The 56,361-nt window shown below is 31.9% G+C and overlaps 8 protein-coding genes across 8 annotated transcripts; 7 read left to right on the top strand and 1 right to left on the bottom strand.

Moving 5' to 3' along the window:
* Nucleotides 1-853: 853 nt before the first annotated feature.
* LOC147401992 (polyadenylate-binding protein 2-like) lies at nucleotides 854-2,287 on the top strand. Its single transcript, XM_086441596.1, has 2 exons — nucleotides 854-1,283; nucleotides 1,396-2,287. The coding sequence occupies exons 1-2, from the start codon at nucleotides 1,224-1,226 to the stop codon at nucleotides 1,843-1,845; spliced, it is 510 nt and encodes a 169-aa protein (XP_086297722.1). The 5' UTR covers nucleotides 854-1,223; the 3' UTR covers nucleotides 1,846-2,287.
* A 1,610-nt stretch (nucleotides 2,288-3,897) lies between these two features.
* GRXC5 (Glutaredoxin family protein) lies at nucleotides 3,898-12,207 on the bottom strand. Its single transcript, XM_086443500.1, has 5 exons — nucleotides 11,853-12,207; nucleotides 11,600-11,673; nucleotides 5,856-5,930; nucleotides 4,458-4,484; nucleotides 3,898-4,223 (listed from the first exon to the last, which is right to left on the bottom strand). The coding sequence occupies exons 1-5, from the start codon at nucleotides 12,143-12,145 to the stop codon at nucleotides 4,147-4,149; spliced, it is 546 nt and encodes a 181-aa protein (XP_086299626.1). The 5' UTR covers nucleotides 12,146-12,207; the 3' UTR covers nucleotides 3,898-4,146.
* Nucleotides 12,208-19,168: 6,961 nt separating this feature from the next.
* Nucleotides 19,169-19,567, top strand: LOC147401994 (S-protein homolog 24-like). The gene has a single exon (XM_086444461.1). It carries the CDS (start codon nucleotides 19,169-19,171, stop codon nucleotides 19,565-19,567), a length of 399 nt encoding a protein of 132 aa, XP_086300587.1.
* Nucleotides 19,568-24,446: 4,879 nt separating this feature from the next.
* LOC147401995 (S-protein homolog 6-like) lies at nucleotides 24,447-24,851 on the top strand. The gene has a single exon (XM_086444462.1). The coding sequence runs from the start codon at nucleotides 24,447-24,449 to the stop codon at nucleotides 24,849-24,851; it is 405 nt and encodes a 134-aa protein (XP_086300588.1).
* Nucleotides 24,852-30,998: 6,147 nt separating this feature from the next.
* Nucleotides 30,999-32,707, top strand: LOC147401996 (S-protein homolog 6-like). Its single transcript, XM_086444464.1, has 2 exons — nucleotides 30,999-31,417; nucleotides 32,578-32,707. Exons 1-2 carry the CDS (start codon nucleotides 31,017-31,019, stop codon nucleotides 32,705-32,707), a joined length of 531 nt encoding a protein of 176 aa, XP_086300590.1. The 5' UTR covers nucleotides 30,999-31,016.
* Nucleotides 32,708-38,019: 5,312 nt separating this feature from the next.
* LOC147401997 (S-protein homolog 20-like) lies at nucleotides 38,020-38,442 on the top strand. Its single transcript, XM_086444465.1, has one exon. The coding sequence runs from the start codon at nucleotides 38,020-38,022 to the stop codon at nucleotides 38,440-38,442; it is 423 nt and encodes a 140-aa protein (XP_086300591.1).
* Nucleotides 38,443-45,129: 6,687 nt separating this feature from the next.
* On the top strand, nucleotides 45,130-45,516 carry LOC147401998 (S-protein homolog 1-like). The gene has a single exon (XM_086444466.1). The coding sequence runs from the start codon at nucleotides 45,130-45,132 to the stop codon at nucleotides 45,514-45,516; it is 387 nt and encodes a 128-aa protein (XP_086300592.1).
* Nucleotides 45,517-52,540: 7,024 nt separating this feature from the next.
* LOC147401999 (S-protein homolog 1-like) lies at nucleotides 52,541-52,927 on the top strand. The gene has a single exon (XM_086444467.1). The coding sequence runs from the start codon at nucleotides 52,541-52,543 to the stop codon at nucleotides 52,925-52,927; it is 387 nt and encodes a 128-aa protein (XP_086300593.1).
* The last annotated feature ends 3,434 nt before the right edge of the window (nucleotides 52,928-56,361 follow it).

The raw sequence follows: 56,361 nt of genomic DNA on the forward strand, positions 1-56,361 counted from the left end.
TTCCAAAACTTTTAACGCATGTTTACAAGTTGAAAAATCGTGGACCGTCCATTTTTTATAAACTGTTTTTGATGGGGTTAGAAGTTTTGGATTGGGCTGATTTTTGGTGATGATGATATCCTCACCATAGAGATCATTCTCACCAAAAATCAGCCCATTCCAAAACCTCTAACCTATGTTTTGAAAAATGTTTTGCCAAAAAGTTTGCTAAAAAGTTGGCCATTGAACGCCCCCCATATATATATATATATGGAAATGTTCAGCACCCTTAGTTTTACCACACATTTTAACAAACGTTTTTTGTCCTACATGGGTTAAAAGTTTTGGAATGGGCTGATTTTTGGTGAGGATGATCTCTATGATTAGAAGATCATCCTCCCCAAAAATCAGCCCATTCCAAAATGTTTAGCCCCATGTTTATACGTTGAAAAATCGTGGACCGTCCATTTTTTGTAAACCATTTTTGATGGGGTTAGAAGTTTTGGAATGAGCTGATTTTTGATGAGGATGATCTCCTCACCATAGAGATCATCCTCACCAAAAATCAGCCCATTCCGAAACTTCTAACCCATGTAGGACAAAACGCGTTTGTTAAAGTGTGTGGTAAAACTTAGGGTGCCGAACGGGACCCATATATATATATATATATATGGGGATGGTTCGAGGGACTTCCGAAAAACCGTCTTCAAAACAGACGTTTTGTGAACATTGGATTTTGTTGGTTTAACGGTTTAGATTACAGGAGACCAAAAGTGCACTCCAGCAATAAAGAAACGAGTTTCTTGTAAAAACGAGAGGTATTTATTTTTACCTCCCTCTCTTTTTTTTCCTTAAAGGGGATAAATCTCTGACACTCAGCCCTCTCTCTCTCTCGATCGGTCAACTTGAATGATTCGAGCTCTCTCCATCTCTTTGGTCATTCATGGACCTAAGCACAACTTGCAGGTAAACTAATATTACTTATTCAGTAAACTAATATTACCTATTCAGTGAATGGTTCACTATTACCATTTAATGTAATCGGAATTTAGCTCTTATGTTGCCTCTCTGCCTTAGATGGTGGTGGTTGCAAGCTTCAAAATTTGGGATTATGTTACCAGGTTTATATTTACTATATATATGCAAACCCAAAAAAAGTTTTATTAATGCTGACACTGTAGTCTTGTATTAATGCATTGGATGCTTTGAACTTCACTCCTCTTAATGGCAAGCCCATTAAGATTATGTATTCTTATCGTGATCCTAGCATCCGTAGGAGCGGGACTGCTAATATATTTATTAAGGTATTTCTTTTGGTTTGTTTACTTGGTAACTTGTTCTGATTCAAATACATTATAGCTTTTGTTGAGTTTTTTGTTTCTTGACTAGCCATTCAACGTTATTTATGCTTGGCAGAATCTTGACAAGGCGATTGATAACAAAGCACTACATGAAACATTTTCTTCATTTGGAAATATTCTCTCTAGCAAGATAGCTACAGATCCTTCTGGCCAGTCGAAGGGCTATGGATTTGTTCAGTTTGAGGATGAAGAATCAGCACAAAATGCAATAGATAAGCTTAATGGAATGTTGTTAAACGATAAGCCAGTTTTCGTTGGACCCTTTCTTCGTAGGCAGGAAAGGGAGATTGCTATAAATAAGGAAAAATTCAATAATGTTTTTGTAAAAAATCTTTCTGAATCAACAACAGAAGAAGATCTAAAGAACACTTTTGGGAAATATGGACCAATTACTAGTGTAGTAGTGAAGAACTTAGATGACAGCATTGATGACAATAAACTGAAGGAATTGTTCTTAGAGTTTGGCACAATTGCTTCATGCAAGGTTTGTAGCAATGTTCTTTAGGATTTAATTATTTGTGCCCTCAGCAGGCCTCCAATGACCTCTAGCACAAACCTTTGATTGCCCACTATCTATTTCTTTCCCATTCAAAGAATTCTCATTTGGGTTCTCTTCATGTAAGTTGCTGTTGGTATTGTCTTCTATGGCAATATTGTTTTCTCCTAACTCGTCACTTGAATCAGAGCCCTTTTCATCACCTCCTTCACTGCTGTTGTGTGGATCCTCTAAGTTGTTAGTAGACTTCCCTATAAAAGGAAAAGTTCAATAACTTCTATAACTCTCTTGTGAAGAAGACTAGTTGGGATTATTGCATAGTTTGGATTTATAGATAGAGATCGAAAGAGCTCGAATTGTTCGAGTCGACTGATCGAGAGAGAGAAAGAGACATGATGCAGTCGATGAGAGAGAGAGAGTGGGCTGAGTTCGGTTGACTGTAATTTCTTATTTTGAGAGAGAGACGAGACTGTCAGAGATTTATTCCCTTTAAGAAAAAAAGAGAGTGAGGTAAAAATAAATACCTCTCGTTTTTACAAGAAACTCGTTTCTTTACAGCTGGAGTGCACTTTTGATCTCTTGTAATCTAAACTGTTAAACCCACAAAATCCAATGTTCACAAAACGTCTGTTTTGAAGACGGTTTTTTGGAAGTCCCTCGAACCGTCCCCTATATATATGTAAATAGCAAAAGAAAATGGAACCAAGAACATGAGATCTAGTAGAATCATGATTGTATTTTCAATACATAATTTAATAAATAAAATGTCTAATTTTTTAAAGATTGTCGATGTATACCTCAATTGATATATAACACTTCCTAGGGTATTAGGGCTGTCAAACGACAGTTCATACCAATAAATAATTCTTTTAGAAAATCAAACTAAGAAAACCTTAAAAAAAATTGATATGGAGTATTTGTTTGTAGTTGAAATTGAGAAAGAATTGGTGAATAAGGATGAATGTTTATGTAAATAAAATGGTAAAAATAAAGACTCCACATTCTCTTTATATTTTAATTTTAGTTTTTTTTTTTTTTTCTTTTCTATGAAAGGGTATCTGAACTTATGTTTGAGTAGTGGGACTAGAAGAGCCAAAGCCAAATGTTGGGCCAAGGCATGTGGGTCTCTTCCTTGGGCACGTGCAACGCCCGCACATCACATGTACCGAGCAAGTGAGGGTGCACTCTCGTGGGTGGCCACGAGGAATTATTGCTTATACTGGGTATCAAACTCACAATCTATACGTATTGGTTCAAATTGCCACTGACCCAACCCCTTGGGGTTCTAATTTTAGTTAAAGTACATTTACGTATAAGGTACCTCTTGATTAAGCGCTTAACTACTTCAAAGTAACTTCTTGAGTCTAAGCCTCTTTGCTTCTTCTAGAAATCCTTGAAAGGAATTAGTGAACTCAAAATTGTTATTGGTTTGGAACCCTAAATTAGTGGAAGGCCAATCTTCCATTGACATTCTTTCCTTCTAACACTTGAAGGACTTGTATTGTGGGATTGTGACTACCATAGAGCCTAATCTAATTGCCTACTAATTTTTCTACTATGTTATGGTTTAATGAGATTCAATTTAAGCTTTTAATTGCTCTTAGTAAATTATTATTGATCCCAGACCCATCTTTTAGCTTAGGCATCACTGTCCTGCATCACTCGTTGGTTGCCTGGTTGGGGATTACAGAAGAAACAAGAGGAGTAAAATAGGTTGAAGCTCATAGCTTCCCTCACTTGCATTAATGGATGGAAAATTTCGAACAAGTACCCATAATTAAAAAAAAAAAAAAAATCTTCCTTTTGCTACAACGTGTTGGCCTATAGATAAAATGACAGAGGGAGAAGTTTGTGGCACCATAATCACAGGTTCATGATCGCAAGCACACGGAAGAATTTCTTAGATTAAACTTCACATAAAATGAAAACAATGGCAATTCTGACAATCAAATTCACATAAATATAGACAGATTTTATTGCGATTTTTTTTCCCTCTTAAAATGGTAGATCAGTTGGTTAAAGCAAAATCCCACCGATTGCATCATACAAGATTTCCACAGCTGGAGAGATCAGTGATGGGTCACAACGCGTCGCTATATTTGATCAGAATAGTTACACAAGCGTTTGGCATTACAAGTGACGATAGATCAAAGGGCAGATGCACATGTGATCGTACAGTTTGGATGGAATAGGGAGAGAAGTATCACCTTTGCAGCTCCAAATTGAATGGTTCTCTCGAGTAAAGTAATGTAAAATCACATCATAATTAGTTGAAACTAACGTTTCTGAACAACCAAATTCACAAGGTGGCTAGCTCTGGGTACTTCTGCTACTTGCTTCTGAGAGTAAGGTTTCAAGTTCTCCTTTTCGGTGTAGTTTCACAGTATCTATATAAAAAAATAATGTCAATTAATATCAGATACTAAATTGATCTTTCTTATGTTTCGTCACATAAACTCTTTAATCTCAACCTTCAATTATTTGATTTGCCAACTCAGCAAGCTGAATTGACCAGTGAAAAGTGCAAGAAAGGTCTATGGGTTTTAAAACTCTTCCCAAAGGATTTGAGTTGCATTGCTGTCATAAAACAAAAGAAAGGAAAATGGTGTAAAATAAGGTACCTGTACAACCACCGATGTGCTTTCCCCCTGTCACGAAGAACAGTAATGGATGGTTTCAGCAGATTATTCTGAAGGGTAAATTTCCAAGAAATACAATAACAGTTGGTTTAAAACAAGAACATAAATAGAAAGATCAAATGAGTTTGAGAGCAGGTATACAGATATAGTGGCGTAAAACCACCATTATACGAGTTTACTATCCAGAACTGCCACAATGTAGCCATTAAAGGATAATAACCTGAATCAACCCTATAGTTAAACTACACCAATAATGCCTCCCTTGAGTTGACTTCCTTAATAAAACAATCAAATAATAGTCGGGGACATTTTGGAGTCCTAGAGGGCTACTAAGGTCACAGATCAGTATGGTGCACTCTTGGAGTCCTAGTAATGTATACAGTTTTTCCTCATAAAATCCAACCTTCCCAAAGCCTAGAAAGAGTTGCATGCCATACTCTTAACTTGAGCACAAGTTATTTAAGAGTTTTACCTAAGACCAGCATTCGGAAGATAGAACAGAGTCAGTGGACTACAGAGTTTCACCTCAGACCATTGAAGCTTCACTAGGAGCATAGAGAGGTTGCCCCGAACTACCAATATCTGAGACGAGGGCCTGGATAGGTTTTTTCCCAAGACTCAATGTGCAGGAATGACCAAACAGGTCAGAGGAACAAAGGGTGATTCTACCTCAGGCTTATTTCACTCACAAGACTAGTAATTAGAGAATCACTCACCAGCCAGTCTATGATATTAATACTTGCAAACTTAACCTACTTAAAAGTTGGCACCTAAGTCTTCTTGGGGATTATTGCATGTAAAGTTAATGAGTTGGGAGCCACGAAGCCCTAAGCTCTTCAACTAGGATAACTGCCATGGTACCACTTTAAAGGAAATGATTTCAGAAAAAATGATAAGAGAGGAACACTAGTGAAAATAGGGAACGGAGTACCAAATAAATTCCACTTTCCTCTATTTTATTCAACAATAGAAAATTGCAATCATTACTTTATTGCCCTTTGAGTGAAGAAAACAACTTAATAAAGTTTTTTTTTTTTTTTAAGACAAACAAACTGACAACTATATCTTAACTATGACTGAGGAAGGTGTATCATAGAATAAAACTAAGCTTTATGGTCCATTAGTTTCACAGGGAGGTTGTCTATGGATAGTCTTCCAAAAACAGAAAGTTAGCCAAAGTTCCTTCAGCAGACATGCATGATCAGAAATTTTTCGACTTTTTGGAATTGGAAAATAAGACATCTTTGTGGTTGATGCATGTTTCTGTTTGTTTAGAAACGAAAATAAAAAGCTTAACTGGAATCGATATGATCCAGGTTCAAAAGTGAGGTTATCCATAATATGTGATGGCAAGGTCAAAAGTATGAAGAATTAGCTCACCAATAAAAACGTTTGGTACAGTATGTTGTCCAGTCAACCTTTCCAGCACCTTCTGTAGTTGTGGCCCTTGGGGACCTAAACAAGAACAAATATCTTTGATCATAAACATGAAACATTCATTTACAATCTATAATGAATGCATACCTCAAATATGAAGAAAATATCAATTTCAAGCGCATAACTCAGATAGAATAGTATTTACTTATACTCAAAATGAAAGAATTAGGGAGGGAAAACTCATTGTGATGTTTCTAAAGAACACTTAAAGGGCTAGACAACATTCTAGGGATTTCTCCAATACATGCTACTAGCCAAATCATGCCCTATGCAATTAAAAGATGTCCTCAAAATCTAGCAACAAATTTATTTTTGCAATTAAAGGAAATCATAGCATGAACTCTACTGCAACCATAATCCTAGGATAATTTTGTTAATGACGCAAGATTTTCATCCATTTTATGAGTTTTCGGTGTTTTTTTGGTCACTTTGGGCCCACTTTTAGGTGGTACAAGGACCTGACCTTTATGATAGTTTTTTAAATTGGTCTCAAATTTCATGCGTGCAGACATGATTTCCATGCATTTAGCTGAAACTTACATGTGGGGAACTTTAGTCCCACATGGAACGCATGTAATTGATAAGTGTCCCTTTGGATTCTACCTATAAACACACCATTGGGAGGAGAAAGGAGGACCACATGCACATGCGAAGCCGAGCCAAGTGGCACCACGCCGTGGCATACCTTGTTATAATGTATGTGTGGTAATGACTCTGTTCGTGTGCGTGAATTGCAAGCTTGCTACACAAGGTCATGTCTCTTCTGCCTATATTATCTTTAGAGCCCACTTTATTATAGATCTGAGGATGTTTGTTCATCTTTGGGGAACCATAATATACTGTCTGGTTCACTGCAACTTTGATACTTGGAGCATTGCCTTCTCAAAGTTAACATTGTTGAATACTAGGAGTTGATGCCTAGACACTGTTGGCACTAATACAAGGGAAATTTGTACCTTAGTATAGCATGTACAAAGCATGTCTCAGCCCATCTTCTAACTGATAAGTTACATGGTTTCCTACTTATGGATTATATTTTTGTTGTTGTTCTTGATTTTTTTTAGTGAAAGAATACTTCGTGCTTTCAATTGGCTATATCCATTTCATTTATTCACCGAAACCTAATTTTTCTCCAACAAATTTATCCTAGTCCTTGGAAGCACATCACCACTTCCTTCATTCAAATATTGATTGTTTGGCTTCTTTCTTACCAACATCAATACCCCAGTTCTGGAATTCCTCGATCATTTTCCACAACTATACCCTCATGATTGCCATAGAGCCAGTAGAATTACGACTTAAAGCATCGGCAACCACATTGTTTGTTCTTTGCTTCATGGTTTCCTCGACCATGTTATTAATAAAGATTCTTGATTTATCAACAAAAAAAATAAAATGTGGAGCCTGAGAACTCATTTTTTCTTGTTTTAATTCTCTTGAAGTCTGTGCTTTGCCTTGACAATGGGATTTCCCCCAAAATCCACCTCATAGTAGTCTCCCTTTTATGAAGGAAGAAACTGTCGGGAGAACAATACCTTGCTAATTCAAATCGTACAATGATGGGTCCTTCGGACAAATACTTGATTGTAACCAATGATGTGTTCTTTGGACCAATACTTGATTGTAACCAATGATGTGTTCTTTGGACCAATACTTGATTCTAACTACATTTTGTTTGCTTGGATACTCGTTGAATTTGTGACTCATAGCATGCTTGCTGAATTTTACTTCATGATAAATATCATGCTTATGGTATAATATGCATACTATGTTTTTATTCCATGAAAGTGCATTTGAAAATATTACTGATTGGTAGTAGAATGGTTTTAAAAAAGATGACCATTTTGCAAAAACAAAAAAAAGGGAAATTATTTCTAGAACTTTTTAAGAAAAAGACCATGGACCTGGTTAGTGTGATTTGACATACGAACTACAAAGAATAAAAAGTGAAAAGTAAAGATCGGTCTCAAAATCTACTTGAGAGGTGGACTCCTTAATGGTTATACCTTATGAAGGTAGGCCGGTCAATTGACACACACTCCATGAAGGAATATGCATTGCATCTTCGTGAGGTATAAGCGTTGCAATAGTCGGATGAGTCAGGAAAATATTACTGGCGACACAACGAAAAGGAATAAGCGTCTCCTTTGAGGGATAGACGTTCCAATAATCGATTGAGTCAGAGTTGTAAGGACGATAAGAGGTTTTGCCCGGGTATAAAAAATGTAAAATGTAAAGGTTAAAAATTGTGAACAAAGATTTAAAAAAAAAAATTTATAAGAACACTTCCGCAAAGAACACAAAACACCAGAGATTTTCTTATTACGAAAGCTATTATTTGATGCTTTCTATACTTAGACTAAGAATTGTTTTGTGATTATTTTTGCTTTGCTAAGCATACTGACAATATTTTGTCGGCAGATTATGAAGAAAAACAAGACCCCACTATGGATTAGGAGATTTGGCATTGCTTTGAACAGTGTGATTAAAACTTTAAGTTTACCTTGGATGATTGTAATGAAAGATTATTAAAGTTTTATTGTTTTGTTTAATAGGAGTACGAATTATCATGAGTCTGGGTCATGACAAGTCCTTCCATTTCTAGTTTGTCTTGGCACATTATCTTCCTTGGAGAACCTATATCAGTTGACATTGAGCCAGCATCTTCAGCTTAGAAAAAAAAATCTACATTCCTGATTCCAAATTCAATGGATCTTTCTATTATAGGTACAACATTTTTATAGCAATTGTTCCATTGTCGTCCAATTCTTCATCCTTTTGATTTAATAAAATCTGAAAACCAAATCTTCCCCCTAGCACTAAAGCATCCGTGTGAAGAAAAAAATATTTGGCTGATCAATACTTGCAAGTTTCCCCAAAAGGAAAGGAAGAACTAGGTCTTTTCCGCTTACATATATAATATGTAAGGATCAACCAACTGCCTTTTTATCCAATGTTTTTTTGATGGGCGATTTCATCTTAGATGGCTAAAGAGACGAGAAATCAGTTCCCCAAGTCAAAGTTGAGCTTCCTCTAGTGTTTCCTCCCTACATTCTAAGTTAAATCTTCCAATGGAATGTGGGACCTTTTGTAAAAGCACTCAGGTAAACAGCGTGAGTTATCACATGTTATTTTTAGGGTACTCGGGAAGATAGGAATAAGGGGATCTTTCAAAACAAACCAACCTATTGCTACCATTGGTGTAATCAGTGTTTAAAAAAGTGTCTCAAGGAACAAGAAGCATACACTTCGAGGCTAGGAACAACAATGAGATCTCGAGGCTTAAGCCCCAACAAGCCCAATTGAGACTTGTTGAGGTGTATACACTGAGGCTCATCTCAAATGCATACACTATTTTGGCCACCTGAAGATTTCAAATTTTGATTTCATGTACTTTTTAAATTTCATGGCCAAAACAACCCCCGCAAATTTTAGTATGAAGACAAAAACAGCCGTCAATTTCATTTCACTTGAAAGAAAATTACAATCGTTCAACCCTAGATCTTGTTTTCTCCCTTTCCTTCGATAACTTCACGCAAAAAAGAAAACATTTTGTTTTCCTTTTCCTTCGGATTTTGCCAGAAAGTGGTGAGAAGATTTGAAAACAAGGGAGTGGATGAAATATTAAAGACCCCAGACAAAAGTACAGGGTTGAAGTAGAAGGGCCCAATGCATGGTTCGAGAAGTCATATGTTCATACCACAACAATTTTTGTAGTCGGGTTCTTAAAGGGGACTAGGAAATTTTTATTATAGCTCCCAATCTTCCCCTTTCTTCATGTATATACACAAAAGAGGAGCAAATCTTCCTTCTTCTTCAAGTATATATGCACAAGCGAAGGAACTACTGAACCAAGAAACGAATTCTCGACCCACTCCTATGATCAATGAACCCGAATTCGAGCCAACGAACCAATTAACCTAGGACTGAAACCCCCATCCATGTGCACAATGCACATTTGGATCTTAAGGAAAAGGTCAAGACCTTTGAGAAACTTGCTGAAGAGTTGAAGAAGACTTTGATGAAGACAGGGCATTATCATGTTAGATGGTAGCAAAAACATTTGTGGCAGGAATTTGATTAATTTTCTTGTACCAATCAGACAAAATTGAAGATGTAAATCTGTGTTTACACGTCTTGGTAGTATGGTGGAGAATACAAGTTGGCTGGAGATAAATTGATGGAGAAAAAGGAAGTTCTGGTTTGGACGTGTTGTGTTGCATATTGCATCAATTTGATATATCTGAAAAAATCGGAATGTTGCTGGCACATGTCTATGAATTGAAGGAGAAGAAAGTAAGAAATTTCTTATATAATCATGGTTGGGTCTTATAGCTTTGATGACAAGCTTCACTAAGAGAGAAAGCATATTTGTCCAATTGTGCCTAGATTTGCCATGACTTACTTGACATTGCTGAGCATGTTCAAATGTTGCATTTGGACATGTTCACATTCCAACAATGGGTAAGTGAGTGGGCCAATAAGCCATAATGAAAAGTTGTAAAGACCTCTCAAAAAGAAAGTTGCGAGGGCAATGATGTTGAAAGATAGACCTTTAATTCCTAATGAGGCATTTGCACTTGAATTCCACAAAGCACTTGGTTGCTATATTGAAGAGAAGAGGATTGATCCAGGAAATGAGCCACTATCGGTTTCAACCAACTGGCAAACAAATACTACAAAAGAAAAATTGCAAAGAACCTAAGAAAGTAGGGGATGAAGAGAAGTATAGAGAGATAAGGAGCAACATAGTTGAAAACGGGATTTCCAAATCCATCCTCATTACGTACTCCAACATATTTTCTCAACCCTGAAGTTCAATATGAGCCCAACTTTCCATTCCATCTGAATTCTATTTGGGCATGTATATCTGCGTGAACAAACTCATGGCTATCCCAAAGAATCCTAATTTTTAGAGATATGCTTCCATCAACAACTAAATAATAAAATATAAAATATAAAATAAAATTTATTTTTCTTCATTTCATTTTTATTTCTGGTGACTTTATTTTTTTCAAACAGAATTTTAGTTTGAAAGAGAAGCACTAATAGAGTTGAAGATAGGAAGAGAATACCATTCCAAATGTTACCAATGAAATACACTCAAGCCACTAATTTAAATCACAATCAAACAACATATGTTTAATTTAACAAAAAATGATCATGTAAAGTGTTTCAAGGGGAAATTGAAGCCACCAAATTACAAAAAACGATACTGCTGGAATTATAACAATCTTCCTACGTTACAGAAAATAGCAAACACGAAATTTCATCATGGAGACGCTAGGCAAAAGATGTCTCCCAAAACTTATCACACAATATTATGTTTAGAATTTGCTCTCGTGACATTGCAGAATTTCCACTATTTGTGATGTATACATAGTAATTCTTGAATTGAAACAAGGGAAAATTTAGTTGATCAACTAGACATTAATTTAGCAGATATTAGACATCAAAATGCATGAAAATCCACTAACACCATTGTTAAATGAGTCCATGTTTTTTTTTTTTGTGTGAGTAAATCCATACGGATCTTACAGAAAAAAAAATTGATTGATTTCAGAACAATGCTGATGATAAGAAGCAGAATCCAAAGAAAACCAATTTTGTGCCCAAATTACTTCTTCTTTAGCCCCATTAATCAAATCAAAACTAAGAACAACGGATTTCATATAAAAATCACATACCCAATTTATCCAATTCGATAACAAGCGGTTCGACGCCAAGTCGCTTGAACAAAAACTTCACCTCCGAAGAATACCTTCATTCCAAAATCAAAAAACCTTTTTTTTTTCATAATTAACCAAAATCATCATAAAAATAACTCTTAAAAAGAACCACATCAAGCAATCCTCCTCGAAATTCAGTAAATTTCCTACTAAAAAAAACAAAAGAAATTAAATAGATCGAAAAGGGGACAAGATTGGGATTCGAACTCACGAACACCATGTCTTCGAGTAGATGACAACGGTGTTATTAGAAACCGTTTTCTTCACACTCTCTTCCAAACGAGACCCGAACGAAGCGTTCATTGATCGAATTACAGAAGTTTTGGCTCTTGTTCCGCCATTAATGATGCCGAGACCTCTGCTTTTTCTGCTCAAATTATGAAGGCGAAGAGAACAGAGAGAGGAGATGTTGTTGAGAGAGGAAGAAGATGAAGAAGAGACGTTTATGGGAGAGCCTCTGAGAGCATAAACATTGATTCCAATCAGATGAGATGCCTCAGCCATTGTTGCTCGCTTTTTCCGAACTTTTTCGCTTTTTTTTTTTTTTAAAGTGACGTTACAGACACCCTTTGCTGTAAATAAGGTGATTTGGACTTGCCCCTCAGCATTTTGATCAACAATATTATAGGGTTTTATTTTGATAAAAAATAATTTTTTAAGGGTATTTTTTGAATAAAATCTAATTTTGAAAGTGTATCTATTGCATTTTAAAGGCACAGTTTGGTTAACCAGGGCACACGTAAAAATGCATTTAAAACACTTCGAAAATTGATTTTCCTACCGAAGCTGCCCTGAAGAAATTTTTTTCTTATAAAACATACACTTAAATGCTTGTTTTAAATATGCCCCCTTACCTACGTTTTGTAGGTGAGACAAACCTAAAATGACTTAATGCCTTTTTCTCCAATTCCAAGCCAAAGTTTTTTTATTTTCTCCTACAAAATCAGACATGTACAATTATTAATTTCTATAGTAATATATATATATATATATATATACATATGGGTCAGGTTCAAACGACAACCATTTCAACACACATATAGACAACGTGTTTTGTCTTATATGGGTAAAAATGTTTGGAATTGGCTGATTTTTTGTGAGGATGATCTCTGTGGTGAGGAGATCCTCCTTGCCAAAAATCAGCTTATTATGAAACTTCTAGATCGTCCAATTTTTGTTGAAAAATTATAGATCGTCCAATTTTTGTTAATCAATTTTGATGGGGTTACAAGTTTTGGAATGAAATGATTTTTTGCCAGGATGATCCCCTCATCACAGAGACCATCCTCGCAAAAAATCAGCCCATTCCAAACATTTTTGCCCATATAAGAGAAACACGTTGTTTATATGTGTGTCGCAGGAACCCGACCATATATATATATATATATATATATATATATATATATATTATATATATATAGGGACGGTTCGAGGGACGTCTCACAAACCAGCTGAGAAACCCATGTGTGGGCGTCGTTGGATTTGCGACATTAGACGGCTTGGATTTTGTTTTAAAATAAAATGTGCGGCCAGCTGGAAAACGTGTTTTGTTATTAAAAGAATTAATGTATTTTTAAAAAACTCCCTCAAATCTTTTCTCACTCTTTGTTGAAAAGGAAGAGTGAAACCCATCCTTTTCAATCACGAAGGCTCTCTCAAAATTGATGGAAACCAAAGAAGAACAATGAGAGTGAAGCTATAATCGAGAGAGAGAGAGAGAGAGAACTCGAGAGAGTCTTGTACCTGGTTCAGATCACTTGCTGCCCAATTTTGAAGATGAGATTTGAGTAAAAACTGGGTTTAGGCAATGTTTTGAGGCTTAGAATAGTTTTCCCTAAAAACTAAGTTGTAGGAATATAAACCAATTGCAGTGGCATGATGATGATGTGCAGTGGCAAATAAAAAAAATGATTCGGTGTAGATGGGATACACCTTATCAAAAGCACACATTGTCCCATGAACGAACCTCCTTGATTGGGAATGAATTGATGCTTAGCATGATGTTGGATTTGGCATACAAAAGGCTTTGAGGAAAAAGATTACAATGACAGTTACAACAACAATGGTCACCATATGAGAAGTGGAAGAAAGGCAACAACAAAGATGCTTAGTAGGCGTTTGGATAGGACTCCTTGGCTACTTCTGACTCTTGCGGGGAGTTAGAAGTCGTTTGGATGCGTTTGTATGAACTACTTCCTCGAAGAGTTACTCCGCGCAAAAGCAAGAAATTACTCTTTATGAAGAAGTCAAGAAAACCTATTTCTCAAAACTCTTCTTGCGGGGAGTAAAAATCTAACGGTTCGTTTTACCAAAATACCCCTAACTTTATTAATTTTCTATGAAAATATTTCTAATTCATTTGCCCTTAAATCAAACAAAAGAAACATTTATTAATATTAAATTATTATTTTTTAATTTTGAGTATAATGGATTTAAACACATTATATTAATATTTAATATTTAAAATATTATATTATATTATATTAATATTTATTATATTATATTATATTAATATTTATAGTTAAAATGTCAAAAATAATATAGTTTGAAGGCATATTATGACACTAAAAGACAGTCTGTCAATTTTTTTTTTAAATTTTGAGTATAATGGATTTAAACACATTATATTAATATTAATATTTAAAATATTATATTATATTATAATAATATTTATTATATTATATTATATTAATATTTATAGTTAAAATGTAAAAAACAATATAGTTTGAAGGCATATTATGACACTAAAAGACAGTCTCTCAATTTTTTTTTTAAATATTATGTCATATTTTGTCAAAAACAGTCAGTCAAATTTTTTTTAAAATTTTAAGTATAATGGATTTAAACATATTATATTAATATTTAATATTTAAAATATTATATTATATTATATTAATATTTATAGTTAAAATGTCAAAAACAGTATAGTTTGAAGGCATATTATGACACTAAAAGATAAAAAACAGTAACTGGTATAATATAAGGGTATTCTGGTCTTTTTTCTAGAAGTCATGAGAAGTCAGTATGGTTCCCAAACAGACTTCCAGCACAAAAGTACTTCTGCCAGTACTTGATAGAGTTGATTGCCAAACGCCATTTCTGCACAGAATTACTTTTCCAACTCCTCCATAGAGTACTTTAGCTTCTGTTCTTTGGAAGAGTAGTTCTGCTCCTGGTATCCAAACAGGCCCTTAGTTTCTTTTGTCTTTCTTCCTCTTTATTTCTTTACTCTTTTTTTTTTTTAAGGTGTTGTGCAACATGTTCACGAAGATGGAAGGTTTTAAAAATGCATGGAAGGTGTTTGTTGAATGAACCCAATGATTGGATATGGGAGCAGTGATGAGATCTTCAATACAGTGAGAGATAATGAGATTTTATTTAAGTTAAAAAAAGAAAAAATTAAAGAAGGAAGGAGGTATTTGGAAATACTTAAATATTTTGTTTCGTCCCAGCTGTCTCACAATTGACTCGAATAGGTAATCCAGGCCATTGATTCCCCCAGATCCAACGACGCCCACACATGGGTTTCTCAACTGGTTTGTGAGACGTCCCTCGAACTGTCCCCATATATATATATATATTATACATGGAAAATATTCAGCACTCACCCATTTATCCAACAATTTACCCAACATGTTTTGTCCTACATGAATTAGAAGTTTTGGAATGGATTAATTTTTGGTGAGGATGATCTCTATGATTAGAAAATTTTTGAAACTGTTGGACTATCCAGCATGTTGGACTCTCCTCTATCTTCTAATTGCTTTTGTCTAAAATTATGTGCATTGAAAAAAAAAAAAAAATACTTTCCTTATAAATTTGTAAGATTCAAATCTTACTAAGAGTAATTGAACTCAAATGGATTATCAAATTGACATTCCAACACCATAGCCATACACATTTCATGAATAAACTCTAATCAAATAAAAAAAATTCAAAAAAAAAAAAAATTTTGATTTTAGAACTTGATCCAAGGTTTTAAAATGGATGGCTATTGAATTTTCACTGAACTATTAGATTTAAAATTAAAATGTAACACTAAATTCTTATTTTTAAAATTTTATTTTTTTGAAAGTCTATATAGTTTTATCCTCTACATCCCTAAGGCATCGGATCATGTTTTTGGATGCCACCAGGTGAATGTAAAGACCCTTAGTAAGATTTCAAATCTTATTAAGTTGGTTAGGCTAGGCTCACCCTTTCTATACTCAAATGTGAAAGAATCCTAGCACACTGAACAGTCCAGCAAATTAAAAACACGTTGAACAGTTTAGTGTGTTAAATCGTTTTTGATAATTTTTTGAAAATTAATACTTTTTTCATAATTAATTAAAAATTGATACCCTTTTTGTGTTTTTTTCTGATAATTGTCCCACTCGTTGGATCTCGCTTCAATCCATCATTTTCAATATATAATGTAGAAAATCCTTAATTTTTCTATAAAAAAATTTCCTATCTTAATATTTAGGTTTGAAAGTTTAAGTAAATAGAATATTTTAGATTGAGGTCGAAGAGGCATGCCTTCAATTGAAAGAATAAGGGCATCTCTAACATTGGCCAACAGGTGGAAAGTTATGTCCAAAATACCACTCCCACATTAATAATAGGGGAAATGTTCAGCAACAAACATTTTTCAAAACATGGGTTAGAGGAGATCATCCTCACAAAAAATCAGCCCATTCCAAAACTTCTAGCCCAAGTTTACAAGTTGAAAAATCGTGGACCGTCCATTTTTTGTAAATCATTTTTGATGGGGTTAGAAGTTTTGGAATGGGCTGATTTTTGGTGATGATGATCTCCTCACCGTAGAGATCATCCTCACCAAAAATCAGCCCATTCCAAAACCTCTAACCCATGTTTTGAAAAATGTTTTGCCAAAATGTTTGTCAAAATGTTTGTTGCTGAACGGAACCCTAATAATAGAGTGCTGATTCTCTAATTAGAAAGTCTTCACTCGGTCAATACTCGGCCGATATGGCCCAAACACGGAACCATAAATCTGTTTCCTTTGGATACACTACTAAAATCCCTATAATTAATATGCAGTTGTGTATCCCGATGAAAAAGATCTATGATTCTGTATCCATGACAAGCCAGCCAAGTATTGACTGAGTGAAGACTTTCTAGTTAGAAAATCATTATTCTTAATAGTAAGAGAGAGTCCCAATAACTAAGGAATGCAAGGAATAATAATAAACCAACTTAAAAAAAAAACCTCGAATATACTCAATTGACATGGAATGTGTACACACCATAGATTTTTTTCTTGTGTATATATCTAGAGGAAATCTATGATTCTTTGCGCATGCCATATCAGTTGATATGTTTTTGTTGTGTCAGTTTATCACGACTTAGGAATAATTGGACCTTAGAGAGAGGCCACCACCACTGGTCCCACCATATCAATCTCACGTATAATAATTGATGTAATGGGAGCCCTCCTGATAAGTATGTGTGCGTGCCACAATTGATTTCATTTGTAAAAGAAATGATGATTTCGTGGGTCCACATGTTCAACCACCTCACTATTCGCCACGTGTAAAACTATGCTCTACGATATCGAACCAATGATAGTATTCATGAATGGTTGAGGGAAACAATTAAATGATTTGATAGGAGAGTATTTGAAGATATTAATTCCGAAAATTAAATCACCTAATGAATCCTTAAAAAATATCCTTTTCTCAACTCTTTTAACTTACCTAAGTTTTTCAACAACCATTAGGATCCATTCCCACGATTTATGATGCTGAAACACAAATGAAGAATAATATACTCATAATTTCAAAGATTTAAATATAATTTTCAATCATTTCGATGATTTATGATGATGAACAGATAATGACATTATTCTCACAATTTTAAAGATGTAATCATAAAGTTTGCATAAAGTGTCCATTTCGCCATTATAATACATGCATTTGAATATCTTGGAAAAGGTCTACCCAATGATGAGCAAGAAAAAAAAAAATCGAAATTGTTGATGCTTGATGTTTTAAATTTTAGCTTCAACTTTTAAAAGGTTGAGAATTGTGCTGCCAGTAGTGCTTGTTTTGCCACTACAATGTATGCATTTGGGATATTTTAGAAAGATCTCGCCAGCTTCGGGATCTAAAAATCATCAAGGCTCAATATTTCAATGTCAAGGCTGGACGTTTTGACTTCTCAAAAAGGTTTCGATGATGTTTTAGTTTCGAGCCTCAACCTTTTAAAAGGTTGGAACATGGAGCCTAATCCTTCGAACTTTCAAAAGGTCGATCCTTGACACTTCTATCTTTTAAAAGGTCTCAAGGATGTTTAAACTATGTCAAGCCTTGACCTTTCAAAAGGTCTAGTCTCAATATTGAAACATCGAGTGTTTCAATTTTGAGCTTAATTGGATAGATCTTTCCAAAATACCCAAATTGTATAACTTATAATGAAAAAATAGATATCTAGATCAAACATGTCCATTACAACTAAAATTTCAAAAATAGAAGTATATCGTAATTCGTTTGTCTTTCATTCTCTCAAATTGTCAAAAATGATAAAAAATTATATCGAAATCTTTGAAATGATCAGTTTCCCATTCTTCATTTGTGATTCGCCATCACAAACGATAAGGAGAGGCCACCTAAAAAAAATGAGAGAGAATAGGGTAATTGATGAGTATTTTGTTTTGTTTGATCATATAGAAAGAAAGAAAGGGAAAAGTTGCAAGAAAATATTTAAAGTGAGATTTTCAAAACAATCATTGAATGTGGACATTTTGGTCCAAAAGAGAGGTTTACTGTTGCAAATGGCCCTTTGTATATATAATATAAAAGAAGGTAACTTAAGAAAACTTTCATTTTATATTTTAAATTCTTTAATAAATGAACATTTGGCCTAGGGGTTCATCAAATATACAAATATATTGCAAAACTTTCAGGGTGTATGTAAACATTATCCAAAAGAAGATCCTTCAACTTATATTACAACGTCAAGGAGAAAAGCTTTGTCTTTAGATTGTGTAAATACATTGATTTAAACGAACTCTTATACTTAAAAAAGACATAATTTTGGTGCACCCCTCCGAATTTTGGTGCATATTTGAGATACTCTTGATTTTTAAAGTTGATGCCAGACCATGATCTCCTAAGAGTGAATGAAAAATGACCAAAATACCCCAGTTACAATGTAAAGAAAATGACAGATAATCGTGAGGACTTTGCCGAGTATATCAAGGACAGAAGATGATGATTCTTGGCGAAAAAAACAAAGATTCTTAAATAAGCAAAGTTTTCACCCTAAGAGGTTGAAGATGAGAATATTTCTAAAATTTTCTATGGGTCTTTCCCAGAAGACCACATTCAAGGGGTATGTCATCAGCTTGAAAACCCAGTATTTCAAATACACATGAAGGGGTATTATATATATATATATTAAAAAAAAATATTAAAGTTATAAACCTTTCTTCCTTTTTTATATAAATATTGGGTAGCTTCTCCTTTCATTTTAAAAGGGGAAGATAACACCTTCTTCATAGTCTGCAAAAACACAATATATATGGCTTCTTTCAGCAGTTATATTCTCTTACTTGTCTTGGCCTTGACCTTGTATGAGTCTTCAGTTGTTCTAGGAGAATTCACTGTCTTCATTATCAATGACTTAGGTGACAACTTGATTCTTAAAATCCATTGCCAATCTAAAGATACCGATTTGGGCGAGCATTTGCTCTTGAATGATGCTGTTTTCGCTTGGAGCTTCGACATCAACCTTGGGAATACTACACTTTTCTACTGTGATATGAGTTGGGGAAGTATTAATAGACATTTTGATGTGTTTATTGCCTCGAGAGATGACCTTAGGTGCGTCGGTGGTAATTGCTATTGGAGAGTAAGGCAAGATGGATTATATCTGTATGATTATGGTTCAGATAATTATGAATTGGAATATCAGTGGTGAAGGAGATGATACTTAATCACCTGCAGTAGATTTGAAGACTATTTTATGTGGGAGGTGCTTTCTATTGGTTCTTTAGTTTGCAATGTATATGTAGGTTTCCTTGATCACATTTCACCCTTTGTTCCATATTTTGGATTAATAAAATTTATATTTACCAAAAGAAAGAAAAAATGTTGGTTTTGTTTTAGTTGTTGTGTGGTCGATACTTCGCACGATCAGTTTGGGGGTTATCTTTCTATTGGGAGCAGATCCTTTGTAGCCCGTTTCTGTCGTAATTGTCATTAGCTCTTGTTCTAGAGTCCATAATACATCACATGTTAAAAAACAAACTCCACACTCCTCATCTACTCATAGTTTAGATTAGATTTGAAAAAAAAAACATTGAAACAAATAAATAAATAAAGTTTTTGTAGCTCTATCAATGTTTCAAAATGAACGGTCACTGAACTCCCAAATTTAAACGATTTGATGTAACCGTCTAATGATGTGACACACTGTAGCGTTAAAATAGCTATAAGAGAAAGGTGCTACATAAGATCTACTCCCTCCTTTGTCACTACTCCCTCCTCAAAATATAAGATTAAAGGCAATAAAATTAAAATTCTTCTTTGAAATAATTTTTTTGCATGATATACAAATTGAGACAAAGGAGTAGGATACATTGTTGTGTTTTATTATATATATGAACATCAAAACCTAAAGGGACATACCAAATTTACCAAAAAAAAAAGGAAACAAAATAAATCTTTCTCCTCACATAATTAAGGAAGTAAATCCTCTATAGCGTGAAATTCTTGAAGCTCCCTGTAACGCCGTTTGGACGGTTGAAAGAGCTCTACATCAAATGATATATGGTTTTGTGACAACGACTTATGTCGGAGGGGGCATCAGAAAATCATTCATCTACAATATAATAAAGACTTGGGATCCAATACTGGAGTCTATAATAAATGGTAACTGTCTCAATGATGTGGCACACTCTAGCGTTAAAATAGCTGTAAGAGAAAGGTGCTAGATAGGATTTACTCCCTCCTTTGTCACTACTCCCTCCTCAAAAGGGAAGATTAAAGGCAATAAAATTAAAATTCTTCTTGGAAATACATTTTTTTACAAGGTATACAAATTGAGATAAAGGAGTGAGACATATTGTTATGTTTTATTATATAGATGAACACTAAAACCTGAAGGGACATACCAAATTTACCAAATAAAAGGAAACAAAATAAATCTCTCTCCTCACATAATTAAGGAAGCAAATCCTCTATGGCGCGAAATTCCTATAGCTCCCTGTAGCGTCGTTTGGACGATTGAAAGAGCTTCACATCAAATGATCTATGGTTTTGTGACAACGATGTATGTCAAAGGGGGCGTCAAAAAATCATTCATCTATAGTATAATAAAGACTCGGGATCCAACACAGGAGTCTATAATGAATGGTAACATCACTTCTAAAAAATAATAATCTAACACAAAAAACTTGTTTGCATGAGAGATGTAGGGATTAGATGGAAGACTGAGATCCACATTCATAAATGAATTAATATGGTTAATTAGTGTAATGGTGTCAATGGAATTTACCGGTTGAGTTTGACATATATCCAAATTGGAGGCTAATTAAATAAAACATAGGTTTTGATTCTTATCAATTTTTGTTCTGTGTATGAGATCCTTGGAATTAGAATCGATCCTACAAATACTCGATACGCGTCAAGTATCTGTCAACTACCCATTAAGACAAACAAATTTTTTTTTAATATGAAAAAAAGATGAGTATCAAATAAAATAGAAAGCCCGATGGACCAAACGAAGTCAGCCCACTACCACAAGGATCACCTTGTTACAAAAAAAATTATTTTTAAATGTAAAATATATGGACAACGTTCTTTAGACAACATTGTGTTCTATATGGTAAAACAGTTTCGAAATGAGTTGATTTTTTGTAAGAGATAGAGAGAGAAAGAGGTGGTGGAGAAGGAGAGAATGGGTAGAGAAGCTGGTTTTGATTTTCATTTGATAGATAGATGGAGAAGATGGTGTGTATATAGATAAGGATAAAAAGATAAAAAATTTTTTTTTTTTTTTTTTTTTTTCAAATTAAGAGGGCGAGAGAGAGTATATGGTGAGCGCCAGTAGCACGATTTAAATAAAGATTACTTTTGACATATTTATCCTTGTTTTTTATGACTACTGCCACAATTCACACATATTCATCTTAAAATGACCAAACTAAGCTTATACTTCAAACGATTTGACACATGAGACAAAAATTTGGATCTCATAAATACCCCTCAATTTACGATTGAACTTAATACAATATGGTCATTTTGGTCAAAAACCAATAAAATTGCAACCTTCAACTTCGTAATCCCTATAATATAGGTGGTTAGTAATAAAAACTGCAAAAAAATATCTATTTTATTATATAATTGTTAAAATTCCCTTTTTTAGTATTTTAAATTACAAATAAAGTCTAATTAATAAAACTTAAATAAAGAAAAAACGTAGAAGATGGTTCTTTTCAATTATTTTAAGTTTAATTTAAATAATAAAAAAATAATTTTGTTTTAGACTAAAAAAATATTATAAATAATATTTATTTAAGCATTTTTAAAAGGGAAAATTATCAACAAAAAAAAAAAACTTGAAATAAAAATATTTATAAAAAAAAAGTAACATTTTTTTGTTAATTGTCAAAAGGAACCTAAATCAATACTTAAAGGGTCTAATTTTATTTATTTAAATTCAGCATTTGAAATGTCGAAATTTCTAAATTCCAATCGTTTTGTAAACGTCATATATCTGCTGAAAAATTTTAAAATTTCTAACCGTTGTACTCTATATAAACTTTATCATTCACTCATATTTCTCACAATTTTGTTATTATTTTGACTCTTATAATTCTGTTACAAGATTTTATAATTCAATTGAATCGAATATATCTTCAAGAGATATTATTTGTTGATATGGAGGTTTCATTGAAGATATCACGTATATTGATGGAAATATGTGACTTTTATCATATATATTCGAAATTACAAGCTCTTATTTTTCAATTTGGAATATTTGACTATAATTTTCGATAAAGTTAATTATCAATTTAAATTATGAAAAAAATTTAATTGATATTTTTTATCAAGGAACATGGTAATATATATATATATATATATTAAATAGTAATCAAAATTCCTAAAGTATAATTATTTTTGTGATATAATATAAAAATATTAGAATGTATCAATTAAGTTATGGTCAAAATCAATATTTAAATATCGATATCGACTATAATATTGCATACGATTCAATTGAATTTAATGTTGTAAAACAAAATGATTCCAATAATAAATGTAGATGCATTTATTGAAAATAGTTTGAGTTCGTCATCCAATGAAAATGAATATTCTATTTGATATTTATATTGGTAAAATTCTTAATAATGTAATTGAATTAAGAAAAAAAATTACTCTTTAACTATTAGAAATAGTTTTTTTTATAAAATATGTTCTTAATAATAAATAAGAAGTTATAGTTAAATGCGATGTTTCAAACTATAAGTAACGTATATATGCTACAAAAATTACAAATGGTAATTTATTTATTATACATAATTTAACACAACTCACATAGGTATAGATAGAATGGATTCACGACCTTATCTTTCAAAATAGTACTAACTGAATAAATGATAATATTTTAACTCGCATAAGGAACAATCAATTTTATTATTTTCAATGCATAGTAACTGATATTAGAGATGAATATAATGTATTCATTATACATATAAAAACTTGAAAAATAAGATAAAAAGTCAATCATGAAATACATGATTTTGAAATTGAGACATATAAAAATATTAAATATTCTTACCAAACTATTTTAAAAAGAAATGCAGTAAGCTTTTGTTTTATTAAAATTACTCTAAATAGTCATTTTCAATATATTTTTATTTTCTTTAAAATTTGATAATTTTCCCCTTTTAAAATGTTATTTTATCATTTTTAAGTATAATTTATTTTTAACTTTTTTAAATAATTTTTTAATTTAGGTAGAAAAATATAAAGAAAAAAAATCATTTAAATAGATTTAATATATGAATGAATATATTATCATTTAAATCATAGATTAATTTGTTTTTATTAAAATGGGTAGAAGTTGTTATTTTCAATTATTTTTAGTTTAATTTAAAATTAATTTATTTTAAACATTTAAAAAAATATTTATTTTTAGCATTTCTTTAACATCATTTTTAAGTGTATTTTTTTTAGCATTTTGTAATTTAGGTAGTAATCCTAAATAATAATAAAAAGTCATTTAAATAGATTAAATATATAATTGCGTGTATTATCATTTAAAATCACAGATTAATTTTATTTTTAGCATTTTTAAATTTTAATTTATCATTTAATCATTTTTTAAATGTTTTTTTTAATGTAAAAAATAAGTATTTTATATATTAAATATTTAAATAAAAATAAATAAAATTACCAAGGAAAAAAAGTTATTAAATAATTGACTTTCCAATTATTTAGATCATGTAGATCCTTGTTTCCTACTGAGTAGATCTTTCTTCCTAAATGTCAACTTTATATACCATTTTCTGCCTAAATAAACCAAGTAAAAAAGTTACGAGAGAATCTAGATTTGGAATGTATTTAGATAGTTTATATTTTATATATATAGTTTTAAGTTATTATTTTTTGGTAAAAAGGAAAAAAATCTTTCTTCCTTATGTCCAGATTATCCGTATTTTTTTTCCTTGCATTTTTGGTTGTGTGAATCCATATCCATAGCTTTCTTGCCTTATTTAGCTTCATTTTTTTGGCTATTAAAGGAGAAGAAGAATTAGTGATACACCATCTTCACATTCATCAAGAACACAACAATGGGTTCTTTAAACTACAGTTGTGTTCTCTTACTTGTCTTGGTATTGCCTTTGTGCGCGACTTCAGCGGTTTTAGAACGAAAACATGTGCATATCTACAATCAGTTGGGAGAAAACGAGATTCTGAACTTTAATTGCAAATCGAAGGACGACGATCTAGGCTTTCATTCTCTCTTGAATGGTGCTAGTTTCGATTTTACTTTCAAGGTCAATTTTTGGGGCAGCACACTTTTCTTTTGTAACATGTCATGGGGAGCACTTCATGTCCATCCTGTTGTGTTTGATGGTAGAAGAGATGGGCGGAGGTGCAAAGACTGTACATGGATTGCAAAGCAAGATGGGTTGTATTACTTCAACTACTCCGATAATTACTTAGAGCTTGTGTATCCATGGGGGCCAAACTGAAAGATGTTAGGCACCTAAATAAAAATATTACTATTTTCGTTTACTATTTGTATAATAATTATTATGTAGGTTATTAGGTTATGCAGTAGTAGACCTGGTTAGGTTTTTAGTTCTCAAGAGAGTTGTTTAATGTGAAATAATAGTTGATATTTGGAATAAATAAATATTTCTTTGGATGAGAGGATCCAAAGGTAGTTCAGTCATTTTACATTTATCTATCAGATAAGACTGTGACAATTAAATGATCATCTTTCTACTTTTCTAGTATGCTTACACATACTTAGAGAATATCTATATGATAAAAATTAAAATATCACTGTGGATCTCATTCTCTTTGACTTGAGATTTATACACTATAGATAACTTACCTTGATAATAAGTTTTACTTGTTTTTACTTTTTCTTTTCTTCCCCTTGTTCAAAAATACCTCTATGACATGTGGTGCAATAACATTAGCAATAGATAGAGCTTCTTAGATTCTATGTTTTCATTATTCTTTTTTAATCTTATAACCTTTTTATAACAAACCCCTTATATTTTCAAATTAATAACATACCCTTCACTCGCTTTCCATGAGACTGACATAAGATGACTGAAATGCTCTCATCTTCAACTAGCCTTTGCCCAAATCCTTGATTTTTCTCAAGAAAACCACTACTTTCAATTTTTAAGATAAAATGTACTTTTATCTTGAGTCTTGATAGAGTCTACTCCCGTGGAACACTCAAAATACTCTCATGATGTGGCAAGTACTTAAATCATAGATTTTTATCTTGGGATACACACTACGCATCCCCATAAGTATTTGTAATTGTGTATCTCGAGCTAAAAAGATCTATGGCTCTAGCACATGTCACGTCAAGAGAGTATTTTGAGTATGCCATATGGGAGAGTGAGAAAATCATTACTTTTTTTTAGAATCGTGATAATCTGACTCCTCTACATGACATACTCAAATACTTTCCTAACATGACATGTGCTTAAATCATAGATTTTATGCCTCGGGATACACATATCATAAATATGTGTTGTTGTGTGTATTGGGGAAAAAGAGTTATGGTTCTAGCACATGTCACATCAAGAGAGTATGCCTTGTGGGGGAGTCAAAAAATCATTACTTCAATTTCATTGAGGATAAAAGGGTAAATTACACTTTAATACCCTAAGATTTGGTGTAATTCTTTGTTGACCCCCTAACGTCCTAATAAATATAGTATTACCTCCACTATGGATAATCTATCGGACTCAACTAGACCCCTTCCAACTTAACGTCAATTAAACAGTTAAAAAAAGCATATGTACTTTTTGGGAGTTTCTACTGCAGCACCAACTTTTGCTAACGCCACCCCATGTTGTGTGCTAATTCGAAAGTTGGTGTTTCTATAGAATCTCTTGCAACACCAACTTTAGTTAACTTTTGTTAACCAGTGTGTGTGGTGTGCTGGGGTTGCACGTGCCCCGGGACTAATCCTTGGACAAGACCTTGGTTTATGGATTGGGCAAACTCGAGATTCGGGATACTAATTATATGAAAAAAAATGTAGGTTTGGACTGAAAATGCATAGATGGATTTTTTTTTTCTTTCAAAAATTTATTTACTTTTTTACAATAAATAAAATCCAAATGTTAGCACCCTCTCTGATAAAGGAGTTAAAGTAGAATTTTTCGAATATGACAGATCAACATATAATTACCCAAAACAAAGGGGGGATCAAAGTGTAACTTTCAAGTGTAATTGTAAGTTTATTACAAAATCTCCCTTATTTTCTCGAGTTTGTTGCTCAAACGAACCTTACTTTATGACTCACACCACTCTGACTAACTTAGTAAGATTTAAATATTAGAAAGGGTAATTGGGCCACATGGAATATCAAATTAGCAATCCAACGACGTAGCCTAATAGATTTCATGGAAAAACTCAAATTCAAAAGTAAAAATATAAAAAAGAATAATATGTTTGAACTTATTCACAAGTGTTGAAAATGGATGACTTCCGAACACTCAAATTTAAAACTAAAATTCAATAGTGAAAATTAATTTTTTTTCTAATATTTTTTAAAATTCTTACAATTTTATCCTTTATAAGCCAATGGTATCAAATAGTGTTTTTGGATGCCACGCATTGTTGTGGTTAGAATCCACTCAAAGGTATGTTAAGTAAGAAATTTACCCCATAATTTGAATTTTATGATGTGGATTCTCATCCCAGAGTTTGCTCGGTAACAAACTTGATAAATTGACGTATGATGGGCAATAAACTTCATAAAGTAAGGTTCCATTGGACTTGTCAGAACTCCAAGGGAGTTTTGGTAATAAAAATGCAACAGTATGGTCTATTGGGTAAATCTCTCATTTTCTAAAGGAAAATGTTGAAGTAACATTGTTTCAAATATTGCCGACACGGATGTGTTTATAGAACTATAGATGCTTTTCATCGAGATACAAGTGAGAAGCATCTTCTGTGCACACCAATTTCCCAAACAATGTCAATTTCAATATTACTCCAGTACGACTCTTTTATGAATATTAGGGATCGACCTATAATACCCTATGCACTAGAGTAACATTGAAATATACATCGTTTCACACATTGCTAACGTGGAGGTGCCCACAAAATGATTGATGCTTTTCACTCTTATCCCAATGAAAAGCATTTAGGGTTTTGTACACACATCCATGTGTGAAACTATGTACATTTTAATTTTACTTCAACATTTTCCTTACCCAAATCAAAAGGTGTAATTTACGCACACACGCCCCACTCCAAAAAGCACCCTCCAGAACACATTTAAGGTGTTTTGGTCATTTGATGATAGTCTCTCATGCAAGAGCGAAGTCAAAGGGATCTTGTTCTAACTTTTAACAAAAAAAAATTCCTCCCTAAAAAATTTAAAAGAATTGTGATTTTCTGACGCCCCCTTTGACATACAGCCTTGATGTGGCATGGGCTAGAACCACATATATTTTCTCGGGATACACAATTGCACATCCCCATAAATATGTGTAGTTGTGTATCCCAAGAAAAAGTTTTTTGGTTCTAATTCATGTCACATCAAGGGGCGTATGTTGGGGATTAGGGATTGCTGGGTATTAGAAAATCATTACTCAATTGAAAAAGGAAACAAGAGTGGGTGTAAGGGCATCAAAATTTTGAGGTAGTCCTAATAAATTTTTACAAATCAATTGAAAGTCCTTAGATCTAAAAATGTACTTACACATCTAAATAGAATCCATTATTTATATGGGCCCTATATGATTATGATTTGGATTTTCGCATATAAAGCCCATGATCTAAATAAAGTCAAGTGATCCACATTAAATATTGGGCCTTACACTCAAATGAATGAGTTTAAGCCTACCAACAATCCATAGGATTCTTAAAATTGAATTTGGACAAGTTTAACATTTAAACAAACCAATTAAATCTCTTTATGTTAGAGTATAGTTGGAAAGCTAAATTATTTTTAAGTTTATAAATATAAAAGCCTCCTTCATTTGAGGGGGAGGAGGATCACTTTTTCTTAAAAGACAGAAGCTTTCCCTTTAGAGAAGAAGAATATTTTAATCCCTCCTTCAGAGATAAAGCAAAGTTATTCAAAAGATATTTGAATTCTGATTCAAGAAAAGATCAAGTTCAAAAACCTTTCTATAGAAGTCAACAAATCATTCTCAACCAACAAAATGCGAAACCTGGAAAGAAGAAAATCTATACAAATCTCTATAGAAAATCGAGTTGAAAAGTCCTTCTTTAGAGTGCGAAACTATGAGAGAAGAAAATCCACACAAACCTATACAAAATATCAAGTTCAAAAGTTATTTTTCAGAAGTTAAGAAATCATTCTTAGCTTATAAAACACAAAGCTCGGAAAGAAGAAAAATCTACAAAATCCTCTATAGAAAATCAAACAGAAACAATGTCATTGTTAAAGCAACATTCTCAGTCGATCACGTGCGAAGCTCGCAGAGAATAAAGCTATACATGTGTTACCATTATTTTTGTACTTGACTGTTAATCAGAGGTAAATACTGAGATTCGTACTCTCATTTTCATCAAAATCAATAAAATCATTTGTGATCTTATTTCACGAATTTCGAAGTAGATTTTGTGAAATTTATTGTAGACAATAGTATAAAGTCATGGTAAACTGATGCCCCCACCGACATACGCCCCATCACAGAACCGTAAATCATTTTCCACGAGACAAAAAAGACAAACATTTATGATTCTATATATCCCAAGGCAAATGATTTACGATTTTATGACAACGGTGTATGTTAGAATGGGGGTGTCAGAAAATCATCAGTCTATAATTTAATAAAGACTCAAGATCCAATATGGGACTCTACAATATACAGTAAAATTACCTTCCTAAAATAATAATCTTACACAAAAAACTTGTTTGCATGAGAGATGTAGGGATTAGATGGAAGATTGAGATCCACATTCATAAATGAATTAATATGGTTAATTAGTCTAATGGTGTTAATGGGATTTTTCAATTCAATTCCACATATGCCCAAAATTAGAGCCTAAATAAAACATAGGTTTTCATTCTTATTAGTTTTTGTTCTGCATATGAGATCTTTGGAATCAGAATCGACCCTACAAATACTCGATACGCATCAGGTATCTGTCAGGTACCCATTAAGATTGACAACTTTTTTTTTTTTTTGAATGTGAAAAATAGATGAGTATTTGATGAAATAGAAAGCCCGATGGACCAAACTAGGCTGGCCCATTACCACAAGGATCACCATGTTAAAAAAAAAAAGAAAAAAAGAAAAAAAGAAAAAGAAAAGATAGATATAGATATGGATAAAAAGGTAATTTCCTTTTTTATTTTTATTTTACAAAAGAGTACTTTTGACATATCGGTCAGCATTTTTTATGATCACTGCCTTAATTCACACATATTCATCTTAAAATGACAAAGCTAACCCTGCACTTCAACTCTTTTCTAAAAATTCCAGGATTTCTTTTTAATTCTAGGTTGAAGATGCGTTGACTCCAACTTCTTATATTTGGGCAAGGATTAGAGACTATTAAATAAATCAATTAAAGGGCTTCGCCCGTAGTTCAATTTGTTTGAAACATTGCAAAACAATTTTGAGATCGTGGGCTCAAATTCAGCATACCCATCAATGACGAATTTGATTGCAAGCAAATCACCATGTAAAATATTTTTCCTTCAAAGCTTGGTGTTTGACAACTAGGCAAATAATAATAAATTAATTTTATTTTAGAATTTAAAAAAAATATTATTAATAATATTTATTTTAGCATTTTTAAAACGTTATTTTATCATTTTTAAAGTGTAATTTATTTTTAATAATTTTTTAATTTAGGTAGCAAATCTAAGAAGAAAAATCATTTAAATAGATTTAATATATGAACGAACATATTATCATTTAAATCACAGATTAATGTTTTTTTTTTTTAAACGTAGAAGTTGGTATTTTCAATTATTTTTAGTTTAATTTAAAAATAATAAAAATAATTTATTTTAAATATTTTTCTTAGTGTTTATTTTTAGAATTTTTAAAAATTATTTTATCATTTTAAGTGTATTTTTTTAACATTTTGTAATTTAGGTAGTAAACCTAAATAAAAATGTCATTTAAATAGATTTAATATATAAATGCGTATATTATCATTTAAAATCACAGATTTTACTTTTAGCAATTTTTAAATTTTATTTTATCATTTAATACATCTAAGCATTTTTTAAATGTTATTTTTTAATGTAAAAAATACACATTTCATATATTAAATATTTAAATAAAAAATAAAATTACTTATATAAATCAAGAAAAAAATTGGTTTCATAACTATTTTTCCAATTATTTAGATCATGCTAGGTTATTTGCCATTTTCTGCCTAAACAAATCAAGTAAAAAAGTTATGAGATAATCTAGATTTGCCATGTATTTAGATTGTTTATATATATAGCTTTAAATTATTATTTTTTGCTAAAAAGAAAAATCTTTCTTCCATGTGTCCAGATTATCCGTATTTTTTTTTTCTTCCATTTTAGGTTGTGTGAATTCATATCCATAGCTTTCCTGCCTTATTTAGCTTCTTTTTTTTTTTTTTGTTTTTTTTGGCTATTAAAGGAGAAGAAGAAATAGTGATACACCATCTTCACATTCATCAAGAACACAACAATGGGTTCTTTAAACTACAGTTACGTCCTCTTACTTGTCTTGGTATTGCCTTTGTGTGTGACTTCGAGGATTCTTGATCGAAAACATGTTCACATCATCAATGAGTTGGGAGAACATGAGACTCTGAATTTGAATTGCAAATCGAAGAACGACGATCTAGGCTATCATTCTCTTTCGAATGGTGCTCATTTCGATTTTAGTTTCAAGATCAACTTTTGGGGCACCACACTTTTCTTTTGTAACATGTCATGGGGAGCACTTCATGTCCATCCTGTTGTGTTTGAAGCTGAAAGAGATGGGTGGAAGTGCACCGACTGTATATGGAGTGCGAAGAAAGAAGGGTTGTATTTCTACAACGAGTTCGAGAAAAAATTAGAGCTTGTGTATCCATGGGGACCAAACTGAAAGATGTTAGGCAACTAAATAAAAATATTACTATTTTCGTTTACTGTGAGTGTGAGAATTATTATGTAGGGTATTAGGTTATGCAGTAGTAGACCTGGTTGGGTTTTTATTTCTCTATGTATTTGAACCAGGAGAGTTGTTTAATGTGAAATAATAGTTGATATTTGGAATAAATAGATTTTTTTGGTGTAATTTGATTTGGAGATTAATGAGATATATTAAATTCTGAACATTTTTATTTTTTAATCCTAGAGATTGAGGGGTGGGGGGAGGATTTTTTTTACTTTGGGTGAGAGATCCAAAGGTAGTTTAGTGTTTATCTATCAGATAAGACTGTAATCATTAAATGAACGACTCTCTTCTTTTCTAGAATATCTATATAATAAAAATTAAAACATCAGAGTGGATCTCATACTCTTTGTCTCAAGATTTATACAATATAAACCTTGTATCGCGCTAATAAGTTTTACTTGTTATTACTTTTTCTATCCTTCCTCTTTTAAAAAATACCCCTCCAACTTTATCATCTTTCCACTTTCACCCCCTCAATCCCAACTGCACGGAAAAACTAAAACACCACGAAATTAACTTGAAGGAAAGTATTATACTACCAACAAGAAAAGATTGGAACTTAAATATACCAAAGGATATCTAATTTAATATATACAAATAAGGAAAATGTGCAGATTGTCTATTTTTTCCATGTAATATTTAGTTTGTGTACATCCACAGCTTTAATTAAATTAATTTCTGACTAAGTAAATCTTATCCTTGTGCCTAGATTGTCTACCACGTTTTATTGCCAATTAAAGGAGAAGAAATAGTAACACCATCTTCATATTCTGCAAGAGCTAGCATACAACATGGGTAATTCCAACAGTTATATATGTTTACTTGCTTGTCTTGGCATTGCCTTTGTGTGTGTCTTCTGGTATTCTAGATAAATACAGAGTCCACATCATCAATGCTTGGGAGATGACTTGATTCTGAAAATCCATGGCCAATCCAAAGAGGGTGATCTGGGTAAGCATTCACTCAAAATTGGCAATGATTTCCATTGGAGTTTCAAGATGAACGTCTGGGGTACTACTCTTTTCTACTGTGACATGAGTTGGAAAAATCGTTGGGGACATTTTGTAGTGTTTGATTCCTATAGAGATGACGAGAGGTGCGGCAATGACAATAGAAATTGTTATTGGAGAGCAATGAAACATGGGTTATATTTCCGCAACATGACGAGTGGAGAATATGAGTTGCAGTATTATTGGTATGCCAGTAATAATTAAGATTGTAATGTTGATCGCTTTTACCATCATAGTTCACCCCACTATATTTAGTAATTTAAATGAATAAAAGCTCAATATTTCTACTAAATGGACGCTGCTTTTGGCCAATGCCCTTTTCTCTCTCCTGTCCATAGTAAAAAAAGTAAATTTTCTGATTTGATCATCTTGTGACATTCAAAAACATGATCCGATGCAATGGAGTTGCAAAAGACAAAATTATATGAATTTCAAAAAAACAAAAAAAATTTAAGTAGTTATTTTTCACTGTTGAATTTTGTCTTTAAATTTGGGTGCTCAGTAGCCGTAAATTTTCAACACCTTTGATCAAGCTTGCAAAAAAATATTTTTAAATTTTTTTTTTTTTAATATGAATATTTTCATGAAATCTAAAAGGCTGTGTTGTTGGATTGTCAATGTGATAATCAATGTGGGCCCAACAACCCTTTTTTAAGATTTGAAATCTAAAAGAATAAATATGTAGGCAGCGAAGCACGAGAGAGAAGCTCTCTTTATTGCTAATGATTGCACCACATGTCAAATGTTTGTTGGGCTGTGAGCCAACCCCTCTTAAGGTGTCCAGGGCGTGCGCGAAAAACAATGTCTATTTAACATTTCTCATTTACAAAAGAGTCATGATAAACTGACTCAAAAAAAAGCAACTCAATTCACTCCCTGATGTGGCATGTGCACAAACGATAGATTTTTCGAGTCTGTTTATGATTATTTTTTCAAAATTTGGGTTCAGTAATGGGACAATGATCACAAAGACCTATTTTTTGAAAATATGTACCAAAAAATCCCTTTTAAAAAAATATGGACTCTTTAATACTCGTTTTATAAAATATTAGTCTATAAAAGATTTTTGAAGCCAAAATGTTGTAATTACCCTTTCAATGAATTTTTTAGGTTTGTTTGTTTGACAATATTTGAGGTACTTCTCTCTTTTAAAATTAATGACATGCCCCTTGATTACAGTCATCTCTCATAAAAACAATGAGAAAAAGACTTAAACAAGAAAGAATCCTTGTTTTCTTTTCCCAAAACTAGTAACCGTTAACTCACGTAGATAATGATGATGATGGAGATGAGTTTGGTAATCATCATTATAAAATTGAGTTGATCTATGCATATTAGATTTATTATAATATATGAATAATTTTAAATAATTAAAACTTAATTTTAGAACTTGATTTGAATGTTTATCGAATTGATTCAACTAAAAAATTAACAAGTTAATATAAATGAGACGAATAAAATTATATTGAATTTATGAATACCTTTTAATAAATTAATATATATATATACATTAAAATATTAATAACCAAATAAATTAGTCAAATTTATTTATTTGATTTGGTATATTTTTAAATAACCCACTTTGTAAAGTTGTTAAAAGGGTATTTCAAGAATTTTTCTTTAAAAGATCATTAATAGATTAATATTTTATTAAGTGGGACTTAGATGATATGTATTTTTTATTAGGGGACTATTCGGTATATATTCACAATAAAGAGTCCTTCACAGGCATTATCCCTTGAGTAATTGTCCAAATCAATAGGGGGTATTGGTGAAAATGTATATATAAAAACAATCTAAGAGGTTTTTGATGAGGGATGTGTGGTTTCCCAAAAATAAGGTGTTGTTAGCTACCCACTTCTCCATTTTCTATGACAGACTGAATTGAATAGTAGAAGTAAGGTACCCTCTCCCTCCTTCGAGACGTTGTTGCAATTGGTTCCCATCGACTAGACACATAGACATCTATTGAATTTAAATGCAGTGGAAAAAAAAAGGATTAAAAATTGTACTGAGGCACATAATTTTCTACATTGTCTTATAGACAACAAACACCACCATCTCGTTTAAACGAAGATGCAATTGGATTTTTAGAAACTTTTCTTCAGGATACAACATAGTCTAATTTAATCACAAACTGTACGTTCTCTCAAAGTTTGCAGTAACTTAAAAAGAATTTGTCATATAAGATTTCTTAATACACGAATGCTCTTTTGAAGAAAATAGAAAACAGTTCAAAGAAAGAGAAGAAAATTAGGAAAATTGATTAAATTTTTGGAGAACGACTTTGAAAGACTCTTTATTGAGAATATTGACCGAATAGTCTCCAAGTAAAGAATATATACAAACCATTTAAGTTTCACTTAATAAAATATTAGTCTATTAAAGATTTTTTAAAGAAAAATACTTGAAATACCCTTTTCACTGCTTTACAAAGCATTTGATCTAAAATATAGGAAATCAAATAAAAACTTGACCAATTTATTTAGTTATTAATATTTCTGTGAAAAATAAAAAATAAATATTTTATTTATTAAAAATTAAATTCAATATAATTTTATTTGACTCATTTGTGTCAACTTGCTTATTTTTAAGTTGAATCAATTCAATGAATATTCAAGTCGAGTTTTTAAATTATGTTTTAATTATTTAAAATTATTTATATATTTTAATAAATCTAGTATACATAGATCAAATCAGTTTGATGATGATCATACTCATCTCCATCATTATCATCATTGGTGTAGTTATCATCATCTATGTGATTTAAAGATTATTATATTTGATCTATAAGAAATGACCATACTTAAGGGGCATGTCATTAATTATAAAACATAGGAGTGGCTCAAATATTCTCAAATAAGCATGTTTCTTTAAACGTCAAAAATCATTAAAAAAAAAAAAGTAATTATGGTATTTTCACTTCAAAAATCTTTTTTAAACTAATATTTGATAAATTGGGTACTAAATATCCATATTTTTTTAGAAGGGATTTTTTAGTACATATTTTCAAAAAATAAATCCTTGTGGTCATTGTCCCTTAAATTTTTCTAATATTTTTTTTTATTTACAAAATTGATCTCTATATATAGAGAACATTCTTAAAAGTCACATCCGTTAGAAAATGGATAACGGAACCCAATATGGTATGAAACTCATTGAAAGTGTCATTCGTTTGAAAATCTCATGGGAATGACCATTGGGAGGCACCCTTTACACTGAAATCCAATAGGCACCATTTGAAACCACTAAGAACCCATTCAGGACCGAGAACCAGTTAGGCATCTTGTGGGCCCAAAAACTATTATAAATGATCAAAAATTATTTTATTTTTCTCATATAAACAAATAGCCATTCGAGACTCTCAAGGAGAGAGTCTAGGAATGAAAAATGAGGGGAGAAAAGACTCTTATTCATAGGTTTCAAATTTCCTTCAAAAATCATTACAGAACAATGTTAGGTTTTACAAAATATTTGAAAAAGAGAGCCAATAAAGAAAAAACAAATTCCAATCAATATGAAATGACAACTAACAATAGATTCACTTCACTTATTTTTCACTTCATCAAAAAAACACAACAAACTTTATGTAATTTTCAAATTGCTGTTCAAATCAATTTAGATTAGTTATATTTCAACCAACACTAAATAAATATAAAAAAAACATATTTATTTTTAACAATCATGATTTGGCATGACTATCTTCTAAAGTTTTTTCAAATATAGTTCTTAAATTATATTTAACTACACCTCGAAAATACTACTAGTTTAGTTAGGAGTATGATCATGTATATTATGTCTTAGGTTACGCAGTACTAGACCTAATTAGGGTTTCGATATTAATTTAAATTAGGATATTGCTCCTTGTGTACTCTGATTTTGAGATTAATGAGATCTATTATAGATTCCCTTGGATTTATGAGATTGAGCACCCTCTTCTTATATATTTTGTTCTTTATCTGGGATTAAACAAGATTAATTAGTGATTCGTAATTAGTGGGTGAAGTAAGGTTTTAAACCCAGAAAGTGTTATAAATACTAACTGACTTTAATCGAAATTAGCAAGCTAGCATCTTCTATTCTTAAATGAAACAAGATCATCTAATTGAAAACACACGAAAATGTACATTTGGATGATTATAAATGAATCCTAATTTATTTTCTTCCTTGGTTTTCGTGCCATTTCATATCAACTTTAGTAAATCTTGAGCCGAGTGATTGTTTTGAGCGTGAGTTACGAAAACATATGGTCAATTCATCTTATTTACCAGGATGGTATACATTTCAATTTGTTTACAAAGTTTATAAAAATGTAGATAAGTTATTTGCTTTTTTATGGGTTAAATGGCTGATATTTTTCATAATTAGAAACAACAAAAATTGAAGAATCAAAAATGGTTCTCTAGTCCTTTCACCTGATTTTACACAATCCTCTTTAAATATATCTTACATCATCATCATAATAGTAGTAGTATATAAACATTACAAATCCACCATATCCTCTTGATCATGGAATTTTCTTTGAAACAAATGGGCGATGATCTATATGCTCTCATCTTCAACCTCTTGCCAAGAACCCTTCATGTTTTTCTGTCTAATCCCATTGTCTTCAATCTTTAGGGTAAATATTTTTACTCTCATCTTACACCTCAAGATGTGTAATTAGAAGTTTTTCATAAAATCAATGTTCAGAAACAATGTTCGCCGAAAAAGATTTTGGATTCTAAAAATTAATTTCTATAATCCATAATAAGAATCGGGAATCAAATTCCGCAATTAGAACCAAATGCCCCCGAAGGAATTTGGTATAACAATGTTTTGAAAACTACACTAGTAAACTGGTAATCCAACTGGTCCTACCAGATTTTGTTAAAATGTCGGTCCGATACAAAACAAATAGAAAAATCCAAAGGAATCGTGGATTGAACCAGCGGTTTTTTTTAACATGATTTTGGAAGAAAGATTTTGTTTGAATAAAATTAAAAGATGTGATTTTTTTAATAAATGAAAGTTGTCAATTATTTAAAAAAAATTCCCTTAAGAGTAGATTTTATCTAAACCATATTCTTATCATCTTTTTCCAAAAATAAAATAAGATAATTTAGGACAAATGTCTCTTAATTGATTGTTTACTAAACAAATTGATTAAGATTCCAGATCGTATGCACCAGGGTGGAGGTTTGAAGTCCTCCTCCCACACCTCATTACATTCCACGTAAGCCACAATTCAAGGAAATTTTAAAAAAGAGATATTTTAGGGATTAATTCCTTCGATTATGGCGTACATGGCATGTATTGAACTGTGGGAGGAGGGTTTCAATCCTCCACCTTGGGTGCATAAAATCCGGACTCATTGATTAATTACATATAATATATGAAGTTTCCTAAAATATATTGCCTTTTTTTGCTAGATTAAGTAAATCCATAGATTTTAAATTTAAATTTTTGCCACTTTTAGCTTCGGCTTTGGTTATTAAAGGAGAAGTAACAGTAACACCTTCTTGCAAGAAAACAAAATGGGTTCCTTCAATAATTATGCTCTCTTACTTGCTTTGGCATTGGCTTTATGTGAGTCTTCTGTTGTTCTTGGCAAATATCATGTCTACATTATCAATGACTTGGGCCCAAACTTGAATCTGAAAATCCATTGTAAGTCCAAAAACGACGATCTGGGGGAGCATTTGCTCTCGTACGGCTCTAATTTCACTTGGAAATTCAATATCAACTTCTGGAGTACCACACTTTTCTACTGTGACATGAATTGGGAGGGATCGCAATTGGGTTATCGATGGGGCCATTTTGATGTGTTTGTTACGGATAGAGATAAGGGTAGGTGTGACCATCATATCTGTATTTGGAAGGCAAAGAAAGATGGGTTGTATTTCTACAACTCGAGGAGTAAAGAGTATGAAAGGGAGTATTACTGGTATGCGGGTTAAGCTTGTAATGCACGGTGCCGATAACTTAATATTACTAGTTAGCAGTATAATAATATTCTTTGTCAATCTAGGTATAAAGTAGTAGGCCTAACTAGAGATCCATGATGAATTTGAATTAGGAGATTTGATTTTGTTTTAACTTCTTCTCCAATGTTCATAATATTGCCTTTCATAATTTTGAGACTTGTTGTCTCTCTCATTAATCAAAACAAACAGAACATGCACTTTATCCACCAAATTAACAATAATTATACCATTACATCCGCATCAATCACTACGTGAAAAGGATCGAGGGAAATTTGATGTCAAGGTCCGTCGAATTTAGGCCTTTTTTTTATGTAGTGTTAAAAAGAGTCGTGTCGAATTTACCCATATTTTCACATAGTGAATCTCTTGGTTCCTATTGTTATATATTCCATTAAGGAGAAGTGATATACGAAACCTTTATCTTTGCCAAGACTTATCGAAACTAAAAAAGTATATAAAGCTCACAACACCAAATGCTCCAAAATTTCCAATTTACAAATTAGAAACAAGGTCTTTAAAGAAAATTCCTCTAAAGTTGTTGTGAATCAATATCACAACAAAACTTTAATATGTGAAGCATAATTAATATTATGGAAATCATTTATTCCCTACCTAATCCTTACTAAATTTTTTACTTCAAATGTATATACCAGTACATTTAGGGAAAAAAAGAAAAGAAACATCCACCATAACAATATAACCTCTAAACAAGAAGGCAAAAACATGCAAGCTATAACACAAAACCTAAAATAGGACACCATTTTTTTTTATTTGGGTGGGTAGGACAAAATGATTCATTAATTCTTCATTATACTTGCACATAAAAAAATAATCTAAAACTAAATGCTTGTTTGTATAAGAGATTTCAGAAATAATCCATAAAATAATAACTAATATGATAAATTAAACCCTAGGTTTTCTTTAAAAGTATAAAATAAAATAAAAAATTGATAAAGGGGTGCATAATTTGGATACTCATGGATTTTATAAGCGATGACAAATCCCCTTGACAACAATATCCTCTTTGAGAGACCAATAAAATGACCAAAATACCTCTTAACTTCAACTACTTGAGAAGAAACCTTGATTTTTTTTGTTTTCCTAAAAATTCTGATGTTTTTATTCATCATCTGAAACCTAGAGTTGAAAATGAGGTGACTTCAAACTTCTTAAAGTGTTGAGAATTCAAGTAAGAATTAGGGACCACTAAACAAATCTTGGAAAAAATAATAATAATAAATTTTTTTATCGAAGAGGACTTAGCCAAATAAATAAGGTGTTTGATAAAAAAAATGGACATGTGTTTCATTCGCCCATTTTATATTGAAACTCCTAGAAAACCTAGGGATATATTTCTATAAATTAAAACCTCAAAACTTGAATATTATTGGATGAGTGTACCAAAATATGTGATGAACAGATCTGAGCAAATATGGAAGTAATTTGTTTGATATAATGCTAATAAGACATGAAAGGAATAATAAAAGATAAAATAAATTAGTAAAAGAAGTATGTCCCGTGATGGTCACAGTGCCACCATCGGAAATGGACACGGGTAAGATCGTAAGTTTCCTCCCAAGAGCAATGCTCTGATACCATGTAAAGTTTAATATGAATTGAAAACCCAGATCAATCTGATCTTAGGTTTTAACTCTTATTAAATAGAAATTTGATACAAGTAGTTACATAGGGTTAAGTAACCACCCTAACTACAAATCAAAATGATTCGGTGCATCTCCATGCAGTTTAATATATTACAGCATAACTAATTCCGTGATCTTATCCTAACTAAGGGGGTGTTTGTTTACCGCTGATTTCAGCACTTAATGCTGAATGCAATTCAGCTTCAGCAATCAGCACGTTTGTTTACTCCACATTTTCAGCACTTATTGCTGAAAAATAAGTGAAAAGCATTAAGTGAAATTGGATCACTTAATTTTTTTGCTGAAGCAATAAGCACCGGTCTTTTTCAACACGGACAAGTATACCCTTATACTTGAAATGATATTACCTCTTATGTCCTATGGATAATATTATAAGCACCCCACAAATTAATAAGGCAACTCACACCAATATTATCTCTCTTATTTTCTCTCTCATCTACGTATTTAAATAATATTAATTCAAATTAATAATAATATTAATTCAAATAAAAATAATAATATTAATTTAAATTAAATAATAATATTAATTCAAATTAAATAATAATATTAATACAAATAAAAAATAATAATATTAATTCAAATTAAATAATAATATTAATTCAAATAAAAATAATAATATTAATTCAAATTAAATAATAATATTAATTCAAATAAAAATAATATATTAATTCAAATTAAATAATAATATTAATTCAAATAAAATAAAAATATTTATTCAAATTAAATAATAATATTAATTCAAATAAAATAATAATATTAATTCAATAAAAATAATAATATTAATTCAAATTAAATAATATATTAATTCAAATTAAATAATAATATTAATTCAAATAAAAATAATAATATTAATTCAAATTAAATAATAATATTAATTCAAATTAAATAATAATATTAATTCAAATAAAAATAATAATATTAATTCAAATTAAATAATAATAATTTAAATTAAAAAATAATATTAATTCAAATTAAATAATAATATAATTCAAATAAAAATAATAAATTAATTCAAATAAAAATAATAATATTAATTCAAATTAAATAATATTAATTTAAATTAAAAAATAATATTATTTCAAATTAAAATAATATTAATTCAAATTAAATAATATTAATTTAAATTAAAAAATAATAATATTAATTCAAATTAAAGAGAGAAAATTTTGACCCTTAAAGGGCCGAAATTTTCTCTCTCCTCCACACATTTAAATAATATTAAATATTAAATATTTCAAAAAAATAAAAGAGGAGAGAGAAATTTCCTCTTTCCTTTTTATTTTTTTGGAATATTTAATATTTAACGAAATATTTATATTTAATATTCTCTCTTTTTAATTTGAATTAATATTATTTTTTAATTTGAATTAAAAAATTTTAAAATTTACTTTTTAAATGATGTGGAGGAGAGAGAATTTGTTCGGCTAGATTCCCAAAACGAATTTCATTAAATTTAGTATTTTTTTAATAAATAATTTTTATTTTTGAATTTTATTAATAATTTCTCCTTAAACATACAATTGTTGAAAAGGGTAATATAGTCAATTTACTAGTTTTCAGCATTAAGTAACAAACAAATTTATGTGATTACAGCACTTAATTTAAATCAGTTCAGCACAATTCAGATCGGTAAACAAACAACAATTTCAGCACTTAAATTCAGCGCTTATACAGTTTCAGCAATTATAAGCATTCAGCACTTATTTGTTCAGTTTAACAAACAGCACCTAAGTTAAGATAATGATTCAGCACTACTTGAAACACCCTAATACAATACAACATAGCCTAATACTCTAACATTTACAAAATAAAAAAGTGTTTTTGTCAATAAGTTGTTTTTTAAACAGTTGAATAGCCACTAGTAAAAAAATAGTAAATGCCCATGATATTAATTTGGTGAAGTACCGATTTTTTCCCTACTATCTTATTGTTTTAAAAAAATATATATTTACTACAACAGTTTAAAAAAATTGTAACTTGGTAAATATCCTGGAATATTGTGTACTATATATGATGGTAATTTGGAGATCTCTCATCCATGAGTTGGTAAATTTCTCTATATTATTAAAACTATGAGCAAGAAGATCTTTTTGGTTATATAAACCAAGGATAAATAAAGTTATTAGATTATCTGTTTTACCATGTGGATATATCCACAAGGTGCCAGTTTACTTAGTTGGTTAAAGTGTGTGAGTGCTGATACCATGACTTGGATTCAAAATACGTTTTCACCAACTAATCACTAATTATTGATCTCACTTGCTTAGCAAAAATAAATAAATAAATAAAGGTTGTGTGGTGACATAGCTTCAAATGAGTTTATTTTTACTAAGGGTATGGAAATTCATTTTCCACCCCATTCAAAAAGTCCACTAAATTATGGATTTCACTTTCCCACCCATATGGGTGGGAAAATGAAATCCACCTATATTTTTCATCTTCAATTCTTCCCTATCACCACCACTACCACCACCACCACCATTACACTAACTTCGCTGTCGTCGTCATCGTCGTCGCCGTCGTCCCCGTCACCGTCGCCGACCACCTTCTCTCTCTCTCTCTCTCTCTCTCTCCTCTCTCTCTCTCTCTCTCTTCTCTCTCTCTCTCTCTCTCTTTCTCTCTTCTTCTCCTTCTTCTCCTTCTTCTCCATCCCTCACCTTCTCTGCCACCACCACCACGTTTTCTCCCCATCTTCCTCACTTACCTCCGTCGCCGCCGCCGCCGCTACCGTCGTCACATCCTCCCCCTTTCCTCTTCCTCGTCATCTTCTTCTTCCTCTCCCCCTCCTCTCATCTTTTTCCTCCTTCTCCTCTTCTTTTTTTTCTCATATTTTTTTCATGATTTTATCCAAGTGAAATCAAACAATGGAATTTGATTTTTCAACCCTACCTATTTTCCACTGCTAATTTTTCATGAATTTCAAATTCCATGGAAAGTGACTTTCCATGCAATCAAACATACGCTAAGTTTATTTGTGACTAGACTCTACATTGTATACATATTTCAACTTACATAAACTAGGAGTGTCAATGGGTCAGTTCTAGTTCAATTCCTAAGGTATTTAAAATCAGAATCATTATATTTTGGTCGGTTTCGGCTCTTGTCAATTTTGGATCGGGTTATAGAACAAACAGAACTGGAACCGGAATTGCCCAGTACTCATCAATTCTGATTCTCAATAATTGAATGAGAAAAAAAATATTTCAAATTACTATTTCTTTCTTTTTCTTTTTTTTGGAAATAGAGGTGTCTAGGCCTCTTAGAGTACCCAACTAATCTTCAGGACACATGCAATCCCCTCTCTCCGCATGCACCAAGTAATGTTTGGGATAAATCCCTGAGGGTGGCCAATGAAAGGGTTTGAACTCAGGACCTTTCCCTTTTTTGAGTGATGCCTTAGCCACTGCCAAGCACTCGTTGGTTAAGTTATGAAGTGTTGGCATGACCTTTGAGTGTTTTTGATTTTTTATATAATAGAATTTTGAAATTTGTTTAAGAACATATGTGCACTGTGATGGTAATTTGGGATCTCTCATCCATGAGTTGGTACATCCAGTGAAGAAATTGTTACATTATTTGTTTTGCCTTGAATTAATAGGATGGTAATTTGGATGTACACAATATTAATTCAAGGCAAAAGGTTTGAAACATCCCTTGAGTTTTGGTGCATATTTTTGACACCACCCTCAATTTTCAAGCTCATGAGATATCTCTAGTCATTGATGAGAGACTACCTAAAATGACTGAAATTAATCCCCATCTTCATCAACCAGTTGCCAAAAAACCCTTGATTTAATCTTTTTCCCATTTTTTTTATTTATTTTTCATATATTGTCTTCTAAACATAGAGGTTGAAGATTTGTGACTCCTTTAACATCATTGGAAATTAATTGAGATTTCAGTCAATGATGAATAACAAAGAAATAAATTAATGAAAAGAAAATGATAAAATCAGAGGGCTAAGGGTAAACAAACTTTTAAGCTAAATAGATTGATAAAGAGGTAGAGAAGGTGGATGCTTGGAAGAGGTTTTAGAGAAAGGGTGTTTCCATCATTTTATTTTTTATGTCACAAAAGACCATGGTCAAGGGGCATGCCACAAGTTTAAAAAACAGTCCAAGGGTATCTCAAATAAACACCACAAACATGAAGTAGTATGTCAAAATTACCCAAAAGGAAATAAAAACACTTTCCTTACTCACATAACAAGGATAGTTCCCTGACCGCGTCACCATATGCGTAAAAAAACATGATCCAATGCCACAAGGATATAGAGAGAAGTTCTAAAAACTTTGAAAAATAATTATAAAAAAAAGAAAAGTTAATTTTCACTGTTGAATTATAATTTTAATTTTGAGTGCCCCCATTTCTTTCTTCTTTTTTTAATCTGAACTTTTCCTTGAAATCTAGAAGTGATAATCCATGTGGGCCAACAACCTTTTGTAAGATTTCTCATCCATCTGATTCAAAATGAAAAACACTTTTCTTACCAAATTAGTTTAGGGCCCAAAGACTCTTTTAGTAAGAAATTGAAATCTTACCAAATTAGTGGGCCAACAACCTTTTGTAAGATTTCTCATCCATCCGATTCAAAATGAAAAACACTTTTCTTACCAAATTAGTTTAGGGTTTCGGGTTTAGGCCCAAAGACTCTTTTAGTTAGAAATTGAAATCTTACCAAGTTAGGCTAAAGAAAACATTTGTCATTACATAAACCAACAGAGAAAAAAAAAGTAATTATATTACCATATTTTCCCATCTTCTTAAATTTTGTTTGTCGGCTCCCTCTGTCCATATTTATTATTGCTTTGGATATATCTCAAATAAGGAAAAAAAGAGTTATCATATTACCTGTTTTTACCATGTATGTTTGGTTGTAAGTATATCCATTATTCTAATGTGTTTAATGGCCAATTAAATCTTTACCTATTGCTTTGGGTATTAAAGGAGAAGAAACTATGACACCATTATCTTCATATTCTGGAAGAACACAACAATGGGTTCTTTCAACAGTTATGTTCTCTTACTTGTCTTGGCATTGGCTTTGTGTAAGTCTTCTGTTGTTGTGGGCAAATACCATGTCTTTGTTACCAATGACTTGGCCCCTCACGTGACACTGAAAGTCCATTGCAAATCCAGAGACGACGATCTGGGTTGGCATTACCTCCCATACACCTATAATTTCAATTGGAGTTTCCACATCAACTTCTTGGAGTCTACTCTTTTCTGGTGCTACATGGAATGGTCATGGGCTCGTAAATCTTTTGTTGTGTTTGATGCCCAACACTTTAGGGGACGTAATAATTATTGGAAAGCAAGGCAAGATGGCATTTATTACACTAACAACTATGATGACGAATTTGTGAAGGTGTATCACTGGTGATATGGTGATGATGCTTCTCCTAGTTAGTTTAAGCTTCGTAATAATGTTCAAGGTTGTGTTCTTGGATGATTATTATAAATAAATGCTAGTAGATTTATTTTTGTTGGTTGTATTTCCTGTTGAGTTTAGTCCCACATCAGATTGCCTCTCTTTATAAACTCTCGGCCTTTCCACTCATTGCCAACTGGTTTTGAGCTAGACCCCCAAATTTATCGTGATATCAGAGCGGGCCTTTCTCTCCTCCACGTCACCCAGTTCACACTTGCAGGGGCATGTTGAGTTTAGTCCCACATCGGACACTCATTGCCTTGCCTCTCTCCTTATAACCTCCTGGTCCTCGCCACTCATTGACCCCCAAATTTGTCATTCCATTGTTTTGGTGCCTGTTACAATTTTCATCAATTTGGGTTCATGGTTTTAAATCCCATAAAAGTTGGAACGAATTTGGAGGTATCTTAATTTAGTCTGTCATATTTAATTTGGGTGTTTTCTTTGGATGCTAGAACTTAATTCTCACCAGTAATCGAATTTAAGCTATATAATATTATGACCTCTCAACAGTGCATGCAGGTAAAAAAAACATCTCCCATAACAATATGGCCTCTCAATAAAAAGGCAAGAACATATATGCTAGCTAAAACACAAGGGTGAATTACCATTTCGTGAGCTGAAAATGAGTTATTTACTATTTTGGCTAACTGTTCATTTTAATTACCAAAACTTTAATTATCATGTTTTTGTTAAAAAATTCCAGAACAGTAACAAATTCAACGGTTAGTCACTTTAAAATTGTCATTTTAAACTTGCAAAATTATCACTTTAAAATTACCAATTAGTCACTTTAAACTTGCAAAATTGTCATTTTAAAACCTCTGGATTCGTGATCATTCATGTTTTGGTAATTAAAATGAACAGTGAGCAGGAATTGTAAATTCGTCAAAAGTTGATCACTTTTTCATAAATATCCCAAGCACAAACTCAAAATAGAATTGTTAGGCTCATGAAACTTCAAATTGATGGGGGGAGGGGGGTGGACAAAAATATGATTCATTAATTAATTCGGTATTACACTTGCTAATAAAATAATAATCTAATAGTACTAAATGCTTGTTTGCATAGATATGTCATGGATAATTCTTGAAAGACCTGACAGGGGACTCAAAACTCACCAATGTGGGATGGGCAAAGAACCGTAGATTCTCTCCCTAGGGATACACAACCGACCTACCATTCTGTATCCCGAGCGAAAGAATCTATGATTTTGTGCATGACACATCAGTGACTTTTTGAGTCCAGCAATCAGGTTGAGTACAAAAATCATTAGTCTTCTTAAAATAATAAATATTATGATAATTTAACCCCCTAGGTATTATTTAAGATAGCTTCTATTGAAGCCCTGACTTTTACTTATTACACCCCAATTAAAAATAAAGAAAATAAGTGAATGGTTCAAAATAAGTCAAAGTTGGGGTGCTAATAGAAACTCTCAAATAATTACTGAAATTTTGGGGTTTAAGATTTTATATGAGTCTAATCATAATTGCAAATAATTACTGAAATTGTTTAAATGAGTGTTATGATGTTTTGTAATTATGAGATCCTAATTAGCAATTCGGTGGATAACAAAATATCGTTGCGGGATTAATTTGAGTACAAGGTGACTTCAAACTTCTTGCAGTGTTGAGAACTCGAGCAAGGATTAAGACCTTTAAACAAACAATGGAAAAATAATAGTAATGTTTTTATCTAAGAGGACTTTGCCAAATACATATGGTGTTTGGAAAAAATTGACCAGTGTTTCATTCAGCCATTTTATATTGAAACTCCTGGGAATCCTAGGGATATATTTCTAATAAATTAAAACCTCAAAACTTGGAGGGATATATTTTGGGATGAAATCATGTTTGCTGGGACAGTACGTACCAAACTATTTACAAAGTCAATAAAAATGTGTTTTTGGTAAATAAGTTGTTTTTTAAACAGTTCCATGTTATTAGTAAAAATAGTAAATGCCAATGATATTATTTGTTTTGCCTTGAATTAATATTGCAACATCCAATGATTTCCCAAAGGGTTAAAGGGTAATTTTGAAATGTCAAGGTTTGGTTCAAATTTCTGACACCACGCTCAATTTCCAAGCTCATGACACATCCCCGTGTCTATTCGTGGATGAAAAACTAGAAAAAACGACCAAAATCCCCATCTTCATCAACCAGTTGCTAGGGCTGGCTCAAGCATAAGGCAAGTGAAGTCATTGCCTAAGGCCCCCAAAATTTTTTTTGAAAAAATCTTTGTAAATCTGGCTTTAAAGACTACATAATAAAAAAGAATAGTTTTGTAATTTTAAAAGGTAGTTATCGTGATTATAGGGTTATGGGTTGCAATTTTCTTCTCTTTTTTTTTTTTTTTGGGTCTAAATGACTCAAACTATATTAGTTTTAATGTAAAAGGTGGGGGCTGGAACCACTTCTCCTCTAACATTTTAGTGAATATTAAAGATACCCCTATGTTTTGAAACCGGCCACATGCTTCCATTGACCTCAAGCTTAATTCTAGGACTTAAATACCCTCGTTGTCAACTTCGAGCCAAAGCCCCTAACTTTTTTTCTAAAACCAATCATCTTCAAGTTCTTTAATGTCTATTGTATATATTTTTTAAGTCTACTCAATCTTATCTTCAATTCTCGTTTCAAGTTAATATTATCCTTTACATAAAATCCAAACCTTGATTATATTTTCTAAAATTCTACATTATTTTCTTTCCAAAATCATTCATCTACAAGCACTTCAACTTTTATGGTGAATTAATTTCAGTCTATTCAACCATATTTTCAGTCCACTATTTTCTACATTTCCTTAATCATTGTACAAAACCCTAGATTTTTCTTTCCAAAATCCTATAATTTCATACTTCCACAAAAAGCGTATCTCTACTTGAGGTTTGAAGTAGATAGAATCTTAAGGTTCAATATGAGTGTTAAAATTTTTAACAAGTTGAAGATGAATGATTTAGAGAAGAAAAAGATTAAGAATAATGAAAAATGCACGCAGTCCTGGTACGTAGTTGACATGGCAAGTGCACAGAACCGCACATCTTTTTCTTGTGTATCCCAATGAAAACGATCTATGGTTATGTGTCTTTGTCACATCAGCCGTGTACCAAGACCACGTGCATTCATCACGACTCAAAGATTAATGATTTTTTACTAGATGTTGAAGATGAGTGCAATTTGGCCATTTTCCATTAATCTATTAAGAAGACTGAGGTCAATGGAAGCATGTTATCAATTTCAAAACGTAGGGGCATCTCTAATATTTACTAAACACATGAGTGTGTCTAAATCACCCAAAAAAAAAAAACACTCTTTATAGACCCCCCACGTTGGAAGTTAGTGCCGAGGAATTTTAAAAGAATAATGCAGGAATGACCTCAAGATTGACCTCAATTCACACTTTGCTGATGTGGAGGTGCGCACATCCCACAGACACTTTTCACCTGTATCTCGATGAAAAGCTTCTATGGTTCCATACACACCTCCACATCAACAAAGTGTGAAGTGAGGTCAATCTTGAGGTCATTGCAGCATTATTCTTTAAAGAGGGGGCATTCAAGGGACATAAGTAAAAGAGTCATGCTGGATTGACCTCATATTGCACTTCTTCACGTGAAAGTGGATAGGAACCGTAGATTCTTTTTCACTCGTATCTCAATGAAAGACATATATGATTCTCATACACTTTCACATCATGAAGAGCGATATGAGGTTCCAGCCTAAGGTCACTTCAATATTATTCTAAGTAAAAACGTATGTAAAAGTAATCATTTTTTAAAATATGGCTTAGAAGTTTCTGATTGAGCTAATTTTTTGTGAGGATTTTGTGAGGACGATCTCTATTATGAGAAGATCATCCTCACAAAATCCTCACAAACTGAACTTTCTAACCCCATCAAAGGTGATTTAGAATGTAGACCCACTACGTCATAATGCGCCAAAAACGACTGTCCAAGACAATCGTTTTTTAAAAAAACGACTGCTCTTACAATCGCAAAATGAGTCGTTTTAAAAGGAGTGGTTTTTTAAAAACGACTGTCTTTGATAGTCGGAAAAAATGACAGTAAAATGACTGCTTTTAACAGTCGTTTTTCTTGATTTATAATATTAAAAAAAAATCTGAATTTATAAAATGAAAAAATTGGATCATTAAAAAAAGTTTTTTTCTGAAATTATTAAAGGAAAAAAATTAATCAAGATATTGCTGTAACAACTATTTTCACAAACATCTTATACATATTAACGACTGCTAAAACCTTCTCCTTCATGGTTTCACTCATTTTCTTCTCATCCAGTTTCAATCCCTCTTTGGTCGCATAAACCAACTTCTTTCCTTCAAATTCCTTCAACTGACCCACAACATACTCATCAATAGCATCAACCATGTAAAGTACTTCATACCCGTTCTTCTTGAGCTTCTCAAGGAATGGGGAGTTCTCAACAGCTTTCTTGCTTTCACCAGTGATATAGTAAGTATCATTCTGACATCCTTCATCCAAAGGGCTAATTTGCTAAGTTGGTTAAAGTGTGTGAGTGCTAATACCACAACTTGGATTCAAAATAGTTTTCACCAACTAATCACAAATTATTGATTTCACTTGCTAAGCAAAAATAAATAAATAAAGGTTTTGTGGTGACATAGCTTCAAATGAGTTTATTTGTGTCTAGACTCTACATTATATATGTATTTCTAGTTACATAAACCAGGGGGTGTCAATGGGTCAATTCCAGTTCGATTCCTAAGGTACTTAAAATTGGAATCATTATATTTTGTTCAATTTCGGTTCTTGTCAATTTTGAATCGGGTTATAGAACAAACAAAACTAGAACCAGAATTGCCCAGTACTCATCAATTCTGATTCTCAATAATTGAATGAGAAAAAAAATATTTCAAATTACTATTAAGCCTTTTTTTTCCTTTCAAAAAAATACTATATTATCTACAAAATCATCAACTTATTTATAATTTGCTCTACTAATGGTATGAGTTAATAAAAAAAATTCAAAAATTAAAACGTATCTTATTTACAAGAAATGATCTTTAGAAGAAATGGTTCATTTTAAGCTCCAATGCATAGTTTTATATGAAAATTGAAGAGATTTAAATAACATGTATTAATTTAAAATGGAAAAAATCTTAAATCATTTATAATATAAAAGGAAATGACAAAATAAATCGATTATGGTGCCTATTGGTACCCATCAGATAGAACCTAAATGTTTCGGCTCCTATCAGTTTTGTATCATTTTAGGCTCGATCATAATCGGTTCCAATAAAAAGGGAACCAGAACTAGGGTTTTTGGTTTCATTTGGTTCTAGTTAAATGGGTACCCATTGATACTCCTAACATAAACCAAGGGAAAAAGTTTTGAGATTATCTCCTTTATCATGCATTGGGATTGTGTATATTCTATAGTTTTAAATGACTTTTGGATGAGAAAATTTTTCTTCCTCTTATCTTGAATTTTGGGTTAGTCGTGTGGATTCATAATCTTAATTTATGCCTTTCTTTGCTTCTGCTTTGGCTATTAAAAGAGAAGAAATTGTAACACCTTCTTCTTCACATTTTTCTGTAGGAATACATGCATCAAGATTCTTTCAAGTTGTAGAAGTTATGATCTGTCTTTTTTTCTTTTTAGAAATAAAGGTGTCTGAGCCTCTTAGATTACCTAATTAATCCTCAGGACACATACAATCCCCTCCACCCACGTGTACCAAGTAATGTTTGGGATAAATCCTTGAGGGTGATAAATGATTCATATATTGTCTTCTAAACATAGAGGTTGAAGATTTGTGACTCCTTTAACATCATTGGAAATTAATTGAGATTTCAATCAATGATGAATAACAAAGAAAAAAATTAATGAAAAGAAAATGATAAAACCAAAGGGCTAAACACAATCCATTTTCGTAGGGTAAACGGATTTTTAAGCTAAATAGATTGATAAAGAGGTAGAGAAGGTGGATGCTTGGAAGAGGTTTTAGAGAAAGGGTGTTTCCATCATTTTATTTTTTATGTCACAAAAGACCATGGTCAAGGGGCATGCCACAAGTTTAAAAAACAGTGTAAGGGTCTCTCAAATAAACACCACAAACATGAAGTATTACCCAAAAGGAAATAAAAACACTTTCCTTACTCACATAGTAAGGATAGTTCCTGACCGCGTCATCATGTGCATACAAAAACATGATCCAATGCCACAAGGATATAGAGAGAAGTTCTAAAAACTTAGAAAAATAATTATAAAAAAAGAAAAGTTAATTTTCACTGTTGAATTATAATTTTAATTTTGAGTGTTCTCATTTTCAACACCTTGGATCAAACTCAAAAAAGACTTCTTTTTTCAATCTGAACTTTTCCTTGAAATCTAGGAGTGATAATCCATGTGGGCCAACAACCTTTTGTAAGATTTCTTGTCCATCTGATTCAAAATGAAAAACACTTTTCCTACCAAATTAGTTTAGGGTTTGGGGTTTAGGGCCCAAAGACTCTTTTAGTAAGAAATTGAAATCTTACCAAATTAGTGGGCCCGACAACCTTTTGTAAGATTTGTCATCCATTTGATTCAAAATGAAAAACACTTTTCTTGCCAAATTAGTTTAGGGTTTCGGGTTTAGGCCCAAAGACTCTTTGAGTTAGAAATTGAAATCTTACCAAGTTAGGCTAAAGAAAACATTTCTCATTACATAAACCAACAGAAAAAAAAAAGTAATTATATTACCATATTTTCCCATCTTAAATTTTGTTTGTCGATTCCTTCTGTCCATATTTATCTATTGCTTTGGATATCTCAAATAAGGGAAAAGAGTTATCATATTACCTGTTTTTGCCATGTATGTTTGGTTGTAAGTATATCCATTATTCTAATGTGTTTAATGGCCAAATCTTTACCTACTGCTTTGGGTATTAAAGGAGAAGAAACTATAACACCATCATCTTCATATTCTGGAAGAAGGGAAGAACGCAACAATGGGTTCTTTCAACAGTTATGTTCTCTTACTTGTCTTGGCATTGGCTTTGTGTGAGTCTTCTGTTGTTGTGGGCAAATACCATGTCTTTGTTACCAATGACTTGGCCCCTCACGTGACACTGAAAGTCCATTGCAAATCCAGAGACGACGATCTGGGTTGGCATTACCTCCCATACACCTATAATTTCAATTGGAGTTTCCACATCAACTTCTTGGAGTCTACTCTTTTCTGGTGCTACATGGAATGGTCACGGGCTCGTAAATCTTTTGTTGTGTTTGATGCCCAACACGTTAGGGGACGTAATAATTATTGGAAAGCAAGGCAAGATGGTATTTATTACACCAACAACTATGATGACAAGTTTGTGAAGGTGTATCCCTGGTGATATGGTGATGATGCTTCTCCTAGTTAGTTTAAGCTTCGTAATAATGTTCAAGGTTGTGTTCTTGGATGATTATTATAAATAAATGCTAGTAAATTTATTTTTGTTGGTTGTATTTCCTGTTGAGTTTAGTCCCACATCGGACACTCACTGCCTTGCCTCTCTTTATAAACTCTTGGCCTTTCCACTCATTGCCAACTGGTTTTGAGTTGGACCCTCAAATTTATCGTGGTATCAGAGCAGGTCTTTCTCTCCTCCACGTCACCTAATTCACACTTGCAGGGGCGTGTTGAGTTTAGTCTCACATCGGACACTCATTGCCTTGCCTCTCTCCTTATAACCTCCTGGTTCTCGCCACTCATTAACCCCCAAATTTATCATTCCATTATTTTGGTGCCTGTTACAATTTTCATCAACTTGGTTTCATGGTTTTAAATCCCATAAAAGTTGGAACGAATTTGGAGGTATCTTAATTTAGTCTGTAATATTTAATTTGGGTGTTTTCTTTGGATGCTAGAACTTAATTCTCACTAGTAATCGAATCTAAGCTATATAATATTATGACCTCTCAACAGTACATGCAGGTAAAAGAAGCATCTCCCATAACAATATGGACTCTCAATAAGAAGGCAAAAACATATATGCTAGCTAAAACACAAGGGTTAATTACCATTTCGTGAGCTGAAAATGAGTTATCTACTATTTTGGCTAACTGTTCACTTTAATTACCAAAGCGTTAATGATCATGTTTTTGTTAAAAAAAATCCAGAATGGTAACAAATTCGACGGTTAGTCACTTTAAACTTGCAAATTATCACTTTAAAATTACCAATTAGTCACTTTAAACTTGCAAAATTGTCATTTTAAAACCTCTGGATTCGTGATCGTTCACGTTTTGGTAATTAAGATGAACAATGAGCCGGAATTGTAAATTCGTCAAAAGTTGATCACTTTTTTGTAAATATCCCAAGCACAAACCCAAAATAGAATTGTTAGACTCATGAAACTTCAAATTGATGGGGGGAGCGGAGTGGACAAAAATATGATTCATTAATTAATTCGGTATTATACCTGCTCATAAAATAATAATCTAATAAATGCTTGTTTGCCATGTCATGGATAATTCTTAAAAGAGTGCTGATTTTTTAACTCAACCGACAGGGGACTCAAAACTCACCAACGTGGGATGGGCAAAGAACTGTAAATTCTGTCACTAGGGATATAAAACCGACCTACCATTTTGTATCCCGAGCGAAAGAATCTATGATTTTATGCATGACACATCAGTGACTTTTTGAGTCCAGCTGTCAGTTTGAATACAAAAATCATTAGTCTTCTTAAAATAATAAATCTTATGATAATTTAATCCCCTAGGTATTATTTAAGATAGCTTCTATTGGAACCCTGACTTTTACTTATTACACCCCAATTAAAAATAAAGAAAATAAGTGAATGGTTAAGGATAAGTCAAAGTTGGGGTGCCAATAGAAGCTCTCAAATAATTACTGAAATTTTGGGGTTTAAGATTTTATATGAGTCTAATCATAATTGCAAATAATTACTGAAATTGTTTAAACGAGTGTTATGATGTTTTGTAATTATGAGATCCTAGTTAGCAATACCAAGACCATGTGCATTCATCACGACTCAAAGATTAAGGATTTTTTACTAGATGTTGAAGATGAGTGCAATTTGGCCATTTTCCATTAATCTATTAAGAAGACTGAGGTCAATGGAGGCATGTTATCAATTTCAAAACGTAGGGGCATCTCTAATATTCACCAAACACATGAGTGTGTCTAAATCGCCCAAAAAAAAAAAAAAACTCTTTATAGACCCCCCACGTTGGAAGTCAGTGCCGAGGAATTTTAAAAGAATAATGCAGGAATGACCTCAAGATTGACCTCAATTCACACTTTGCTGATGTGGAGGTGCGCACATCCCACAGACACTTTTCACCTGTATCTCGATGAAAAGCTTCTATGGTTCCATACACACCTCCACATCAACAAAGTGTGAAGTGAGGTCAATCTTGAGGTCACTGCAGCATTATTCTTTAAAGAGGGGGCATTCAAGGGACATAAGTAAAAGAGTCGACATTATTCTAAGTAAAACCATATGTAGAAGCAATCATTTTTAAAAATATGGCTTAGAAGTTTCTGATTGAGCTAATTTTTTGTGAGGATTTTGTGAGGACGATCTCTATTATGAGAAGATCCTCCTCACAAACTGAACTTTCTAACCCCATCAAAGGTGATTTAGAATGTAGACCATCTATTTTTTTTATCAATAATTTGTAAACCACTTTTGATGGATTTAAAAGTTTCAGATCGGGTTGATTTTTTGTGATAATGATCTTCTCATCATAGAGACTATCCTTATAAAAAAATCAGCTCAATCATAAACTTTTAACCCTTTTTTTTTTTTTTTAATAATTGTTTTTACATATGTTTTTCCTTATGTCTCATCATAGAGTAGATTTTAAATATATATTTTTTTATTATTATATAAAATTTTAATTAATATTATTTATATGATATATAAAATAAAAAAGCTTTCATTTCAAGTTTTCATCTTAGACCTCAACTTCTATTGAGCCAACTTGCCAATTGTCAAAAGCCCCTTTTCTAAGTTCTTTTAAAGAGGTTGAAGACAAGGTGACTCCTCCAACATCCACAGAGAGTTAATATTTCAAGGAAGGATGACCAACTAACAAATAAATCAATGAAAAGAAAATGATAAAACCAGAGGACTAGCTTTGCCAAATAAATCAAGGGTCGAAGACAATCCATATTTGTACGGTAAAAGATTTTAGGGAGAATGACTTTGAAGGATTCTTTATTGAAAATATGTACCGAATAGTCCCCTAGTAAAGAATACGGACCATGTAAAACCCACTTAATAAAATATTAATCTTTTAAGGATGTTTTGATGATTTTTTAAGAAAAACACATGAATTACCCTTTTAATAACTTTACAAAGTGCTTGATCTAAAAATGTAGGGAGTCAAATAAAAAGTTGACCAATTTATTTAGTTATTAATATTTCTGTGAAGAATAAAAAATAAATATTTTATTTATTAAAAATTAAATTTAATATAATTTTATTTGACTCCTTTGTGTCGATTTGCTAATTTTTGAGTTGAATCAATTCGATGAACATTTAAGTTGAGTTTTAAAATTATATTTTAATTATTTATATATTTTACTAAATCTAAGATACATAGGCCAAATTAGTTTGATGATGATCATACTCATCTCCATCATCATTAGTGTAGTTATCATCATCTATGTGATTTAAAGATTACTAGTTTTGGTAAGAGAAACAATTATTTTTGTAATTCATCCATAAGAGATGACCATAATTAAGGGGCATGTCATTAATAATAAAACATAAGAGTATTTCAAATATTCTCAAATAAACATGTTTCTTTATAA

This window comes from Akebia trifoliata, chromosome 5 (genome assembly GCF_017979445.1).
Source record: "Akebia trifoliata isolate Shusen 1 chromosome 5, ASM1797944v1, whole genome shotgun sequence".
NCBI lineage: Eukaryota > Viridiplantae > Streptophyta > Magnoliopsida > Ranunculales > Lardizabalaceae > Akebia > Akebia trifoliata.

Coding starts and splice junctions, on each gene's coding strand:
- GRXC5 (XM_086443500.1), bottom strand. CDS start 12,145: ATGGCTGAGGCATCTCATCTGATTGGAATCAATGTTTATGCTCTCAGA. Junction 11,674..11,852: donor TACTCGAAGACATGGTGTTC/GTGAGTTCGAAT, acceptor TTTGGAATGAAG/GTATTCTTCGGAGGTGAAGT. Junction 4,224..4,457: donor GCACATCGGTGGTTGTACAG/GTACCTTATTTT, acceptor TTTTTTATATAG/ATACTGTGAAACTACACCGA.
- LOC147401992 (XM_086441596.1), top strand. CDS start 1,224: ATGTATTCTTATCGTGATCCTAGCATCCGTAGGAGCGGGACTGCTAAT. Junction 1,284..1,395: donor CTGCTAATATATTTATTAAG/GTATTTCTTTTG, acceptor TATGCTTGGCAG/AATCTTGACAAGGCGATTGA.
- LOC147401997 (XM_086444465.1), top strand. CDS start 38,020: ATGGGTTCCTTCAATAATTATGCTCTCTTACTTGCTTTGGCATTGGCT.
- LOC147401995 (XM_086444462.1), top strand. CDS start 24,447: ATGGGTTCTTTAAACTACAGTTGTGTTCTCTTACTTGTCTTGGTATTG.
- LOC147401994 (XM_086444461.1), top strand. CDS start 19,169: ATGGCTTCTTTCAGCAGTTATATTCTCTTACTTGTCTTGGCCTTGACC.
- LOC147401996 (XM_086444464.1), top strand. CDS start 31,017: ATGGGTTCTTTAAACTACAGTTACGTCCTCTTACTTGTCTTGGTATTG. Junction 31,418..32,577: donor GTGTATCCATGGGGACCAAA/CTGAAAGATGTT, acceptor TGATTCCTATAG/AGATGACGAGAGGTGCGGCA.
- LOC147401999 (XM_086444467.1), top strand. CDS start 52,541: ATGGGTTCTTTCAACAGTTATGTTCTCTTACTTGTCTTGGCATTGGCT.
- LOC147401998 (XM_086444466.1), top strand. CDS start 45,130: ATGGGTTCTTTCAACAGTTATGTTCTCTTACTTGTCTTGGCATTGGCT.